Raw genomic sequence first — 64,652 nt, 5'->3', positions numbered from 1 at the left:
GGCTTAGCCCATATTTCTTCTATTATAAATAAAGAACCCTATGTGTATATTTAACACAAAGGATTAAATTCCAATATATAATTATCACTATATTTAACAATAACCATTTTAAATTATCAAAAATTTTTACTAACAAATTTTAAGATTTATATATATCAACGAATTTTACTAATAAAAAATCTGTGAATAAAATATGTATTATTGATAAATTTATCGAAAAATGTCAATAAAATCTCCATCAATAAAATTTATCGATAATTAAAATTTTATAGTATATTTAATAATTTAAATTTATTTCTACCAAAATTCTCAAAATTTTATATTATATATATATATATATATATATATATATATATATATATATATATATATAATATTTATATTTATTTATGTAGAAGTGTTGACTAGCGTGGAAAATACATAAGAATATATACATTGTATTGTTTTATATTTATATATGTATAGTTATATCCACATGAATCTAAGAGAAATTATATATTAATTTGTCTAACAAATTTATCATCTTATCCTTTGTTACGTAGAAAAACAAATTGAGTTTTTTTTTCTTATAACTGTAAATGCCTCTGAATATTTAAAATTATGAAATAAAATTTATTTTAAAAAAATTCTTTAAAATGTAAACTTTGATCTTAAGTATAATCCAAATAAAATTATATGTTTGTGCAAATGAATTTATTTTTCTTAAAACAATTCAAATAAATTAGAACATAAGTTAATAAAAAATAGTTCTTTCAAAAATAACTTAAATTTCATGAACCTAAATAAAAGACAACTTTAAGCTCACGTACAAAAATTCTTTTTTTATCTCTACCAATATTATTTGAGAGAATTTTCACAACATTGTGATTTGTTCATTCGAAAAATCTCATATTTGTTTTGAGAAATGGAGAACAACCTTACACATTTTTGTTGTTGTTGAATCCAACTGGCAATCTAGAATTTCACTTTCATCACATTCCTTATAACTCTTTTATTGCATTTTTCAGATCATCCTATTTTATTATATGTTACATAATTTTTTTATCGCATACTTTGAGTCAATAACTTTATACCATAAAGTGTTATTTTGGCCAATAAATTTTCTCCTAACATTCCTAATGTATTTTGCTTTTGTCTTCCCCTTGGAAACTAGCTTGAATATGTTAATATTCTAATTAAGATGACTCATTACACATATTTTAACCACACATTTCCAGTTTTATTATACAATTATTGCACTCTTTTCATGTCTTATTTCAATTTTTAAGTCATTTTCTTTTAAAATTAATAAATTGGATTCATAGTATATATTTACATTAATTTTGTATTTTTAACTTATTTTGTAAATATATTTATAAATATCACAATTCAGAATATATTTTAAGATTTAAAATGCATTTTTTCAAATTCATAAATATATTATAGATTTTCATGTTAAATAATTTAAAATTCATTTTTAAATTGTACAAACGTATTATTCTGAATTATTTAATTCAACATATAGTTTTGCATTTTTTGCATTCTGTATTCCACAATTCAAAATAAATTTTCAAGCAATAAAATCCTAAATGTTTTCAACCTATGAATATTATAAACCTTTCACGTGAAAAAAGAAAATATGAATATTTTAAACCTTTCACGTGAAAAAAGAAAACATGGAGTGTTGAAAGAAATTGTCCCTATAAGATTTGTTATACACTCTTTCAATAGTGAAAATGTTAATTTAAAATGTAAAATTTCTATTTCCGATCTTCAAAATTTACAACAATATGGTGTTTTTAATTCAAAATAAAAAATAATATGTTTTTAATTCAAAATAAAAATAATAATAATAATAACAAAATGGAGAAATAAATGTGATAATAATTCAACTTTAACTTTTTTATTATTCATATAAGTTCTAAATTAATATCTTTTTTACTGCTTAGAATATTAGAAATTATATGGTCCTTTAGATATATTTTTTTGCTAAGAATACAAGGAATACAAAGAGATGATCTTTTATATGAAGATATATATGAAAAGAAAACATCATCAATTATCAATTATGTTGCTATCAACATAATTTTTATATCGTTTTGTAGTAGTAATAATAATGATCAAAATTATTGATAAAAACTAAAATTATATCTTTATTTAATTTATCTTATCACATTATCTCACTATTTTTACTATTTTTACTTTAATTATTTTTCGTTATTTTGTTTACCTCCCTTACCTTTTATCACCACATTAAAAAAGAAGAAGGAACAAAACTTACAGTTTAGAGAGAGTGAGAGAGATGGACATCCTATGAAGATTAAATGAGATTTTACAAGTGATTTTGGTGGTTTTAATGTTATCAACATAAATCTTGAAGTTAATTCTAATTTTATAAAGCACTATTATTATTATTTTTAAGTTATCAGAATATTATTTTTTTTAATTTTGATTTTATTGTGTTCATATCTTTTTTTAGTGATATTTTTAGCCGTAAATGAATGTAATATCAAATCTGAGGTATATTGGTTGTTATTTCTACTAAAATAAACATCAGAATAACTCATTTACCTGTCAATTATAAAGTTATAACTTAAAATTCTACTTATTATAGTTACAACTTAGAATTCAAAACTTAAAACTTAAAAAAAGTGTGGAGAAGAGAAAATCTGGATAAGCAATTTAGCTATATAGAAGAAGAAATTGGTGTTATAACTACTTTATTTATAGGAGGAAATGAGCACCACATTGCCGACATTCAAATTAAATAAAAATAAAAATATTATTCCATAATACATGTAACTTCTTTTTTTTTTCAAAAATAATTGAAAGTTTGGACGAAGAATAAGAAGCTTATCTTGTAATTTTTTATTTAACCAATATTTTATTTTAAGGTGACAAAAGTAGATCAAATAAGTTGATAATAGCTTTAATTTTCAAGTTATTAGAAAAATAGTATTTTTGAAAAATTTTAAAGATTAGAAAGTTTTCAACATCAGTATAGAGTGAAAACTACAATTAAAGTATTTTTCGTTACTTTAAAAATTTATAGTATAAAATTAAACTAAAACAATATTAATTTTTTCTCAATCAAACTATTTTATTTTTTATTTTATTTTTAAAAACTAAATTTTATAAGTACTTAAACAACACTTAAATTGATTTTGTTTAAGAGTATACATATTAAAAGATTTAATTAATTTTCTTTCCTTTATTTTACTTAACTATAAAATAACAGTTATTTTAAGTTAAAAATGTGTTATTCAGTCTCATTCTCTTCTTACATAGTTATTAATTTTCTTTTGTATGTTTCAGTAGTTCATTTATATATAATAACTTATCATGTTCTCCTTATGTTCAAAGAAATCATATATTTGGACATACCTACAAAAAAAAACACCTGTAAGAATCTTAGGATAATTTGACAGATAATTATTCTATAAAATAAATCCATTGCAAGAAAATAAGCATATTTATAAAAATAAAAAATAAAAGCCTCTAATGAATACTTGTACTGAGTTACTGTTAATACAAGTAATAATATAAAAGCTACTTGATTAAAAATAATGAAAATAAAGAAACAAAAGAAAAAATTTTAAACCATTGTGTTTGAAATGATTAAAACTACAGTGCATTTTGTCTTAAGTAAAAATCAATTTTATTTTTAATAGATTCATTTCTAAATGAATTAAAGTTTGAAGTGGAAAAACCTGTAAAAATGTTAGTTGACAAGAAATCAGCTATCTATCTATCTGGTCAAGAATCCAGTTTCTCATGGGAGAAGCAAATGCATTTAGACTATAAACAAGTGAATAATGGTGAGCTTCAATTGGCTTATTGCTCAACAGAAGTTGAGTTGACAGACATCCTAAGACAATTAAGCCTGATAGATTTGTGAAACTTAAAAGAGTTAGGATTTGTTACTTGTGAGTGTTTGAATAAGGGGGAGTGTTGAAGTAAATCCAAATATAGTTTTTCATGGTTAGTTTGCTCAAATCTTTATAAGCTATATGTGTGCATGTGTAAACTTCTGAAAATATGCAAAATTCAGTTGTTCTTCTGTATGATTCTTCTTCCTTTACAATCTGTGAGTGTGTGAGAAGAGTTTTGATCTCCAATAAGAAAGTGATATAAAAGAAAGAAAGAAAAACGATAAAAAGTGTAGATTTGATAAGTAATCTGACTTGATAAACAGAGAAGATATAGAAAAAGTGAAGGTTAAATTAGGTGTTTTATATAGGTATTTAAGCATATCATTACTTAAAAATAAAAGGTGGAGCAAAATGCAACCAGCTTAGGTGAATTATTAATGACTTTCCAGACTCGCTTTCTATGGTGGGTTTTTCACTTTATTCATATTTCATTTTTCAGATATTGAGATAAAGTATCAGATGTTTCCATGTTGAGGCAAATGACCCATGTTGACCCTTCTGCTGTATGGAAGTGAATATACAAAATAATATGGTGAAGCAAGATTTCTCACCTCATGATGCAATCACACCACCTCTATTAGGTACAGAACGGTAGCTTCTATAGTGGTCCAAAGTTAATTTCATTGATCAAAACAAAGTCAAGATCTCATAAGAATGATGGTGGTGTAAAAGATATGTATTTTGAATGATAAGTATTTACAAGTGTGATTAAGTAGAAAAATCACAAACAACATAGAAACTCTTTATAATGTTTTAGGTAATGTGCTTATAGTCCAAATCAAGCAAATTATCCTTTAGGATCAGTGAACGGGCATATAAGCAAATCAAGAAGAACTGTGCTACTTTATATTAAAAGAGTTGGCAAGAGAAGAGTACTGAAGGTCTCTCCTTTTGGTAGATACACAGTGACAGCAATATTTATCATGGATGCTGAACTCCTGAAGATGTCTTCAAGCTTGAGCAGTTCTGGTCTTAGAAGCAAAGATATTGTTGAGGACAGCTGCTAGTCGCACACCACCTTGAGCCAGCCTTTTTTCCACAATAGGCAATCGAGAAAGGAAGTACTCATCTACATTTTTCACAATAAAGAATGAAGGGAATCCTCCAGATATTATGAAACCAAATAAAATATTGCACACGGGTGGCAATCATTGAACATTGAATAAGTTGGTGCGTTCCATCGGTCATGATCAGGTACAGAGAAAATTGTGATACACACTTTAGATTTTATTCTATTAATATATTTGATAAAAGAAGATTACTTGGAAGAAAATGGATTCGCACAATTGAAGTAGAAAAGAACACAACACACATAAACAAAAAATGAGTCCCTCCGGTCTTTTTCATATCAAACAAGGAAACTATCCTGAAGCTAAGGAAAACAAGGATACTAAAAAAAGAACACTACCCACAGTAGAAGGAAAAGAGGAACAAGCTCTAGCTGATGATTATGGAGTTCCTCTAATGTTTTATTTGTCCATGAGAAATAGGAAATACCTTCTAAAGTGCTTCCTGGTGTAGCATTCTTGTAAGCAAATTTGCATGCTAAACTAATGCTTTCAGAAGCATACCTGAATTGAAACCAATAAAATCAAAATATGCAATTTCAAATTATATAAGTTGTATGCAAGAATATGATATGGCAAACCAAGGGGAGTCCCTGGCTATCTGAATATGCAACAACAATGGTAACCTTAGTAGGAAAGTTACAGGTAGTAAATGGTATTGTGATTAAGATAAATATTTCAACTTAATCAATTCAAAGTCCTCAAGGTGCAGAGTTATGACAATGAGGCACAAGAAATGAATATAAATCTGTCAATATGCATATAAAAATATTGACTATCAAGCAATGAATACTGTAACCGGTCTAATACAAAGCGGCCAATGAGACAAAACTAGAGAGTATAATAAAAAAGGCTGTGTTTTATGCAGATACCGATCTGGACAGGCAGTGTAGTTGTGTGCACAATGTTCCCAATTTGATACATCATTTGACCAATTATCCTGCAGAAAGCGAGTAAAAACAATAGTTAGCCACTTTGACCTACACGAATCTGTACAAGTACCAGCATAGCAATAACCGTGATGACCAAATAAAAAGTTTCAGTTTACCTATGCTGGGGATGTCTTCATCATTTGAATAAATGCATTAAAAAAATTAGAAAAATAAAACTCACTGTAATATTCCTTTGAATAGTTTGTATCATAATAGAAAGATCTGAATCATAGAATGTTTTTAGAGCAGACTGAATAATCATGTCATCCCACACCTGGACCAAAACCGAAATCACTGAACTTAGTCGATTTACTGCATTAGTGACGGGGACAGATTGGATGATCATGATGACCAACAGATAAAAACCAAAGGATTATGTAGAAGATCTTAGTGTCAAAGAAATTAAGAATCACTTGCAAAAGTGGGTGCATCTTTTACCTACAGGGTGTGAGAATACAATAAGGTTTCAGTTACTTAATACAGTTAAGTCACAGAAGGGAATTTCCCTTACATGATGGAGATTTGTTTTCCTTCTGTACCAACGAACTGTAATTGAATTTCCACCTAGGTCTCCAATGAAACCAACATGTAGGGGCTGCACCAGAAATCAGGAATGAAAAAACATATTCTTTCAAGCACAAGTTAGCTGAAGAAAGAAAGACATTTAACCACGCGATTGTAATTTTCACACAATACATAGGAAATAATATATTGACCAATTACCACCAATGCTTGTTTTAGAGTTTCAAGTTCTCATTACCCAACTTACCTACCCATAGATAAACTCAAACTCTAATTTTCCACTCATGCAAATCGAGGACAAAAGATTTGACTTTTTGAACCAAGAATAAGTTGTGTTTTTTATAATATTTTAAATGGAAAACAAGAAGAACAAACCTGATGAACATCCCCAACAAAATGTGCCAAGAATAGAAGTGCCTCGGTCAAATTATCTGTATTTGATAAAATCAGAACAGAAAATTAAAGTGCATGTCTTCGTATGTAACTAAAAACATAAAGAATGCACTCTGTAAATGCATGCACATACAGTTTAGTTCAGATCCTGCATCAACTGATTTAAGTTGCATTGTATAGTTGTATATTGCTCCCGTTACACACCTATGTTTATGCTTGGAAGAATCATGGCAGTCTCCTTCAAGAATCATGAGAGTCGCATCATAGTAACTTGGAAAGTGAGTGGTCATTGAACAGTCTAAAGTCTTATTGGATAAACTTCTCGAGAAATACTAATAGAATAAATAAAATAAGAAATTAAAATGAACTTATAGTTTTGGACTTTTCCAGAAGTTGACAGTTTAACTTATGGAAGAAGTATAATTCATTTTAGCTTCTTATTTTCTATTCATTTAAGTATCTGTTGATAAGTTTATCCAAAAAAGAGAACCTACATATACAAAAACTCAATCAAAGCCAATGTACCAAAGGGCCAAACATACTCACTGCAGTATTCGTAGTTACACTTGAAATCCGGCGTGTCAACATAATGTAAAGCACTACTCCAACGATAGTGGTAATTAAACCTAACCTCGTCAGCCCAAGAGCAGACTGCAGCAAGATCACCTTCAGCAGAATCTGGAAGCAATTGTTTCACAGAAAACAGAGCACCTTCACTAAGATACCCCTGCAATTCAAACCTTCCAAGAATACTTTACCAACACATAGACATGGTAAAACCCCAAAACAACTAAGATTCTAACAATCTGCTATCATTTGTTATACATTGAAACCAATTTTGGAATAATTGAGACATTGATAATGAATCTAGAAAGAGATGTAAATTGTTACTTTACCTGTGCAATCTTGCAAATGACATAGTGGCCCTCCTTTCCCCAACCCAGAACAGTTGGCAGTGGCATCAGCAACAGAAGAAACAACATTCTTACTCTCTCATCATCCATATGCATCATGTTAATGTTAATATTACACAATCAACAGCAATAAGATGAAATCATAGACAGACACAACAAATTTGTGCTAATACCAGGATGAAAGGTGTGTTTGTACCATGATATGAATGAGTTTGGTGCTAAGCCTAAATACTATGTAAATCCCCAAACCCCAACCAGAAAGGAACTTCCTGAATTGTCATTTACCAAGTGGAAAGACAAAGCGTGACTCACCACAATTCAGATTTTCCTTTTTCATGTTCAAAAAACATTATAAATTTTAGAGATTTCAATTTTAAAAAATTACTAAAATCTATTTGATTCACTATAAATATTCTTAAGAATAATTTATACCTTTCTCTAAAATCAAAGAAATTTTTTCAAAATTTTATACGATTAAATTAAAGGAAATAGTAAAAGGTAACACTGTTCTAGAAAAAAAAAACGGTAATTTGACATTTTTGTAACATCAAAACTTTCATCCCAATTTGAACAAATTTGGATTCTTACTTTCATTTTATAGCGAATAGGTAAAAAATATTTATGGTAATTCAATTTTCTGAATATGCTATTTTTTAAATAAAACATAAACATTACTACTTAAGCTAGAATAATTTTAAAAAAAAAATATTATACATCTCTTAAAATCGTATGTTAGGGTCAATTTTTTCATATAGAATGAGAAAGAGGCCAAAACACTTGTATCTAATAGATATTTATAGAAGATTTGATAGTGATAAGATAACAGATAATATAATAGGTGATATAAGAATGATTCAATAACAGATGCATGATAGATTTAATAATCAATCAATTCTAAATAACTCTAATATAATACAGAGAAAATTAACTTAGGTTTAACTTTGCTCTAACAGTAAATCTTTAACCTACTTGATAGAGATACTATAATAAAATCATATTAGTATTAACTTATGATTCTACAGGGCAGAGATACTATAATAAGATTGTGTTAGTATTAACTTATGATTAACTAATTAATATTGGTATACATTTATTATTGATGATAGATACTTTATTAAATATTTTGTAAAAATTTAAACTTATATAATTAATATGCTTATATTTTCAAATAATAGATATGCGGATTGTCTTATATCATATAATATTAATCTTAATACTATCATGATTAAAATGACAAAAAAAATTTGCAGACACGAGTATTTGCGGATAAAATTTACGATAAATAGTTACTATTTACACATTTTATTATCCGTGAGTAACGGTTGTTTTAATATCCGTTTCTAAATGGGTCAGGTAAGGATAGTATGCTACCCGATCCGTGGATACCTGGTACCTGCAACAAATAAAAAAAAAAGTTATATATTTTTTAATTAAAAGAAATTATATTTTATTATACAATAATATATTTAATTTATATTATATATTTTTTTTGTAATTTTAACTAAAATTTCATTTTAAAAATGTATAAAATATTTTTTTAGGTATCCACAGATTTTAAAATATCTATAAATATTTTCTAAACGGATATTCACACGGATAGCGGATTAAATAATGGATACATTTTTATCCGACCCCATCAGTTTTCATTCCCAATTATGATATTCTTGATAAAATTTATTGATTATAGGAATGACCAATTTCATTAGATTTACTCCTAAAGATATTTTTGATGTCTTACATAAGAAAATGCTATAATAACAAAGCAAAGGTATGTGTTTGAAGAGAAAATTATAATAAAAACAGAGGTGGATCTATTTTTGGTGGTATCTTCCACTCTAGAGAAGTTCTCAATAGAATCTTTTAGATTGAAGGTGAATTTTGACAAATCCAAGCTTGCTTGCTAAAGGAGCATAGCTTACTCCAACATAATTTTGTAACTAATATTTTGGGTATCATAAATGTCACTATATATATATTGTAATATTTGTTTACTTGTTGTGGTAGCTATAATAATGCTTAGATATTCATACAAACTATTCAATAATTTAATCTATACTAGGTAATTATTATAGACACCAGAAATTTCTATCACAATAACGTATATAATATTTTACACGATGGAAACATTAATTAAGCTTTTTATATTTTTTGAAATAAAATCAATTTTGATGTAAAAGCAACAATTATTTTTGTACAAATCTTTAGTTGTTAAATAATAATTTATTCGGAGTTGTATGATTAAATTACCACAGTTTGAAAAAGTATTGATAAAAAGTTTAGCTCACAATTTTGAGTTTATTTTCTAAAAATTTTAATTGGTTTAATTAGAAGCTTCAAATGCTGTCAAAAAGAAATTACAACCTACAAATCCAAATAGATGAAGTTGACAGTGGCATGTCACTAAGCAATAATGCACAATAATAATCATATTTGTGTAATCATGAAATCATTAGAGGGACTTCTAAGATTGAATTATTGATTTTGTAGATTTTATGAATAAGAAGAAGATTAAAATGGTGGTTTTATATATGTAATTGTTAGGAAAGAATTAAAAGATAATAATTGAATGTGATTAAGGGTTAGAAAAAAAGAAAAAGAATAGTTTAGTTGAAAATAGTTAGGTCAGGGTTAGGTTGAAACATAATGAAATTGAAAAGGGGAAAATGTGTGATTTGGTGGGTAACGTGTTGGAGAGAAGGGAGAAGGAAGGGAAATAGTAGGCGCAATGCATTGAGATTTGAGCATTGCGTTTGGTTTCTTATTAGTAGTTATTTGGTTTTCAACTGCTACACGTCGATGCCGTAAGCCGTGGCGTGCAGCAATAATAATATGTGGGAACCCACACGCAACCCCTTTCTCTTTCCCCGTGGACCGTACCGCACCCGATTTATTTCATGCAATCCATTCCCTTCTTAATCATATGGAAGGCTCCTCTCTCCCTACCATTCCATAACGTCTTCTGCTTCTTGTAAGCCCTTCTCTCTCTCTCTTTTTCTCTCTCTTGCTCTTTCTTTGTCTCTTTCTTTGTCTCTGTCTGTCTTGATTATTGCTTTTCACCTTTGTAATTTCTTTTGATTTGGGGTTTTTTCTGATGAATTTTTACATGGGTTTTCTTTTCTTTTTTCATGTCTGTCTGCTGATTTCTTTGTTTTCGTTTGTGTTTATGCTCCCTTGTTGTTTCGTTTCTGAGAAATTTGAGGGAAATTTCGGAAACCTATAACGTCCATTGTTTTATTTTTTTGTTGTTATCGTTGGAAACGCGTTTTACCTTGATTTTTCAGTTTTAGGAGAAAATTTTTCTGATACCCAGAGTGTATATTTGAGAGAAAGTTGAGATTAGTTCACTGTCTTGGATTAGTTTTGATTTATTTGAGACAAAGTTGAGATTTTTAGTGTTTTTCTTCTGCTGGGTTTGTGAGTACTTTGGTCACTGTTTTGTATGCATTTTGATGTTTGGTGTGATGTTAGTTGTTAGATCCCCTTTGTGGCGTTGTGATCTTAGCAGCAGTTAACATGATATGTTTTGGGTTTTGTGGGTTTACTTTCAGCGAAGAAGGCCCTTCTCTTTGCGCGTGTCCCGTTCTCTTCTCCAATTTTCCTCCATCCCCACTGTGTGATTGGTTTGAATATAGTGTGTTCATATACTCATGAGTACCATGGAGGTTAAGCTCTGGAATGACAAGCGCGAGAGAGAAATGTTTGATAACTTTGCCGAGCTTTATGCCATCATTAAGGCCACCGAGAGGCTTGAGAAAGCATATGTTAGAGACATAATCTCACCCCAGGAATATGAGTTGGAGTGCCAGAAGCTCATTGCTCATTTCAAAACCTTAGCTTCCACCCTTAAAGACACTGTGCCTAGCATTGAGCGGTTTGCAGACACTTATAAGATGGAATGCCCGGCTGCACTTAACCGCCTTGTGGTGTCTGGTGTGCCTGCTACCGTGGAGCATCGCTCGACTGCGGCTGCCTCTGCTTCCACTTCGGCTGCTGCTGTGGCTGAGTGTGTGCAGAATTTTATTACATCAATGGATTCCTTGAAACTTAACATGGTGGCTGTGGATCAGGTGCATCCATTGCTCTCGGACCTTTATGCTTCACTCAATAAGTTGACAATCCTGCCGCCCGATTTTGAGGGTAAAACCAAAATGAAAGAATGGATTGCAAGGTTATCTAAGATGGGTGCAGCTGATGAATTGACAGAACAACAGGCGCGGCAGCTTCACTTTGATCTTGAGTCTTCTTACAATTCCTTTATGGCAGCCCTACCCAATGCTGGTACATGATTGAGTGGCCAGCGTGCTTGTACATTAAATCAGAATTTCCCTCCTCTTTTTTTTGTATTTGCTTTGGTTATTAATCTTGTTGATTGGAGGAAAGGAATTTTCTATTTGGTTACAGCTTATACATTTTTAATGCTGGCTCCTTGGATATTTACTAATGATGGCTTTATGCTGATCATTGATGTTTCATTTTATATTGTGGACTAGTTTCCAGCTTTTGTTTTCTTACCTGCAGTTGATTGTTTGGGTTTGATTTGAGTTTCTATGCCCTCCTAGCAGGGGTGGAATCTCACATAAACTCGATTGTTGAGTTTACAGCTGTATTATCTTTGTCTTTGTACCTATAGATGTGTTTCAGAACTACCCCTAATCTATATCATACAAAGGTATATCTTTCAAAAAATTGACATGATTGATAGCTTTTGATGTGCATGAACTATGCTTATCATAAGTAGTTATGCAATTATTGGGTGGAGATGCGAGGAATCAGGGAAGAGGGTAAACTAATAGGTGAAAAATGAGAAAGGTTGTTTGAATGTGTTCCATATGGGGGATAAAAAAAGGAAAGACCTGTGTCTTTTCGTTTCTCCTCTAGTATGTGGAGGAATGCAGCTTGGAAGATACATTTCCATGTTTTGTGGTGAGAAACCACTAGAAATTGTGCAGAGTCCATTGTAAAAGTCGATTAACTATGACTTTTTATTCTTTTTTCTATGTCTCAATTCATACTGTGCTTGTTTTTCAACCTTGCTACTTTATTTTGTTTCATTTCATCTTTCGTTCATTTTCTTTCGTGTTATGCTATTTCTTTCTTCGCTATTTGTATTCACTGAATCACTTTTGGTGCACTTCATCTCAAGCTACGAACTTCTGGTGTTCAGAAGTTCAAGAAAAAAGTGGGATAGTTTGCACACAGTATAATATTAGAAGGAAAAAGACAGTTACCTAGAATTTGTTTGGTAAATTGAAAGTCAAAAAGATTTGGTATACCTGTTAATTAATGGTTAGAGTACAGTTTAACCGTATGATATTTAACTGGATCACTTGTTTGGTTGTGAGTACGAAAATTGACACTACTTTAATCTATTCTTACAAAATAAATAGTCAATTTTCAACAGAAGACTGGTACTAAAGTAATTTAGTCTGTGATGACCAAAAACTGTTTGTACTGCCAGTGACAACCAATTTTCCTTTATTATTTCCTAAAAATAAATTCTAATAATTAGTAGTACTAGTAAAATGAGAGAATTTACTAAATTATAATATTCACTTTTATCCTTCGCTTGGTGAAAATAAATAAAACGACCATTTTGTAAAATGAGAGAATTTACTGAATTCATATTTTCTGCAGATTAAAAAGATGAGTTTTTTTTTTTTCTCATACTCTATCTAACAAGTATGGTTTTAAAAGGGTTAACACATTCTGAGCCTGTGACAAGAAAGTGTTTTGAATAGAAAAGAGGCTAAATGAATGAAATGAAATGAAACAAAGCTATATATTTACATTAGATGAGAAGAATAGCAGGTAGATTCCTAATCTACTGGAATCGAAAATGGAGAAAAAGCATGTTGTGTTGTATGGAGGTGTCGTGGTTCACCTCAAGAGATGAGGCAAGAGCGAGGTGAGGAGAGGGAAGAGAAGCAAAACAATGAGAACAGCGCCGAGAATGATGGCATAACAGGTCCACTTCCTCGAACTCTTCTGAATCTCTTTCGCATCCTGAAGCTGCTCGGTGCCCCGTCGCACAAACGAACTCGCATGCGCCACGTGGCTCTCGATGTTGTTCAGCTGCTGCCCCTGCGCCTCCACCATCGCCGCCATGTCCAGAAAAACCTGGTGCAGTTCCATCAAGTTCTTCTCAATCTCCTTAACGGCGTCGTGCCGCTCCTGAATCTCCGATATCGTGTCCATTATCTGACCCCTCCCCTGCTCCTGAATCGCCCTCTGCAGAAAGCTTTCGCTCTCCCCACTTGATATCAAATTCTCGATCGTTTCCTCCTCCGCCTTCTCCCCCGTGATCGTGAAGTACCTCCTTTCCACCGTCTCCTTGTACTCCATCTGTATGCGCGCCCGAAGCCCCTGGAAATCGTCCATCATGTCCTTCAGCTTCTTCCCCAACCCGCTCACCACCGACGTCCTCGTCCGGTCCGCCGACGACCCCGGCCCGCACCCCGGCAAGCTCCGGTTCGCCGCGTTCGACCGCTCCAGCGCCTCCAGCTTCCCCTTTATCACCTTCACGCGCTTCAGCACCAGCGCCACGTCCTTATCCATTCGCGCCCGAACCTCCTTCATCGCCTTGGCCGTGTGCGCCGTTTTGCTCTCCTCGTTCGCCTCTTGCAGCTTTCTGTACAGCATCTCCACGCTCCTCATGTCCTCTTTCACCTCCTCCACTTCCTCGAAGAACTTATCAAGGTTCACGCTTTCTTTCCCCGCCTCCACATCATCTAGGTATGCCTGCTCTTTCAGGTCACTGTATTTCTTGAACGAGTTTGAGAAAAGGTCGTTCATTTTTCTTCCTTCTTTCTTCCCCAACTACCTAAAACCTTCTTTTGTTCTTTTTCTAACGTGGGATATCTTGCATGCTATGATCAAAATCTTGAGGAGCATGTGCTGAACTCATCCTCCTCCGCAAAACCAACAATGGAGAACCCAGAAGGTGACAATTGACAGAAGCGAGTAATTGCCACCAACGCAAGGTTTAATTTTTGAGGATGTTTTTTTTTTTTTGTTCTTGTTCTTATGGTGTTGGTCTCATTGGCTTATGGTAATTAACGATGGTTTGTGTTTGCCTTTTTTTGAATGGAATCTTACGATGGTTTGTGTCCTTTCAAAGCTTCTGCTCTTTTTTATTTTTAGGAAGATCGATTTTAGAGCTTAAATTATATATTCTTTGTTTAATTAGATGTTCCATTTTGATACTATCTAAAACAAAAACAAATTGGATGTTTATACAATTGTGTTTGGAACCTAACAGAGCTTAAGCTAGAATTGATGAAGCCTATAATAGATGGAACTTAGCAGCCAGTCTTCCCTCGTTCACACATTCTATTTTTGAAAGCAAAATCCATGGCGGCTCAATTCATTTTCATCTTTCACGTTAAATATCTAACATAATCAAACTAAAAAAAAAATAAAATAATGCTGTATAAGTAAGATCAAATATTTCTCTCCAACAATAACTGTTCAGTGTAATCAAACAGGAAGAAATATGTGCAATTTGTATGTTAAACATGTTTATACTTTGTATTATACAAGTATTGAATTAGTATTGATATAAACATGTATATTATTGACAAATAATGGTAGATAATAATGATAACTGGTATTTTTAATCTTTAATTAGCATTATTGTTGTAATACTTCTAGTCTTTACGTAATAAATAAATAAATAACTTATTAAAATCAATACAAAATAATTGAACAAGTTATTTTAATTGATAATAATATAGTTTAAATTTTATCTTGTTTACTCATACTAGATTTGTAGGCTCTCTTGTTGAATGGGTTGGTGGGTTTTTTTTACCTGTGTTATTCGTTGTAAATTGTGGTCTTTGTTGTTATTCATGCATGCCATAAGAGCAGGTTTATCTACTGATAATAAATAATAATGAAATAAAAACAAAAAACAAATTAAAAAATAGATATTATGACAGTTATTAAAATGAAAAATACAATTTATATTAAAATTAAAAAATAAATATTGTATTGACTTTTATAATATTATGATTAAAATAAGAACACTTTACGATAATTCCTATTTATTATAGGTGATTTTTTTTACTGATAATAAAAAAAAAAAGAGTAGTTATGTTAATAAGAATAAAATAACATAATATATTACTATATCATCTAATATTAGTGAGGAACATTGGTTAACACATTAAAAAATGATGCCTGTCAATTACGATGACAAGAAATTCTAAATAATATTTTTACGCTTCCTTCTATGTTGGCGTAACTAATTAATGTATTAATAATGTATAAAAATTTGCATGTTTACATTTTAGGTACAATTTGTAAATAATGTTTAACAAATAAATAATTTATGCAATTAGAAATTAAACCTAATGATTAAATCCAATTAAACTTAATTATTAAAATTCAATTAAATGTAATTATTCAAATCGGATTGATCCTTCCCAATCAAATAAACTAAATAAGACTAAATATAACGAATCACAGAAATTATTGGTTGTTGAACATTTCCGAAGAAATCATAAACAACGAACATTTCCACAATAGTTTAATAATATTCATACTTCCCACTAATATTATGTTTGGACAGAATGGAATAAAGAAAAAAAAAAGTTAAAATAAAAAAGTAAAACTGTTTAAATGAGTTGAAGAGTAAAATATAAAATAATTTTACCTATTATTCTAATATTATTTTTATTATTTATTAATTTTATTATTCAAGTACCCCTTAAAACACATTTTATAGCAATGGTACATCTTTGTCCACCTCTTTTGTTCTTTCTTTTTCTTCTTCTTTCTCTCTCATTGCTGAAGAAGTTGTTCTGATCTTGGCTTTTCCATGCCAATAAGCTCGAGAAAAGCAGGGGATATCTTCTCTCATCCTGGTTTTCCATCTTTGTAACAGAGGAGGTTCGGAAGCAAACAAAGCTAAGTGTCAAATAAGGTTTGGTGTATACATCGATCTTCTTCCAAAATTCTTAAACCCAGAGTAGTCATTCTATATCTATTTCTCACTTTTGTTGTAAAGATGAAGGATTTTAGATAGGAGTAAAAAGAGTAGCTAAACCTTGATCCACTGTTATTTGAAGTTTATCATAGGCCATCAAAGCCTTCTGCTCACACTGGTACGATCCTTTACCCCTTGCCAGAACCTCACCATCTGCATCTATGATCCCTTCCTTCTCCTGGTCCCCCCGGCGCGGTCCAGGTTCCAAGACCAAAACTTTCACCTATGGTTTGTTGGAAAAGATATAGAAAGTGACAAGTCTTGTTGTGCAAATAAATCAGTGCAGGAAAAGTATTACAGTAGTGATGTCCACACCTTTAGGTACATGACATGTGGCGATTTTACATGACCTCCATTATTCAAATCTGACATCAATGACAGCAACGGTAATTTCGGGCAATTCTTCATAATGATCAAGTCCAGATAACCATCTGAGAACTGCATTTACCAAATTAAATTAACAATAGACTTGTCAAGTTCATGGCAACTATCACCAATAAATAGTTAAGATGTCACACAATAGAGGGAGAAAATTTGGGGTGTGGTGTCAGCTAGCAGTTATGTCAATGATGGCAACAATTGGGGTGTCTCAATGATCTATTCTGCACGATACTTATAATGAACATTGATGTCTAATAGTCATTAAAATGAAGCAAAATATACCAATAGCCATTCCTCATTTAGTTGTATATTAGCCTCCATGGGACCAGTTCGGATACTAATTTATATGGATTCATCTTCTAATTTTTATTTTTTTTAATGCTGCAATACGAATCAGTTATAGCTATGACATCACACATCAGGTGAAAGAGTACGAGAGAGCAATGATATGCAAAAGAACTTTTACGCATACAACCCACCTCTGCATTTGGTGCAGCCTTGGTATTTTCAGCACCCCAAGGCACATTGTGAAGCCAGACAGAAATAAATGGTCCATTTAAAACCCTCCAACTCAGATTCTCCAAGTCAATTTCAGGCCCCTGATAGCCTAGCCTTTTTAACTTCCCTGATTCCCCATCCATTTGATCACTAATTATGCGTTTGCTGGCAGAACTGCCAGGGTAACTTATGGTCTCCCCGTAAGCTTCAAATCCAGGTGCAGGCACAAAATAAAGACATCCTTCATAATGCCTCAAATGGAAGATTCGAGTGAGAGCCTACAACAATAGGTAATGCAAAGAAAGTAAAAAATAACCTCAATCCTTTTAAGTCAAAGAAATTGCTGTATAACAACGAGAACATATCACCAAACTAGACTGGCACTGAAGTGTGGGTCACTACTAGGTACACATATAATTCTGGCGCAAGAAATCAAGAGACAATCTTAAATTCGGTACTTTGGCTTCTACATAAACACGAATAACTTTTTTGTAAACTTTGTAGGTGATCAATAATTTGATGATTAACGGCTTTTTGATTTATGTTCTTGCCTTCAACCAAAGTGTAAGATAACTCATGCAACAATAATTCGTATAAAAAGACTCAGCAACTAAAGAAAGCATCATAAACAAACATGTCTTCCTACTTATTACATGGCTTACTTACATAAAAATCTATTCGTGCACTTCCCATCCACCTATACTTTTCAGACTCGATATCAATGTCAGCCACCAGACCTGAAATAAAATTATCAAATGTTACATCAAATAACATGGCCACAACCACCTCTTTTTCAAAGTCCAATATATGGTACGTTAATATATAATTACCCCATGCAAGCATCAACACACTGAAAAATCTGGTTTCCCCTTGTGTGATGGTGGCCACGTCAAGTGATCGCTTATGGCCTGACAGCATTTAATGCAAAGTTAATATTTACATCAACACAGTAAAAAGAAATCATATCTATGGTCACAGTTGTGACAAGTTCGAAACCTCTTATAATGGCAAGAACAGCATTGGTTATTGTACAAGGATCACCCACTGAATCGAGAAGAGACTTTGCCATGCCATTCCCCGTACCTTCATTCACAGAGGAGATAATTGGAAGATTAACATAACAAAATTTATTGACTAAATTCATTGAAGAAAAAGGAATAAAAACCTGCAGGAACTACTCCAAGGGGTATCTTTATTGCAGTGTCCCAGTCCTCCCTCTGAAGCAGTCCATTTACAACCTACTAAAAATGCGTGACGTTAGTAAGATAATTAAAGAGAAACATAGGCAACCATGTGTACAAAAGAAACTCAAACAATCATTAGTTCACACAGCCAATATCACAATCATAATGGTAGCACTTGGTACGAACTGTAACCAATTAACAACAATAATTTCAGTGAACTAACCTCAACCAAAATCCCATCTCCACTGACACAAACTATTCCATCGTATTTGGAAAAATCAAGTGACTGAACAACTTGCTTTGCATGGAGCTGATGCTTGGTTTCTGATATATAATAACAAAAGAATAATTCGAACTTATAGATAGTACTATAATTTTTTAGTATGTTGTGGACTATGATAGAATGCATTAATAATAAAATATTTAACTTTAATAATAGTATTTTAAAAAGTCATTTCTATTATTCACCGTAAAAAAATCTGTACACTTATAAACATTAAACTAATAATAATAATTGTTTTGGATTTTATACCTACAATAAAAAAATTATATTTTAGTTTTTACGTATATTGCATGAATACGAGTATGATATAGGTACTGATACAATTTCCATAAACTTAGGATAGAGCGTCAATATAATAAAAATAAATATAATTAAATTCTATAAATGATGAAAACAAAAATGAACACTATTCATAATTTAAAATGAAATTAAATCCTTGAATAAGTTTCAATGTCATTATAGTTCCTTCTCTTCTCCGTCATCTCTCAAAAGAACCGACTCCAAATCAATTCATCACTAGAAGCTTAGAAACTTCAAAATTTTTACCCTTTCAAGTACATCCTATTTATCTCCACCAATATCCCACATTTTGTTTTCACACTCTATATAACTATTACACGTCCTTTAGTGGAGATAGATATTTGTGTTTGTGTATATATATGTATATATAGTTTGAATCTTTGGCTCTTTTAAGATTTAGGAATATTAATGTTTGATTGGTCTTTATAGATTGTTAATATCAATCACACATTTTTTACAATAACAATAATGGTAAAAGAAAGAAAACCTAAAGGAAAAGATCAAAACCTTGAACAGTAAGATGGACTTGTGCGTCTTCCAAAAGAGGTTTAACATGATCTCGAAAAATATTGGCAGCAAATTTCCTTCCCCCAAAAGGATTAACAAAAACAAAGAGCCTCTTGGGGCGTCCTGTTCCAATAAAAATCAGAATCCGCAGCACAAAATTAATCACATAAGCTATAAAAAAAGCTTCGAATTAGTTACCCAGGGAATCGATGAATTCTTTAAGCTTGCGGCACCAGAGCCTGTGCGATTCCTCCGACGATGGCCGAAACACGACGTCGTTTCGGACCACTTTTCCCCTGCTCCCGCAACCACAGCATCCATCTGCGCCCTCCACCACGGTTTTCAGCCTAATGTTCAAACCATCGGTGGCGAACCCGATAACCTCTTTTTCGATGGTCAAATTCCGTTTACCTCCATCCAACCACCACAGCTTCCCATCGGCAAGCAGGGATAACTGCGTCACAGTTCCGTCAACGTTGACCTGATCGGAGATTATGGCGGCGGTTCGGTCCATTTCCTGCGAGTACCGGTTTGGTTGCAAATTAAACCGCCAGAGCGAAAGGTCAAAGAATAATGGTAATGACTTGAGTTAGGAGGAACACAATTGATTAATTTGTTGATTTCTTTTTCTCAATCTTACCGAACAAATTTTAAAATATAATAAAACCCTTAATTTTTAAAAGTAGACTAGCAATGTTTTTAACTAATAAACTCATTTTTAATATATTTACACACACATCAAGAATAAGTATTCAGTAATACGTATTATATTTAGATTAATTTATTTTGGGAATTAATTAGTCAAAAAAAAAAATTATAAATTTTACCACCTTTTTAAACTTCCTCCTAAACGTGTACTTTGATAAAAAAAAAAAATGAAATGATTTCTTACCTTTAGAAATTTATTTAAAAAAGCATTATGTTAATGGTTATAATTAATTTATATACTTTACATTTAATTGAGTTAGTCAGTGGGGGAAACGAGCAGAACGTTACTATATATATATATATATATATATATATATATATATATATATATATATATATATATATATATATATATATATCATTATTACCTTATCATAATAAGAATTAGATAATATAAAAAATTAAAAAGATATATAGTATCATATATGATTTATAATGATAAGATCAAATAACCAAATAAAATTAGTTAAAGAATTGTGAAGGTTGTAGGCAATAAGAGATAGAAAAGGACATGAAGAGTTGTATTATAAGAACAATAGATAAATATGAAATGGAGGGAATGTGAGGGCTGTATGGTGCTTTTTTGGAACTGGTGTCTACAACACTGCCTTGTATGTTACTGTGTTAAAAATAAGAAACAGTTCTCACTAATACAATAGATGAACAGAATGAGATAGCAATTATATGCATAAATTCTTACAAAAATCATGTGCTATACTTCTGATCAAAGCTACATCATCCTATTTTGGCAATATGTAAATTTGACCATGGTGTGTGCTTATAAATATTTTTCTTTATTGTTCATAGAATGACTTGGTTGAAAAATGTTTTTTTCTTTTTTACTTAAAGTGAGTTAAAGAATTTGTAACTTTTCATAACAGTATTTTAAATAATTTTTAAATATTTTTTATAATAACATGATCTTTTAAATGTTTTACATTGTATATTAATTTTCAAATATAGGTAGATTTTATTTGATTTTCACATTTGTTTTTTTAGTATTGTTTTACTCGATTGATCCAATCTAACTTGGGTTTGAATTGACTCAATATTGTTTAACATGGATTAAATCAAACTTTGTCTTAGTTTGAATTAACATAGTATGATTTGAATTTGGTTTGACATCAGTCTAACATGATTTAACTTGATTCGAATCAACATAAGCTTGACTTAATTCAAATTGTGTTATGTGGTATGGCTTTACTTGGCCTAACACGAACACAACTTTATTTAGTGTAATGTGAGTCCAATTTGACTAGGCCTAAGTTCGACATAAGACTGTTGGAAGTCCCACATCGACTAGAGATAAGACCAATTTATAATATATAAGTGGGGTGCAGACCTCACCTTACAAGCCGGTTTTTTGGGGTTGAGTTAGGCCTATAACCCACTTCTAACAAAGACGGTCTGACTCAACTCATACAAAGGTGAGACTGACTTGATTCGATCTTAGGTGGGTCAAACTCAACTCGATTAGAGGTGGCCCAACTCGTCCCAATCAAATGTGTGAAATAACTTGGCAATAGGTAAGTCTACTCAACTTGGCTTGAGGTGGACCTATCTTAACCCATGGTGGGTCCAAAATGACTCAATTTGTGATGAGCCCAACTTGACCCAGTTCGACGTGGGCCAATGTAGACCTAACTTGACTCAACTTGATTGAACCTTATTCAACTTGGTCTAGGGTACATCTGACTCGCCTTAACTAGAGGTATTCTAAACTCGACCCTTTGTGGCCTTAATTTGATTGGCTCAACACGAACTCAACTTAACTTGGTCGATCATGAGCCTAACTTAACTTTCTACAATGTGAGCTTTGTAACATTCCTGATTTTTTTTAAACAACCAACGATTTCTAATAAAACCTTTCGAAAACATGATTTTTGAAAACAACTTCTTTAAAAAAATTTGAGTCCTCAGTGCTTAAGTATACAATAACTACTTCCAAAATATTATTGAAAAAAATACTTAAATTGAAATTTATTGAAACGGAGAAAATAATAATCAATTGTCTTTACATAATAATTTTGAGTAACATGAATAAAAGAAAATCGTAAAATATAAAGTGTTAGTCAAGACTCATCCCAGTCTCCACTCATTTATCCTTGTTATGCATTCAACCTTGTCTCGTCCTCTGCTCCATATACGCAATCATCATAGGTAAAAACTACAACCACAAACAAAAAAGTAAAATAATATAACAATAATTACAATAAAAGAAGTATCAATATCACATATTTTACAATACATTATATTGGATACCTACCTAACCTTTACATGAAAATATTTTTCATACAAAAGTCAATCAAAAGCTTCTTAAGAAATAATATTATTTTAAGAAATAAATTAACATAGCAAACAAATACTTTAAAATAAAAAAAAAATTCCCCTATGAAAACACCTCATCAAAGTAATAACGTTTTTTCTCAAAATAATTAAAATTTTGAATTTCCATTTTTCTAATATTGTTGCCATGTGTTTTTTTTAATATCTATTTTCTTTAATTTAGTACTATTTTTGTGTTTAACAAGGTCTTAATTTTTGTTAAGTTTTATCAATTTAATATTTTTTATAATATATTTAAATTGTTAATAGAATGTGTACATTGTGTCACAAGTTAATTATTGAACTTTTTTTTATTTTTTTAAAAAAATTAATTTATATTCATGTATCATTAATACCGTATAAGTGTCAAATCAATATCAATATGAAACATCAAGTAAGTATCACTTCTATGCTCAATTTTAATTAATTTTATTTAATTTAATTTTATAAATATTATATTGATATTTTTATTAAAATTCACATTTAATATTTTTTTTTCTATATTTTTAGATAAACTATAACTATATAATCGTAATATATTTATTAAATTTATGTTTGATTTTTATTACATATTAAATTTAGTTTAAAAATAATAAAAAAATTTCTTTCTAATTTTAAAAGTATTGAGGATTTTTTTTAATTTAAAAGAAACCAAGAATTTTCCTTTAATTTTAAAAATAATGAAAAAAATTCTTCTAATTTTGAACAAAATATAACCTTATTTTTTTACATATAACCAAAATTAAACATAAATCTATTTATTTTAATATTGATTTAAAAATAATAAAAGAAATATTTAATAAAAATGTAAATTTTAATATAACATTTATATAAAATTTGAAATTGGTCAATTTAAAGAATAATAAAATTAAAACTGAATTAAGCAACGTTAACAAAAATTAAAATTAAATTATATTAAATTAATAAAAACCTAAATGTAAAACACTAACAACTAAAACTTCCATTACCACGTGAATACGTGAACACTCTCACATGTAATACATGTTATGCACTTTCACTAATGATTTAACCGAGATTACCAAAATTAATGAAAATTTAAAATTTAATTAAACAAATTAGACCAAAATTAAAAAAAAAAAAAAAAAACAGAGAGTTGTATTTAAGCCATATTTTAACTGCATCATATGAAAAGGATTTGAGCGCATTCTAGGTTTTGGTTGATTACGGGGATGGAAGAGACAGTGCAACGCAAAGGCACGCACCTGAAGAAGAGGGCTCTGAAGAACAAAGCTTTGGGCATCAATTTCAACGAGAAAGACCTCAAAGACTACGTCACTGGTTTTCACAAGCGCAAGAAGAAGAGAAGAAAGGAAGCGCAGAAGCAACAGAACGAGGCACTGCGCCGCAAACGCTGCGAAGAACGCAAAAAGGTATTCACTTTTCCATTTTACTTCACTATGTGCTTTATTATTACTAAGAAATTACATTCCTTTACAACCAATGCAGGATTTGGTTTGGGTTATTTTTTTTGTTATGGATTTTGTTATCTTATCTATTTGATTGTACTCGTTTTGCAGAGGAAGTTAGAAAGAGAATTCGTTCTGTATGGAGGCGTGCCACCTAATCAGAATGAGGAGCGCCAAGAAGAAGTTGCAGACCAAGTTGAATCTATTGCCGGTACATTTTCTCAATTAATATTCCTCGCAATTGCATTGTTTGTTTATTCACTTGTTGATTTAGACTAGCTTCTTTTCACTGTGCACAATTAAGAGAAAAAAAGAGGATGAAACGAGTTAATTTTTTCTTAATAGCACTTGTTATCTTGAGTTATTATTATTATTATTATTATTATTATTATTATTATTATTATTATTATTATTATTATTATTATTATTATTATTTTAAGAAGCTAAACAATAGAATAGAGTTTGTATAAAGTTGGTTATACATGAGCTTAACTAGAGATTATCCAAACAAAACCTGAGTCATATCAGCATTCCTTTTTACTCTGGCATTCATGTTGTGTTTGAGCTGATGTGATACTAGGACACATGTAACTTAAAAGTTTATCATCGGGGGTGAGGTCTAGTGGAAGAGGCCAAAACGTAGGAAATAAAGGTTGAATTCCCCCTTGAACGAGTGCTCACATTTAATGTTTAACTGTGCCTTGAACAAGATTTTCTTTTTCAGAGGAGATATGTAGAAAACAAAAAAATGTAACCAGAAAGTTTGAAGTATTTACTAATGAATCTGAGGCTCTTTTAGTGTATGATGTGTGATTGATTTCTTTTGTGCTTGTGGGTTGTGACTCATTTGGTGATTGGGTTTACCTTCTGTTGTTGAAAGAAACAAAAACATACGAGAACGCTGATTTGAAAGTTACTGTTGTGACAAGTGAGATCAACCCTGAAGAAGAAAGTTATCATAGTGAGAGGAAGGAGGAAACGGTGACCCCTCATTCCGTTGTGGCTGATAAAGGGAAAGGGGTACCTATAAGGAACAAGAAATCTTTTAAGAAGGTTGCAAAACAGAAGTCACGACCCAAGCCATCAAATAAGAGAGACAAGAAGAAAGGAAAGAAGCGGGGCAAGAAGTAATGGTAGCTAAGCACCTTGCATCTTCAGGACAATTTTAAGTCTACAATGAACTGCGTTTATTTGAGGTGTTTGTTAAGTGCAGTAACTTGGCCACCTAGAAGTGAGAACTCGTGCTTGCTTGTGGCAGGATTTGAACTTGTTTCATTGTTGAATATATGTTCTAGTTGGTTACCCGGTGCCTGATGTTCGTGACAGGACTTTCTCCAGCGGGGTCATTGCTGACTTCTTAATTTTGGGGATTCGAGAGTTAAGGAAGAAGCACCTACTTTTTCTCTTGGTTGGTTAATCGGTAACGGCATTGTGTATTGTACATTTAATTAATTTACATATTTAACTTTCTAGATTTTGTTCTCTTATTTTATGTCTAAAGTTTTAGTTTCAGGTCAAAGAAGGGTTTTAGTTTTTTCTTTTTTCCTTTTCTGGGTGCTATGGTTCATGTAATATGAAGACACATAGTGAATGAAGCCCTTAATCCTGTGACAACCTTAAGAAAAATCCTTGGTAAAGTTAAGGAGTTAGGTAATGTATGTTCTCAGCCAAGGCTAATAGCAACTTGCCGTGGGTTTCAAGATTATCCTGTTGCAGTTGGTAGTTCTATTTAAACCTTAATCAAGAATATATTTACAGCCGTGTCTTCCAAAAGTAAAACAGCTCAAACGACTGCTGCCATTTTGGGATTTAGTTGCAAAAACTTTGAAGCAATCAAAATTTAGTTCAAAGCTTCTGAACCAATAAGCGACTTGACTGAATTTGGTGAAATTCTTAGGATGTTGTTGGACTAACATTGAAATATATTTGCTATTAACATAAAGGGATCTTTTCAAATTGGGAGTATAGGGATAAAATTAACCAAATTAAAACGAACTGATCATTAACTGGACTCTATTAGGCTACAAAACTAAAAATTGAACTATTTACAATAAATAACTAAATTGAATAATTTTTTAATTCACTTTTAAAAAATTGAATTTCTAAAGTTACAATTTACTTAATCTTTTATTTATTTAAAACTATTTTATTGATGAAATGCATAGTAGCACATAACTAAGGTTGAGACGGGTCGAAGGTCAAGAAGGATTAATGTGGGTTAAAGGCAAAGATAGATCGATGTGGGTCAAAGGTTGAGATAGGTTAATCTGAGTTGAAGGTTGAAATGGATGGTCAAAGGTCAAGACGGATTAGGCTATGTCACAATCAAAATTTGACTGAATTTGATGATCGAAATTTGATTAAATTCAGGAATTTGGTTAACTTTGATGAAGTTGGCATAATTGAAATTTGATTCAGTTATCCATGATTGAAATTTAATCGAATTTAATTGAGGTGATTCAAAATTCATCTAAATTTGATCTAATCAGCCTGAAATTTGATCAAATTTAGTTGAGTCGACTTTGGTCAAAATTTGACTGAATTGGCCATGACTAGAATTTGGTTGACTCGACTTTGATTGAATTTGGCTGACTTGACTTTGACCAAATTTGTTTGAGTCTATCCCAATTAAAATTTGGTTAAATTTGACTGGGTTAATCACAATCAAAATTTGGTCAGTAAGTCAGTCCTAATTGAGATTTGGTTGAGTTGGTCGTGACTTAAATTTGGTCAAAAGAAGTTGGCTCTCGTTGAAATTTTGTCAAACTCAATCTAAATAACCACGACCAAAATTTGATCGAATTCGATTGAATGGATTCGATTAAATTCAATTGATTTGATTTTTCCAAAATTTGGTCCAATCAGTTATAATTAAAATTTGACTAAATCTAATTGAGTCGGTCTAATTTGACTATTGAATATTAAAAAATAATTTAACCATCTTCTGTACGGTATAATTTGATAAAAAAGAAAAGGTTTAATAGGTTCGGAGGTCCCTATTTAGGGGTTTGTTTCAATTGGGTCTTCTAATTTTGAAAGTGATCAATTAGGTCCCTAATTTGGTCAATTTGAAGGTGCGAAGATGGATCTGTGTTTTTTTTTTTATTTGCAGGGTTTCCATGGAGGCTTCAATGATGTTTAGGTGGCAGCATGGTTGTTGTTGCGTTATGGTGGTCATGGAGGCTCATTGTCGACAGCGAGGTCGACGGTGATGTTTCACGAACTAGGTTTTATTGGGATTGGGGTTTAGGATGAGCTCTTTCTGATTTTGTGGTTTGTAGGTTTGGGCTTGGCAAAGGTGTTGAAGGTGTGCCGCGACGATGCGTTGAAAAAAACAAGGATCCCAAGATTTGTAGTGCACAGATTGCAAAGATGAATCGTCGATCAATTCTCCATCCAACGACAAAGATCAAAACTCAAAACTTTGGAAGCACCTTCAATAAATACCTATATATCTCCCTCCGAAAAATCATTCGAAATCTTAAATCAAAACAAAACCCTAAATTTTCTAGTTCGATTGAAATCCTTCTCTGGAGTCCTGTTCTAGTTCCAATTTAGACTAGCAGAAAACCCTAAATCCTCAAAGTATATTTGTTTAAGCGTGAAAACTGTTGAGGAAATGTTTGGTCGTGGTAAGGGAGGTGCGAAGAGGCACAAGAAAGTTCTTCGGAGCAACATTCAGGGAATAACGAAACCGGCGATTGGCGAGAAGAGGTGGCGTGAAGAGGATCAGTGGATTGATCTATGAAGAGACCAGAGGAGTGCTGAAGATATTCCTGGAGAATGTGATTCACGATGTTGTGACCTATACTAAGCACGCTAGCATGGGGAAGGATTCTCTATGGTTTTGGATGTTGATCCGATGCTTTAATGATTTCCTTTTCTTTGAAATTTGTTGTGATATAGGTGTTACTTGCTCTCTTGAAATCCTTGTGTTGTTCTTTTAAATCGTTGAAGATGATGATGTTGTAAAGAAGGATCCCAATTATTTTTTTTAATTTTTTAATTTTAAAATAACCCAAATCCACATCATTTAGCCACGTCAATTAAAAATGTGCCACGTCGAGTATACCCTGTTAGGTCCAAGTTAATGGTAAGGGTATAATTGATGCAATTTTCACAAAATAAGAACTCAATTGAGATGTCGAAAAAGAAAGGAACCTATTTGAAATTTTGGACGAAAATAGGGACTTACCAAGACATTAAACCTAAAGATAACAATTACTTTATCCCATGTATATTAGGATCACAAGAACGAAAATGATATTTTTCTAAATATAGTAAAATGTTGCCCAACTTTGGCACGCCTACGTGTCCGTTGAGGTGTTTTTTTTTTAAGTTTCCATTTATTTTGGCAGGATGACACTGGCAATGGAATTGGAAAACTTAAGCGCGTGTGAGGACATTTAGGTTGTGTTAACTCGAGTGGATTTGGGGGAGAGTAATTGAGAGAATTTGAGAAGACTTGAAGATAAATTTTTTTGTTGTTTATTTGAATAGATTTGGAGATAAGTGAGAGTGGATTTGGAAGTAAATTTTTTTAATCTGTCAAGTAAATTAAATCTTACACTAATTCTCACAAGCTTTACTTCTAAATTCAGTTTACTTCCAAATTCACTCTCGTTTACTTCCAAATTCATTCAAATAAACAAAAAAAAAATACCTTCAAATTTTCTCAAATCCACTCAATACTCTCCCTCAAATCCACTCAAGTGAACAAGGCCTTAAAGACAAAACTTAGTTTCTCTTACCATCTCGCAATTTTGCTGTCTGAAAACCGCTCATCCCTTCCATTGTCTATGTTGACTCTTGCATTTCCAAACTAGGAATCAACAATGATAAGTTTAATAGACAAACTTCTAATTTAGAGTATTGTTTTTTGTTTAAAAAATCTATAAATCTTGCTTTTCACTTCAACTTCACGCCATCGCATGTAATTACTTTTCTGTACATGCATTTTTGTTTTTGTTTAGTTAGTCCAGCATGTAAAACTAAATTCATTGAAATTTATTATTAGTTCGTTATTCATATCTGTTCATGCACACATAGACACAGACATAATTCTAATAACTCATCAATTCATGGGAATTATGGTTTGTTTACTCATGTTCCCTCTTTCTTTTTCATTTTATCTTCTAATTTTACTATATTTTATAGAAATGACCAAAGTATTTTAAGTCTGATAGTAGTTTAAAAATATTAAGACTCAATTATTTTAATATTAAATAATTTTAATATAAGTAGTTTTATTATAAAATAATTTTATTATTTTAAAACATACAATTTCTTTTGAAACCACTTTTCTAGAGTTCTATGACTTCTTTTTAGGTGTTCTTCTCATGCATTTACTTGTTTGAAGATCATAAACTGCCTGAGTGATTACCGCGACAAGATCTTCAAGTCTTAATCGATCGGTTTTTTCAAAAGAGTAAGTTAGTTTTTAATCTTTTTATTTGGTCGGTCTCGTTTCCTTTTCATGCAAACCGTAGTATTTTTGCATGTGTCGTCTGAGTCTTCTATAAGTCTCTCTGTTGATAGTGGTTCTACCAGTATACTTTGATCATGTTTTTATGAGTTGTAGGTACAGATAGAGTTCCTTGAGTTGGTCGGGTCGTCTTAACTCTTGTAGAACAATTAGATTCTCTATAAGGTAAGGGAAGCTAATATTTGCTTTAATTTCGTGTTAAGAAGTATGCATTTATGTTTGATAGATTGTGAGATTGATGCTTGGTTAAATTTGTTACAAATTGAAATGATTGTTAAGTGATGTTTGTATCTTGATGAGTGAATGTTTGCTTATTGATGAATATTATTGTGTATGCTTGTGAATTAATACTTGTTTGGACTTTGATAATGCTAATTAGAGATTAATAGGGTAGAAAAACTGATGTAGAATTGAGAGTAATAAAAAAAGAGTGTTGTTGGACTGGTTATTGGTCTAATCTGGGATTTTGATAGGTGGATTTCTAAGAGGAGTGACTTTAGAGAGATACTTGATGTTTGGGGTCTATTTTTAGGCAATTCAAAACTTGTCTAGAACCTTAGTTAACTAAAAATCTAAAGTTGAATTGGGAAGTAACAAATAGGTAGAGTTATAGGTTAGTTTTAGTTTAAAAATAGGTTTTAATAGGCGAGATTTTGATATAAGGGTTGGATAAGAAGACCTAAAGTTTAAGGTTTTTTTCTAGGCTTTTTAAAACTTGTTTGAATTCTTAGTTCATAGAAATATATTCTTCCATGATCTAGTGAGTTGTATTATGTGAGAATAGTTTTTGATAATTCAAAAGAGTTGTATTGATTACGACAACATCATGACAATTAAGACACACAATTTTGAAACCTATAAAGAAGCTTGTTATGTTCTAGGATTATTTGCATATGATAAGAAATTATTGATGTAATCAAAGAAGCAAGTGAACTTGCTTTTGGAAATGAACTTAGAATATTGTTTGTTACTTTGTTGATGATGAATACAATGTCCAAACAAGATGTAGTTTGGAAGGCTACTTGAAAATTACTATCTGACAGAATTTATATCAAAAGAGAAAGAATTCAACTTGCCAAATATTATACATACTTTCAAATGAATGATACCATTCTAAATTATATTATTCAATACTTATTCTTTTTGTAGGTCTTCAAATTGGGGATGATGAACTTCAAAACCTTTGTCTTCTTCAAATTCAAGAATTGTAATGTCAAATGGCAAAGGCTTTGAAAGATTATGTTTGATTACCTCAACCTGAACTTTCATATTCAATTCTATTTGCAAATAAATTAATTGTTGATAAGGTAAAATATAATGAAGAAGAGATGGCTAACAAACATGCAAATATGTTAAAATCACTTAATAATGAACAACTCCATGTGTATGAAAAAAAAAAATCCTTGAAGTAATCCTTAAAGTCAAAACAAAGAAATGATTAAAAATCCTTATTTTGGACGAAGATGAAAATTTGAATACCACACTAAATTTATTATCTAAAAATAAAATCTTCGAAACTCTTTAAAAATGTCAAACTTATAACATCTGCAATACAAAAAGGAATAGATCTTTTATTAAGTTTTATTTATATTATAAGGTATGTTTATCAACATCACGTTTTAAATTAATTTATGAATTAATTATACATAAAAGATATTGATATAAGTCTTGAATAAAGTTCTTTTTATATCAATCTAAAATTGAGATAATACAAAATTATTGACACCTAATTTAACTTTCATGGTCATTTGGTATTTAATACTTTTATATTCAAATTTCAAATTTGACTGATAATATGAACGATGATTGTATCATTTTCTTATTTAAATATAGTATTATATTTTCAATGATGTTGGTGATAAGTTATCACTGTATTGCATGGGTTCAAAAGGTAGTAATATACACAAACAAAGTCGTAGATTCTAATAATCTTGATGATAAATATTTGTAAAGAAAATCCGTCACCACCTTATCTTATTTATTGGTATTCCTACCCTACAGCTTTCTACTAAAAGCCATTTCAGAATCGAATTTGTTCTCACCCTTTATGCACCTTGTAGGCCCTTTCTGTTTTCTAATTCCATTCTTTTTCTTCTTCCTATCATCACTTATTATACTTGTAATTTTTATCGAAAAATGATATTTTAACACTATTTTTTGATACAATTTTGACACTGCACACGTGTCAAAATGTGATTGGACGATTTCAAATTAAAAAAATTGAGGCAGGGGGTTTTTTTAATTTGAAATCGTCCAATCACATTTTGACACGTGTGCAGTGTCAAAATGGTGTCAAAAAATGGTGTTAAAATATGATTTTCCATTTTTCTCCCAATATTTTTTTTTTCATTTTAAATCACCCTAAAATAAAGTAGATATTGAGCATCTTGCAATTCGGAATCCCAGAAAAAGAAAAAGGAGAAAGAATAAAGGGTGAAATATACTTTTGAGGCAGTGAAAGCGTGAAAGTGAAACAAACCTAGGACGAGTTAAAACAGAGTTACAGAACGATCTGAAATCTGACGGCTACGAATCGTATAGTAAAGAAAGAGATTCCCAGCAAAGGTGAGCCCAAAAAGAGAGAACAATAAAAGGAGATATGGGAGTGACACGTTTGTTTTGAGGCGTGCGACAAAATAAGCGTCAGAGTGCAAAATAGCGTCTGTGGCCGAAAAAGAAAATTCTGAGACGTTTCCCCGAAGTTTCCATCTCCGTACTTTTCCAACTTCTCCTTTATTTTATTTTTCCCTTTCTCTTTCTTTTCAGTCCCCACACCACGCCCTGTTTGGATGCTCTAAAAGCGATCCAAAAGTGGCGCTAACTCTCATTTTCCGTTTTCTATTTTGCCGCTTATTTATTTACTTCTTGCTCAGTCAACTGAACTGTTGAAGCTTACGTGACTCAGAAAACCTACTTACCTACGTTCTGTGCCGCTGCCGCCGCCGCGTTTTCTTTTTTATCTTTCTCTCGTTTTCTCCACGACCTAACAGGGCTGGGATTGGAACAATGCACGGAAGGTATGGCGAGAGATCGAGCGGCGCGGCGCGAGAGAAGCGAGGTTTGGATTCGGCTTCGGCCGNAGAAGGCCAACCTGATCGGAAACGACCTGCTTTGGCTAGGTAATTCTAATTGCATTTCCTTCCGAGTCTTGTGCTTNGCTGAAATGGATTGNGTTGTTCCTTCTTCGTTGTAATTAACATGTTGCATTTGTTGATATTGTGAGAATTGCGGACAAATGTGCTTATGATTGTGGTTGTGGATACTTGAAATATCTTGACATTCCGGCGAAAATCGCAGTTACTAACTGTTTTTCAAAATCTCGAGGTTAAGGTTGCTTTGTTTGCATGAGAATTGATTGAGAAGTAGAACTGTCACCTTATCTGATATTATTGGCAGCTCGTTTATTTTTAAAAAGAAAAATTTATGCAATGTGTTGTTTCTGCACGAGTCTGAAACTCGTGTGAAAGAATGGTTCTAACAAGCGAAGAAGGAAAGAGACCAATTTCGNCGAGTATATGCCTCACTAAATAATAGTATGCAACTAACAAAGCAGGCCGTCTGAAAACTGTTATGTTTTCATATGTTAAAGCTTACTTTGGTGTCTTAAACTTGGTTATGAGTGTGGTTATTTATTTTATTANTTTATTTATGTTAATTTGCAGTGTAATTGTTGAAGCCCTGAAGGTTGACAGTCTGCAGAAACTTTGCTCATCACTGGAGCCTATTCTACGCAGAGTTGTAAGAAAATTACGTTCATTGTGGTATTGATTCTTCATATATTGATNTGATACTTTTNTGAAATTTTTAGTTGATTTACTGGTCAATAGTACCTTAAGTTATCACTTATATATTCTACTGCTCACGTAATCAGCCACATAAGCGCAACCTCCTAGGCTGCTGGCCTGTAGCTAAAATTTATTCNACTTCAAGCTGAGAGGCCTTTATTTGATCTGAGGCTTAGAAAGAATTGGGTAGGAAATTAGTGATCTTGTATTCAAAATTGTAGAAGTTGATGTAGTTTTTTTTTTTTTTTTAAATTACTCGTTAGTAGAGGAAACGGACTCTCGAGTCCTTCCAAGTCTCTCTTCTTGTGGGACCGGNCTGGCTGGTTACTTATACCCCTTCGAAGCCTCATTATGTGGGAGCCTTATGCAATAGGTCACCCATTTTATTCATCTATTAGAGGCTTTCTGAAATAAGTTGGCNCGTAGCGTGTATGTCTGAGTGTTATCAACCATAATTTAATGAAATAGCTCTATAAANGAAGTGATTTGTTTGCATGAATAATGTTTAAACAAGAACATGTGTTTTGTTTCTTATTTTTATTCTTGTTGCCGAACAGGTTAGTGAAGAAGTCGAGCGTGCTTTGGCAAAACTATGCCCCTCCAAGCTTGCTGGCAGGTAATTTTTTGTTCCCTCTTGCTAAAGATAAATTTTATGTTAGATGAATGTACATGACACATGGTTCCCCTGCTCTTTTGCTGCTTATGCTTTCATGGCAATTAGTATGAATATATCCTGCAATAACTTGCTTTGCTATAGGTTGGAATGATAAAATTAGACAGATAGTCCATGTTAGTGTAGATTCTGTTACGTTTTAAAGTAAAAAATCCAGTGACCCAAATCTTTAGTGATTAGTGTGTTAAATTTTAGGTTCAGCTTATATTATTTATCACCATGAGTTTATAATATCTATAATTTGTCACTTTTACTCAATGTAAAATTCAGGTCTTCCCCAAAGCGAATAGAAGGCCTTGATGGCACAAATTTACAATTGCAGTTCAAGACCAGGCTGTCCCTTCCCCTCTTCACAGGTGGAAAGGTGGAGGGAGAGCAAGGTTCAGCTGTTCATATCGTTTTAATTGATGCAAACACTGGCAATATTGTCACATCAGGGCCAGAGTCATGTGTCAGGCTAGATGTTATTGTACTGGAGGGAGATTTCAATAACGAGGATGATGATAATTGGACTGAAGAAGAATTTGATAGTCATATTGTGAAAGAGCGGGAAGGAAAAAGGCCTCTTCTAACTGGTGATCTGCAAATCACACTTAAGGAAGGGGTAGGAACACTGGGTGAGCTTACATTTACGGACAACTCTAGCTGGATAAGGAGTAGGAAGTTCAGGTTGGGCCTGAAAGTTGCCTTGGGTTGCTGCGATGGAATGCGTATCCGTGAAGCCAAATCAGAACCTTTCACTGTTAAGGATCATCGCGGAGAATGTAAGTTCATAATTTACGTTTGTTTTATAATTCTTGGAAAATGGTTGTAACAAATCATTAATTGAACTAATAGTATACAAGAAGCACTACCCTCCTGCCTTGAATGACGAGGTCTGGAGACTGGAGAAAATTGGCAAGGATGGCTCATTTCACAAAAGGCTAAATAAAGCTGGAGTATATACTGTTGAAGACTTCTTAAGACTTGTGGTCAGAGACCCTCAGAGATTGCGGAATGTAAGAATCCATATTTTTGTCATTTATCATTTTAATGCCAATTGTTCAAATTTTCAATTTCTTTGGTTTTGCATTTGAATTGATCATATAAAATTATTTAACTGTCAAAGGATTTTATAGGTTAACTATCCTTCTTAATGTAGATCCTTGGAAGCGGCATGTCAAATAAGATGTGGGATATTCTTGTTGAACATGCCAAGACTTGCGTTCTCAGTGGAAAACATTATGTGTACTATCCTGAAGATGCAAGAAATGTGGGTGTTGTTTTCAACAATATTTATGAATTAAGTGGCTTAATTGCCAACGATCAATTTTACTCAGCTGATTCTCTCTCTGAGAATCAAAAGGTAAGTGCACTACATAGAATTTTCCTTTTATGTTGAATTCAGACAAGTTTCGTCCTTAATATGGTTAACCTGATTTCTGATGCCACATAACGAAAGTTGTTTTTTCTTGCACTCTGGATATTGGCACGAGCAATACTTCATGCTAAAAGCATTTAACTAATATTATGCATATAATCTTTAGCTTGGCTGCAATATTTTTGCTTAGTTTTGTTTTATTTTTTGGAGTCTTTATTGTGTTCTGGAAACTTTTTCTAGTCTTTAACTTTGTACTTAGACACTCATAGATCTATAATTATTGTTGTTCCTGGAACTATGGGAATAAATCGGTGATAAAGAATGAAAATAAATCGGCTTAGCACTAGGCTTACAAGTGTTACAAAGATAAGGTGGGGGATTTATGCTTCCATAAAAGAAAAAATTGGAGATTATAAAGATGTTAAGAGTTCTTCCAAACGATGGGCAAGGAAAATGACAAGTTTTCTGATAATGCCAACAATATCTGTCGTAGGTTTATGTAGACACGTTGGTGAAGAAAGCATATGATAATTGGATGCACGTTATCGAGTATGATGGGAAGTCTCTGGTAAATGACATTGAGGATAAGACTTTGGACACTGCTCATCCTCAGGCACCAATGACTTCCCATGAATATTCAAACTCCCTTCAACAGATGTCCATCCCAGCTTTGGCACTTCCAGGACATGCTGGCCAGCCTTCAATGGATTCAGGAGTAACAGTTGGAGGTACGTATTTCATAGCAAAAATAATATTATTAGCAACAAAAGCAAAAGGTTTTTTGCAGTTATTTTTGGTTTAAATTATTTTCTGAATCCCGCTACTTTTTTTTTTCTTTATATCTTTCCATGCAGTTTTTTTTTCTTCCCTTTGTTCATAGACCCAGTACTCATAATATTTTTCCACTTCAAAACCCAACTTATATCATCAAGATGGAAAGAGTATATCTTCTGCGAGATTAAATCGGGTTTTAAGAGAAAATTCACTAAACCTAATCCCATTAATTTTATTACTTTATCATTCAATCAATTTAGTTCTAAATTCAAATCCAAGCTAATTCGGTGAAAAATGAATTGGACTGGATTAGTTATTGCGTTAAATATTTTCTTATTCTAATAAAGGAAACAACTAAACTTTAAACTACAAATATAAAAATAATAATAAAAAATAATTAGCAGTATAAACTATTTCATCCCTTTAAGTTATAACCTAATAACCTAATTGATATATACTAGCAAATTCTACCGTCAGATTTCATCTCAAAACCAAATGACATTAAATAAAGTTTTTCAACACATATATAAAGTCTCGTGACAAGAATGAGGCAAACGATGTCAGACTTTCTAACACCTTTCCCCTCCATAGATGTTTGCCAAACCAGACAATTCTAATAGAATAGACAACTACCACTATGAGCTACAAGCTTTGATACCATGTCAGTTTTCGTCATAAAATCAATTAGAACTGTGTATAATTGTCCAATAGATATATAAGTCGCATTTCAATAATTGAGGCCGATGATGTGAGACCTCCCAAAAGCAACTACTACACAGCTCCATAATTTAATTCTAACTACTACACAGCTCCATAATTTAATTCTTGTTTAACTACACAGCCCTCACTTATAGTATATAATTGAGATTCCTCGTTTTAGAAACTGATTTTATAAAGTTGAGTTAGACTTAAAATCTATGTATCAAATTATCCGAAACTTATCCTAACAAGATTTATTATTTGTTGATCCTATCATAAGTAACCTACACTCGTTCCACATCAATCTTTGTAGATTGTCTTGCTCATAATTGACCTAAAAAATTGGTGAGCCCGTGGGATTATTTTGATTGCTGACTGACCACACGTGAATGTCTGCAGGTTATCATGATGGAACAACTTCTAGATTCTCCTTGCAACCACATAATCCTAGTCTTAACTCTTCCATTCAGTTTGATGATAACGCATTTTCTCTACAAAACCAGTTGATGAGTGTTCCACACCATGCCCAACTTCCAAGAAATGAGAATGGACTAACTGTTGGTCCTGAACAATCATCTACACATGGCTTTGACCCTGTCAGCATTTCAAATCCTACTTATAGAGGAGTTGAAGAATACTTCCCCGAGGAAGAAATTCGTATTAGAAGTCACGAGATGCTAGAAAATGAAGATATGCAGCATCTACTCCGTATGTTTAACATGGGGGGCCAACCAAATCCTACCTTTAATGGCCATGATGATGGGTACCCTAGTTCATCTACATACGTTTCTGCAAACCCCATGGGCTACAATTTTGATGATGAACCAAATCGTTCCTCAGGCAAAGCTGTTGTAGGCTGGCTCAAGCTGAAGGCAGCATTAAGATGGGGGATTTTTATTCGGAAGCAAGCTGCTGAGAGACGGGCACAACTTGTTGAATTGGACGACCCATAGAGATCTTTAATGAACTGACCGATAGTTTTTTCTAGTTATAGCATTCAAGGCTTCTTTGCTGACATTCCGAATTGTTCTCATGCTATATTTCACAGCATGAGAAAGGATATGAAATCTGGATTGAACTATTTGGTGCAGACTTAACTCAAAGATTCCAATGTGCCTTGATATATATAATAACTGTCGTGCATAGACCTCTGCCTGTAGAAGAATATCACTATGCAACCTCTCTTCTTTAACTGCTTTCCTTGTGATGTTTACTTGAGCATTCTTACGCCCAATTTGTAGAGGCTTGACAGTCTGCTTGTTTTTAAACTGAAGAGTCTGTTGCTGCAATCCGCTTAAACCCGGCAGAGCTCCAAGTGAAATTTCAAGAAGCTACAATCTTTACTACATTTACCGGTCTGTATTCAATTCTGTAAGTAAGCTAGCTAGATATGTTCAACCTAACTGAAAGTTAATGCTCTGTGGCATTATAATTATAATTAATTCCATCTGCAATGTGCTGCCTGTGTACTTTATGGTTGTTTCGGCATCTCTATAACTTTGCATATTGACGTGACGTAGTCCGTGATACTCTACCAAGATATGAATTGAAAAGGATGCTAGATTTGACTGCTTGTAAGTACATGTGAAGAAGTATCATTATATATAGAGATAATACATTGAGTTTATTAGTGTAATATGTGTGGGTTATTTGAGAGAGAGACACAGGCATAACAAATTTACACAAAAGATTAAGATATTATTTTCAATCTAAACCTTAAAGATAATAAATTTTTGAATTTGTTTACTTATATATTGTTTATTTTACTGTTTTTTTTATTTGAAACTTTTAGCCTATCTTAAATTCCAATTATACTACATGTCACATTATTAATTAATTAAAAAATCACCATAGGTAAACAAATTGTGATTACAAAATATGCCCCTTTGAAATTTGTAATTTGATGACTAACCCAAATGTCTCGTGAATTAGTTAGTCTCTAGAAAAATTATGAGCAATTTGATAAAAGATCTCATTCTGTTTTGTTAAGAAATGACAATGAGTTTAATTATTAGATGTCTGGGGATTGACATATAAACAGATCTAAATCTCTCAGCAATGCAAACATACTCAAGTACTTGTCTCAGTTATTTGGCAACAAAAGTTGCAAGCAGAGGGATTTAATAATAAAATTTCCATGACAAATTAAGGATCTAGAAAATCTTAACTCGGGAGGGTTTACATGATGAATAGACATGCTTTCTAAAACTATTTTTGTTATTTGAAGTTTTTTAATAGTCTTGGTCTCATGCTATTGCAAGAGGACAAACAGATATTCAGTCTAACTAAAAAGCTGAAGTTTCCAATGAGACTTGTAACAAGCCTTGATGTCAGTTCCCACTTGGATAAGAACATTGATCTACTGCAATATCTATAACAAGCTCAATCGATTTCTTTGCATGATAAAAAGCAATGCTTAGGTTCTAGATAAAGATGAAGGCCAACGTAAGAATCGTTAGCCCCTCCTTTTTTCAGCTTTTAAAGCCTCAAACTGCATCAAAACCTTTTCTGAGAAATCGATTTGCAAGAGTATTTGATTCCTTTTATCAGAAGGAACAATGCTTTCATTAAAGAGGCGCGTGTCGTGTAGTTAAACACTGCAACGCTGAATCCCTTCCTTACTGTAATCTTCCCAAATCCTTACTCCCAAAATTCCCGATTTGCTTTTCTAAACCAGATAACACCTTCCAATACTAAATAGTGTCTTTTTTTTTTTTTCATTCAAATAATGAAAGAGATCAGAAACAGAAATACAAACGAAATTCTAATATCTAGGGAAGGATTCCATACATCATAATTTAATCTGAAGTACATAAACTAGCGAAAGCAAAGCTGCATGTTAGTATTTTATTTAAATTTTAAGAGCTAATTTGAGTCATTATTAAATGTTATTGTTAAAAAAACATAAAAAGCAATATGTACTTTAAATTATTTTTCAAAATATATTAAAAAAATTAAATGAAACAATTGCAGAAATATCATGTCAAGGATAATACATCGCTAAAGATGATTTTAAAAGAATTGTGTACGTCAAATAATCCTTATTGCATATTTTTATTATTTCACCTCATTATATATCTCATTATATATATATATATATATATATATATATATATATATATATATATTTCTTATTTTATGCAATTTTTTATTATATAAAAATAAAAAACTAAATGTATTATTTATTAACGTAATGAAGTTAAGCTATGAAAAAATATTTCAATTATATAAAATCAAACATGTTAAGTATTTACAGATTAAATAATTGCGTATAAAATGTGAACAGTTATCCTTTTACTCTTGGTGGGGGTGGATTCTCTACAATTTTTTTTTTCTTTTTCTACTTCACTGTATTTTTTCTTCTTTTTACATTGGTGTTGTGACATCCTAATAGTGTAAAACGAACATTATATATTTTGTCATTCAACCGTGCATAAACAAATAAATAGAATATATAACAGTCATAAAAAAACAAAATAACTAGTAACGAAGTATTAATATAAAATCTAAACAAATCACCATCTTACAATGGACCAATACCTAATTCCTTGTCTACTCACTAAAATATGAGCACACAAAAAAGTAACGTAATTACAAAATAAGGTACACATGATTAATTAGAGTTTCAAAACAACAGACTAAACACACCAAACTAAACAATATCACTTAACAAATCACAAACAAGTCTAGATTCAATTATTCTTGATGATTTTTACACTGATATTTTCTAGTATTCTGCAAATTAATTGTCAATTAATTTCACTTTACCATAAAGTTAGTCTATTTATTCTCATAATTTGATTTATTTTATTAATTACTTTTCAGATTTTTATAACTATTTTTTACTTTAATAATAGTTAAAAGAATTAATTTTTATTTATTATTATAAAGTAAAAGAGGACAAGGTTTTCACTAATCTTATTAATGAACATAACAGGATGACGTGTAAACATTTTCTCACATCTAGAGGTAAATGTAAAGATTAAATGTCTTGACAATAAATATTAAAAGACAAATAATTACAAAATTACAAACTAAAAAAGAAAATATCATGTTTTGATAGATAAAATAAATCAACTCAATATTGCATGAAAACATTTGATACATTTATCAATGTAATGGCAATGAAAATAAAGCAAAAGCGTAAACAATTGAAAGCATTACTTCACGAAAGCCAGTCAATTATTGCATTTAAATGTCACATTTAAGTTTAGCTTTTGTTCCATCACCAAACATTTAATTCATCTACGAATATGACATAAAAATAATTTCTTCCTGTGCTCTATCAAATTTCTCCCTCCACTTCAAAAAAATTTATACTCTATACGGAATAAAAGTGGATGAATGTTTATAAATGTCTTGTGGAAAAATGTTTCCGGAATTAATTTAGTGTATTCCAAAAAAAATAAAAATCTGAAATGATAAAACATTGAGAGAAATTTGATAAGACGCATGAAGAAACTGCCCGGATGAAAATGGAGCAATACTTACCACTCGCGAACCGGTACTGCCGATTATTTACTCTGTACCTCTTATTCTACTTTTTGGGCTGAACTGTTTACTTTTATCACAAAAAATAATTAATTAATTTCGTGTTTTTAAAATGAACGCTAATAACACATGGACATTCTACAACAATATTCGGACCATTATGAAAATGGAAAATGATTAGAACCTGGCCGAAACAAAAGTACAAAATGGTTACGAAGGAAAAATGAATTGGCGAATTATTCTGCATCCGAGACCTCATCTTCATCTTCTTCCAAAATGTAGACCAGAGCACGCTTTCTTGCAGCAAATACACAAGCCACACCTCTAGATGCTGTCCGGGATACAAGGGTTCAGTGCAGTTTATACCCAGATTAACACAATAACCAAATGGAGGGAAGAAATCAAACATATCTTTAAGGGAGGAAAACATTAGCAACGATAATCATTATATAAATCAGAAGTTTCGCTTTCAAAAGGCATTTATGTTGAAGAAGCGTCTGGGTGATCCTTAAATATAACATGTAGATCCAACCTATATTCATTACCAATTTTATCGTCTTAACTTTTGTACCTCTGAATATTGTCAAATGTTAACGAAAGACTGATTACAAATAAACATTCTCCAGGAACATGATTAATTTTTGTATCAGAACTGAAACACATTTGGTTAATTTCCTAAATTTGATTATTGTAATGTACCCCTGATATACTTGCACCAAAAGATCAACACGCACTACATGGTGATTCATAAAACAAATACGCTGCATGAAATTAAATTTAAGCCAGATACTGTGCGGTTAAGTAGAATCGGTTTATTCACTAAATTTAATGCATTTTAACCATCGGCAGAGAGATAGAGATAGAGATAGAGATAGAGATAGAGATAGATAGAGACAGAGAGACAGAGACAGTACTCACCACTAACTGCCAAGGGAGCAACTACAGAATGTGGGATGGTGCGAGCTTTCTCATCCTCAATATGCAAGTAAGCAACAGAATCCTAGACACATCATAACAAAAATATGACTATAATGAAATATAAAAATTATAAATACCTTCCTTAAGGAGACATCTATACAGAATATAAATACAGATAATGGTAATTTTTAAGATTATGATAAGATTTGAGATTTTACGAGCTAGAGTCTGAAATTGTGATACAATTGGATTGATTTCACAGTAATGATTTCCTTTTATTATATAATTAGGGTAATTGGGTCGAATATCTTGTAGATCTTATACTCAATTTTTTTTTTTCAAAATTATGGGAAAATTCTTGACAACGTTTCTGTTTATAAGATAGGCCTAGGAGCCTGCTCTAAGCAGGTTTTCAGTCAAATACTTGTTCCATGACTGTGTTTATCTCATACAGCCCATTTCAAGTGGATTTTATAAAATTCAACGAAAATTAGTCATCCAAATAGCGCAGCCGCCGCCAATGTTTTTTGTTATCAGCCCTTGGTGTTCCCGTCATCGAGTTTATCTTCCTCAGATTGATCTCCATCAGTCTTATGTGGTCCCAATCTGAACAAGTTTAACTGTTGGTCATCTCATTGGCTGTGGCATTCTACTGTTTGGTTGCTGCCTTACTTTGTACGTTGTTCCTCTCTTGGTTTGGATGCTGCATTTGGTTGTTTTTACCATATGCTATCTCGTTTGCTTTTGGGCATATTGTGACTCTTTCGTCTTGTTTTCACCATGATATCTTCTTGATCTCAAGTCTACAATGGCTAGTAACAACACATAATCCAGCAGTTCTGAATTCTAAAATAAGGGTTTGGTGTCTTTTTTTTCTTATGGAAATCCTACAGTAGTATCAGTAAAACTTGATGGAAAAACTATTTGAATCGGGCAGGCGCTGTCATGACAAGGTTCCATAATCAAAAGTTTATGATCGTCTTATAAGAAAGAAGTCTCAGAATGTTGATCAAGATAGGTGAGAAGATTGGGAATAAGGAAACTGCCAACTAGCCTTAGCCTTAGTCTCACAGCAGTCCATTGATCCAAAATTGTCGAATGTTTATTCAAATGATAAACAAATATCCAATGCCTTAACCTGTTAGGAACCAAGAATGGAAAAGAGAGAAGAAAAGTTTTTGTTGAATAGAATGAAAAGAACAAGAAATAGGACAGCACTCTCTTCTTCAAACGCTTCCCCTTCACAAAAAACTAACAGTCTACAAAATTCAGCCCCTTCCTCCTCTCCTTTCGTGTTTATATCTAACTAACACCTCAACTAACTAACTCGTAAATATTCTAACTATCTTAAATAATTTCTCTTCTCCGGGTAACATGTTCATAATTATTTATAGAAACAGAAAATGAAAACAAAGTATTTTTTTTAAATCAACCAGACCCTTAATTTCTTTTATTCTTTGGTTTTAATTTTTGCCTTTTTGATGAGAAAAAGAGCTATAAAGAAAAGACATTCAGAACAAGGGAATTTTTTCTACCTTGGGAGGAAATTTCTTTGGACATCACACGCTTGATCATTGATTTCTGAAATATCTCTATTGCCTCCTAGGCTTGGTTAATTGTAATTTCTATACAACTAAGGAGTTATATGCAGTATACGTAAATGAAATATTTGCATCCCCTTTCACTTTGAATTTAGAGATGTTTTACTTTGTCTGATCCTCTTATTTTCTTAAATTCTATTTAGTATTAATGACCCAAAACCAAGGGTAAGCTTTCTAGGGATATTCAGTCAGGATGATTAAAAAGAAAATGAGAAAAGCCTTGGCACCAAAGAGACAGGGGACCTTAACTAACAAAGATAACAATAAGTGTTAATAGAAAAAAGAGTATTGGTTACATAAATCACGAATGTATACCATAGACAATGAAAACAAGGGACATAAGACAACTAGGACAGCTTACCTTAAGTTCTGGTAATCTCCAGACATCTATATGAGCAGATCTTGATATAGAGATATACGGTAGATCACTTGCTTGCACAATCACCATACAACCATCACCAGCACTTTCTGATGTGTTAGTAACTTTGTTTAGTAACAAGACAATCTGACTATCCTGTTTTAAACATCAAAAAATGAAAGGATAAATGTTGAGACTTGTGAACAATAAAATTGAGACCATAAAAGCTGTATGATGAAATACTTCTAACTTTCTCGTTACCTTATACAAAGACAGATCCACACATTGATAATCAACAGGAACATGTAACAGCACCGCTTCCAACGTACTGCACCCCTTCTTTAGGCAGTGTGAATCATGCATGAATCCTCTAACTATGCATATGCAATTTATAATATCCGAGAAACACTCATCAGGTACTTGGAAAGATACATAATCAATAAACTGGTTGCGACCAGTTTGAGGTGTCACAGAAGCTCCAGAAGAATCCTACATCAAAAAGCGCGAAGTCAAAAAAATAATACAACACTATAATAGAATTAGAAACCAACCGACATCAAATTCAAATGACCACAGACATAAGGAAGAAAAAGGCCTCTAGTTCTTACTGACTAGATTAATAGGAATCATCGAGAAGTACCTCATAATATGATACTGAAGTGGGAATTCTTGTGGATGAAGATGATTTTGGCAAAGTTGGTACAGGAAACAATGGTAGTATATCCTCGCAGAGTATCTTTCTTGATATTGTGGTAAAAGGCATTTGAAAAGCCTCTTTAAAGCTGAAAGACAATGACGTCACAATGTAAATCTGACAAATACAGTGATATGGCTAGAACAATCTGAAAAAGATATGTTTGCAATTTAAAAGACCTGACTTTTATTATCTTCTCTGCTGAGTCCAAGCGATAAGTGGAAGCTTTTAGGTAAATCAATTTTTGAAAAGAGATCCCTTTTTGTTGAAACTATTTTAAGATGGTATGCATTCAAGCTCAGGTCTAAACCAGTAGAGCAATAAATTGTATGAGTCATAATGCTTCATGATGATTCATTGTTCATATACGCTCACCTCCCAAGGTTATATAACTATGAATAATTCAGTATTTCTTTACACTGGAATAAGAAAAAATTTACACAAGAAAAAACAGATAGTTTTGTTCATGACATTTCTCAATATTTTTGCAATTTCATTCATAACAATTTAAGCACTATAATCACCTATTTGGTTCATGAGTGAAATGGAAGGTCAAGATAAACAGAAAGAAGGTATTGTCTAATTAGACGGAATAAAAGGGCAAAAAGAAAAACCTTAGTTCCATCAACTGAAATTCTTTAGCCAATGTTCTCCTTAGATACTCAATGTCTGAAAATCCCCCAAACTGAACCAATTCTCTAACTCTTTGCATTGTTTCCCTGAAGAAAAAGAAAAAATCAAATTAAAATGAGATTAATCTCAGGAACACAGACTAATATATAAGGCTTAAACATCTTTTTAGTCCATGTAAAGTTAACAACTTATTTTGGTCTATAAATTTTTTTTCTATTTTTCCTCCCTATAAAATTTGAAATAACTCTTTCTAGTCTACATAAACTGTGTAAATTTTGATAGTAGTCAATGTAAAATGTTTATCTTTGATTTTCATCCCCCAAAAATTTTCAATAACTGTTTTTTGTCCCTTATATATTCGTTTTAAGATTAAGAGTTTTTTAGGTGACACAAGTCGACATTATATTACAATAATGATGTGTCACTTGGAATGGTCATTAACCTTTTGTCCAACACATAAGTAGTTGATTAGTATCATAAAATACTAGGAATCAAAAGCCTAATTTTCAATTATAGAGGAGCCAAAAATAAAGAAAATTTACAGGAACCAAAATTAAAACTCAATTATTTTACAGGGACTAAGAAATATTTAAGCATATATAAAATGTACATTGTTTTGAATGATTATGTAACACTGCCTACATGGCATCTCGGTACAGGCATGCATGATACGTATTATTTGGGACTAGAAGACAGAACTGAGACTCAAGTACAGGTCAATTTGGACATCAAGGAGTACCATACTGCAATCAAGAAGGTGAAACAATGGAGATGGCCTTATTTGGTTGATCATAAAGGAAGAAACTTATTTTGAAATACAGAATATCAGTGAATTATACAATCCATTGGGTTAATCTATTCAGAGAAATAAAGCATTGAGTTAACCAAGTTGAAACACGAGGGATCAATAGAGGAGTTTACAAAAGTACTGGAACTTCTTTCATCACGAGATAAGTATTTACCTTTACAACAATATTTGGAGTGTTTTTAAGGTGAGTTGCGACCTGATACATCAGGTCCAAACTTTTCAGCCCAAAAACAAGAATTTGGGCTGTTTAATATGCTGCACAGAGTAAAGAGGTAGAAATGCACTTGTGTCCCAAACAAGTAGGCAAGAAAAAATGGGATCTTTTAGCAGTGTTTCAAAACCATCAAAGGGTTCTGTGGTCGACATGATCGTGCAGGATCAATTATTACAACAAAGAGGGACGATAGTGTAATTTCAGACCAGTTTCAAACTCAAATATGAATCAATATAGCCAAAACAAAGGAACTTCATCTGTGGTGTTCTCAGGGAGAAGAACAGAGGGAGAACACTTAAATTCAGCAGAGATCAATAAAGGCCTGCACCATTTAACATACCAATAATTGATAGAAATGAAAAACAAGAAGTGTTTATGCTTTAAGGTTGGAGAAAACTTTCACCCCTAACATCAATGGGCAAGAGAACAATTAATTTAGGGAAATGTGGGTGAAATTTTTTGTTTAATTTAAAAAAACTATAATAAACAGATTTCTATTTATTTTTATGTGTTTGTCTAATCTGATTATTTTAGATCTATTTCTCAGCTTTTTTAGAGAAGCAAAACCCATGGGATTGTTAAATAAGTGATTTTTTTTAAAAAAATGATTATTTCAGATCAGAAATACTTATTTTAAGTTTAAAAAAAATTATCCAATGAATCACTAAACAAAAATGAAGAAATTGTTATTGCAGTGGATAAAGATGGTGGGGTGGAAAAACCAAATTCCAACTGTCAGCCTTGGAAAAGAAACTGATTCTTCAGCTGACAGCAACAACATGAACTGATAGTCAGGGACAGATAGGCTAGTTATACGTAGAAAATAACTTCTTCAGAAATCAGTTGTTTTAGAAACAAGGACTATGGTTATTTACGTGTAGAAAAAACTGCCGGTTTAATTCTCACACAAATTGATAATAAACGGAAAAATATAAGAGAAATTGGAGTAGAAAACAACTTACAAATCAATTTCAACTTCATATTCTGTTTCAGATATTTCCAGCAATTGTTTAACTGGATCTTGCTCGTATAGAAACTTCAAGAATATAATAACAAGTTCACTGCCAAAACCAAAAATAAATTCAGACAAAAATCAGCTTTTATAATAATTCATAACATTAAGGAATGTTTAAATGAACCTGTTATACGGTAGAAGCTGGTCACTTGGTTCTGACATGAGTAATTTTATACACTTTAATAGCCAGTTGAAGAAGTTTGAGTACTGGTTGAAAAAACGTAAAGAGGAAAAAAAAAAAATAATATCAAAATAATAGATACAATAGGCTTTTATAAAAATGCATTCGTTGATATATTTCAAACATTATTTTCTGTGCAGACATGTGAAATCCAAATAAGTGTTCCATCATTCCCAAAACATCCAATCACAAGCTTATCATCGGATCCTATCCTCCACAATATTACATGCTGCTCATAAAGCACAGTATAAGAAATGGTATCATAATCAAAGTAAAAATGTGATAACATAATACATAGATTTTCACCACTTCAAACACATGCACTCATTTCCGTAAAAAATGTTGCTTATGACAAGGAAGCAACATTTTTTTCCCTCAGTTTCCACCAAATTTATACTAATAATTAAATATTAGAAGTCAATCGATATATTTTTTATAATAGAACCACAAGCAGCAATGTTTTAAAACTAGACCAATTATTAAACCGATAAAGACAATTCAATGGTTGAACCACAGTTCATTAAGAAATAATTCAAATATATTTTTATTCTTATATAATATATTAAGTGATGAACTAAAATATAGAGTTGTCACAGATTAAGTTATGCAAAATTTTAAGGATCATATTACATGTCCTACAAATTCATAGTAAATACTTAATAGATATACATTCGTAAAACTCAATCTTTGATTTTTTAGAAAAAGGTTTTGAATAAAAATAATAATAAACCATCACCTTTTCAAAATCCAGATTTCTGAACTGGATTTTAGCCACCAGTTTTTTACTGATCTAATGAGCTAACTAGCTTCAGGTCATATTAGCTGATCCATTTTTAAAAACTATGATATATGGAATTTGAATAACTATTGTAGCTCTCATGGAAATATATAGCTGATAACAATTTAAAGACCATGATAACAACAGAGCTAAAATTGAAAAATAAAGCTATATTCTACAAGATTCATTTAAAACAAAAAAGGCACACCTGCTGCACAACAGATGAAAGAACCCTCATAAATCGTTCAACTTGTACAAGTAGCGTACCAGCCTTTTCTGTTGCATTGTTAATAAGTGATTCATCCAAGCCAATGTTGTGATAGCGTGCTCGCCATCTTGAAAGCCCTCTTAGTTCTCCTATTCTGAATCCAATAACTTCTACAGCAGGCTGAAAGATACATTTAAACTTCCATGAGAGCTTAAGTGAAGTGTGTACAAATACTGAATAAACTCAAAAGTAAATGAATTTCTAATACCATGTCAAGAATGGAACAGTAAAAGTTCAGGAGATTGCATGAATACGCAGGAACTTTTATATCACCTAACAATTTATTCAATACACTACCATTTCACCTTTTGTGTTTTAATCTCATGGTAATTCCCTGTCAATGTTATTAAAGTAAGTGAAGCTACCCATTTTCTTCTAGAAAGGTCAGCCAATTATATGAAGGACCCTGTGACAACAAAACTAGAACTTTATAACTATAATTGCTACCCTAATTCCTCCGGACAACATCGAACTTAAGCCCCTTCAAGCTGGCCACAGGGGACAGCCTCTGAAGACCTAAATCATTGTGATAGGAGAAGACTTGCCTACAATGCCTACTTTGTTAATACATGGTAGGAGTGAATTATTGACGTAGCTCAAACCCATTAATGAGGTTTGGAGAAAAGTTATAGAAGAAAGGAAAAAAAAAACTTTTCATTGTCTTTGAAAAAGACTACAACAGGGCGTAACAGGAAGTTCCATGACAAATTTTAAAATATTTTCTTTCAAACTATATGTTTCTCCTTATTGGTAAACATTGATGTATATTGTACCTGGAGGTGGTCCAAGACAATACGTTGAAGTTCTTTGCCTGCACCAGAGAGAACCTTTGAAATTCGCTTGACGCCCTGCAAAGAAAATATGTTGCTGAATGAAAACTACATCCACAAAGAGGAATGCAACTAAATAAGACTGTAAGTATACCACTTCTCCCAGAGTGTTAACGAGAAATTGATGAACTGGTGGGCTAGTCCTTGCACCACCCAAAAGGCTCAGAAGCTCCTCTTGGGGTGAGGAATCAAGTCCTAGTAATCCAAGACAGAAACAAGTAAATTAAAGTGAGTGTAATGACTAAAACAAATTCCATAACTCTTACTCAGTTACCATGATTTATAATCAGAGTAGACAAAGAGCTAAATTTCTCCTGGAATGTGTTCATGGCATCAGACCACTGCCTACACATAACTGATAATGATGTGCGAACAACCTCAGTCAAATCCTCAATGTTAGAAGCTTGTTGAGCTACTTGATGAAGCTCATTTTTCCTGTAAAAAAGATAGAAGGGATCAAATTGCAGAAATAAGATGCCAAATTTCATTTGCATTTGTCTCTAAGGGAAAAGGTTTTAAATGTTACAAAGAAAAAAAGGATGTAATAGCAAAGCATCCATTTCTCAAAGAATTTTTACCTATTCCAAAATATAGTAGTGTTCAGGGCTAAGCAATGCAGACCATGCTCATTGTACCCAGCCATGTTAGTTTCTCCCAAGTCAGGACCAACTTTAACAAGATCCCCTGAGCACATGACTATCAAACGACATAGATCTTTTGATAATGCAACCTAGTGACATGTAACAACACAGCTTCCATGAGTAAGTTCCCAGGGGAAACATAACAAAACCAGTCATGTGCCTTTATCTATCAGCTTATGCTTTTGGGAGAGTTATTTTCTGCATTATATTAGAACCTCTATGTTGGGTAAACTAGAATTTGATCCTAGCTACTTTCATTCTTCTGATAAAAAGCTCCGTTTTGACACAAGGTAGGGAGGCTTATGCATTATCTACACTTAAAGCACAAAAGGCTCTCACATTTAAGGCGGAATTAGTAATGAAATATAGAACCATTCACGTTGCTTCACCTAAAGCTCAAGCCTTTTTCAGGTTTTGGTTCATGACATGCATTAATTAACTTATGCAAGTTGAAGGCTCAATAATTTTTTACTTAAATATGTTTAGTCCCATAAACTGAGTTTTGATTTTGGTCTCCAAAAAAAAATTCTTTGTTTTTGCTCCCTTTAAAATTGAAAATTACCACTTTAGATGCCTAGTATTATGACACTAATTAAATATTTATGTGTTGAACAAAAGGTTAAATCACCATTCCCAATTACACATACTAGTGTTGAAATAAAATGGCTACATGTATCACCTCAAAAACTCTTAAAATCAGTGATTTAAAATGTTAAAGGGATGAAAATAAAATGAAATAAAATATTCTGCGGGGACAAACACTAAAAAATTACAGAAATTATAAAGACTGATTTCAAATTCTACAGAGATGAAAAAAAACTATTAAGAACTTGTTAATTTTACAGAGACCAAAAATATATATAAACCATATTTTTTTCTTCACTGATTCATTCATGAGTGATGCATCAATATATTGAACATGGAATCTTGTCTTTGACCATAAGATCGAGACAGCAGAACTAGATTCGCTAATTTATTTACCATTAATCTTTTGGCAGAATTTCAAACATCATTGCATTCATCCATAAAAAGTTATTGATGTAGTTCTTCTGCTTCTTTGATTGTATTTTAATTTGCCCTTCTCATATTTCAAAATTTTAAAATGCGCATTAGGATGTTAATTAATCAACTAGTCAATTTTAAGCATCAAGATATAGTTTAGGGTTTTCCAAATTTGGTCACCAACTAAATGGAACTGGAAGGCAAATAAAGTTCAGTGATCAAAACAAAAGAGAATCTACCTTCTGTATAGAAGAATTTGAAACTCTGTTAGTTGTTTCTGCACCATCATGGCAAGTAGGAAAAGTGAGGTTGTGTATGTTCTGAAAGGCAATAACCACAAGATGTTCTAATATTAACTAAAAAAGGAAAAAAAAATATAAAGGTAATAGAGAAACAGACAGGTCAAACTTGATATTAATGTTTAGTATTAATTATTTTACTAGTGTTTCTCTCTTGAATATTGTATTGGTTTTCACAGAAGAAACATCAACAAAAGGTAATGTATCCTATCTTCCAATGTTATTAGCAATATCTTCTTAGTTAATTAAGTAATATCTAATACTACACCAAAGCAAAGTTGCTTTTTAACGCCATACAAAATCATTTAAAATCCCGCTAATAAAATATGTACCCCCACCTTTGTCAAGTCTATCTGTCAATCCCTAAAATCTCAACCATGTAATAAATTTCTCACAGTAAAAACGCATGTTAGGCTTACCAACCAATAAGGAAAATATATGAACAGAAAACAGTATATAACAGGACTTCGTTCCACATGAATCAATGACACCACAATAGTAACTAATTAAGAGATCATTTGTAGTCACTTTAGTAATCAAATATTAGTTATGCTGCAGATTAAACCACAATTAAATCATAATCTTCCGATCTTGACAGACAATCATGTAGGTCCCCATACACTAGGATTTAAAACAAAAACTAAACTGCTTGGAAGAAGAAACGGTAAATAAATAATATATTAACTTAATATATTAACTAGCAGAAGCCCAAAAGCCTAGGATGTCATTCCCCATCATACCTCATAATTAATTTATATAATAAAAAAATGCTAATTTCTGAGAGACGACTTACAACTTTCCCTATAGGGAAGATTCCAAATATACTAAAACAAATATTTCCCTCTTTATCTGCACTGCATAGGATGTTGAATCGTTGGTGAGAAGAATTTGACAGCTCCTGAAATGAATCTTCACTGTCATCCATGAACCCATTATCACCAGACACCAACCCAGGCATCCGAGGAACTCTTGGAGCAGGGGGAAAGAAACGAGAGGTTCTATCTTCATACTTCGAAGTATAACCATGGTCATCCTAGAAGAAAATTTAAGGAGGAAAGATTAAGATAGAGGAACAAAAGAAAAATAAAGTAGAACATCCAGTCAAAACATCCAGACTCATCATATACAGGATCTTCACACAGTCAAGACACATTCATTCCCAGGTCCTCTCAATTTTCCTCCCTCTCAACAGCACCAATATAAGAAGCATTGATGTGGGACGGTACTCAGGTATATTTTCTTTCCAAATATAATGTGTCCGTGTTTTAGTTTGGAACATAAGTTTTAATAATCATGCAGGAATATGAGAAACAATAAACCAAAAGAATGGAATTGATGTTTAAAGTTGACATTGTGTACCTCTTGCATCTTTTGTATTTAATTCCACCATTTATTTTACAGATTCTTCCAATTCTTAACTCTAATACTACCAACTAAATCACAAGAACTAACTATTTTCTATTTAGGGCATACGAGAATTGAATCAACAAAGTAAAAAATAATATCCAAAGTTTTAACACATGCCTAAGCATCATATCTCACTTCGATTTTGCTAAATAAAGGTACAAATAGAAACCATATTATAGTAGATAACAAGTATCTTCAAGACATTTCTCTGAATCAAAATTGACCAACCAAACTAAATACCAAGAGTGGCCATCACATAGAAAAAAAAAACATACTGTAATGAGCTGACTTTCCTCTTCCCAGTTGAGACATATAATGGCTGCGCAATGTGATTTTAAGCTTCTTAGCAGCTTTCCATTCTGCTTATAGAAAATATAAAAATTAGTTATGTTACAGAAAAAAGAAAAGGAAATAATCCACAGACTCTATCCACACGCAGACAGAGAAATAAAAGCACCATTAAAAATGAACAGACCCACTTAGGGCCTGTATTTTTAATGTTCAAAATCCTTTCATCATAAAGATGTTCCAATGCAAAATATATGGCTAAGATTAATTTGGACACTATCTCAATTACATTCCACCGTTTACAATCAAATCTACCAAAATCTATTCTACCCAACTTTGAAACCTACAGACACTTTATATATCAGATAAACATGATTCTAAGCTTTTATCCCATCCTGCTAAGAAACCAACAGAATTACTAATACTGACCATGGTTGGCCTTTTATTGATAACTCTTCCTCAGATAGAAGAATATCCAATCCCTTACTTGTTAGACTAGCAAATTTCAAAAATCATATTACAAAGTAATATTGAACAAGTATAAGCCTTGATCCTCGGTAAAGATCAGTATTAGTAGAGATATTAAACAATGTCTCAAAACGGTAAAAGCAGAGAGCAAGATGATCAATGCTACATGAATTATAAGTGAGACTAAACGTTAAGTAGCTTGCTTAATCCGCACGCCTAATAATAAAAACTCAGTCCTGGAACTCTTAGAAGTTCCACACGTACATTTTTGTCTTTAGATGTGTCATATCAAATAAAACATTTATTAACACATAACATAACCAGAAGTATTACAAAACAAAAATCAAAGCAATCAAGAACAACGGACTAAAAAGATTACTTATAAAAAACCAAAAACAAAGCACCCACCTCAACATCATGCAGTGACACCGTCCCGTCGTCAAGCCCAACAGCAATTGCTTTTCCATCAGGACGCCAACACAAGGATGTGATGCATTTTCCTACAGGGCAAAGAAACATTCCATGACCACCGAAGGAAGCAATTGAAGCAGCATTTAGTACGCGACTATAACTTCGAATTCCAAAAGAAAAGCCATAACAACACGTGGCTTATCGTTTCAACGCATTTCCAAATTGTAAGCACTTCACAAGGCATCAAAAACACCGAACATTCAAGTATAGCAATTTTCACTGTCTATTTAAAATCAAATAAACAAAAGAAAACAAGTGAGAGAAAGAGAGACCTGGAGCTATGGTCCATAACCGTTGCCAATTGAAACGATGGAGCAGGATCTTGGAGTCGTCAGTAACCATAGCGAGCAAGTCCTTCTCCGGATTCCACTCCGCAATCGTGATCTATGATTCAGAAGTCGTTCATAAAATCTAACAAACTTTTAAAACGGCATGGAGATAGCTTAACAGTGACCCAAATGTGAAAGTTAAATTGACAAAACCTGAGAAGCGAGGGGTTTATCGAATTGAAGCTGGAAGGGAAGCACGCGAGAGGATTCATCAGTTTCCATGTCTAACGGAAACACTGAGCTTCCGGGAAAGTTCAAAATGTATACTGATTAAACAAAATTAACGGAAGTAAAGTGCGAATGGCGCAAGTGAAGCAAAACCCTAAGCAGTGAAGTGAGGGTGGTCAAGACCAGACGAACAAAAACCTCGTCAATGCACCACCGAAATCGAAAATCCACACCACTTCCCCTTCTTCCAAGTGCACCAACTATACCAGACGAAATTTCAGTGCACTCTGTTGCCTTCAAATTTCTTTCCAAAACCAACCTTCAAATCGCAATGCGAACTCCCACCAAGAACCCTAACCCAATTCTGGTTGCGAAAAAAATTATATCCCCTTCTTCCAAATATCGGAAAATTCACTTCCCGCTCTCCCATTTCAATGCAATCTTCTTTTCCTTTTGCCTTATTATTCTATCAATTTTCAACTTCCCAAATTACTCTTTTACTTACTGTGATCTTGGGACAACACATACCACGTGTCATTTTAATGTAAAAAACAAAACCTGTTTAACGTAGTATTACTTTTCAAAAACAAATTAAAAAAATAATAATTTCATACATATAAATTTTTTACATTTATTTTATATTTTTATTTTAAAAAATATATAAAAATATATCTCTTCATTATTACTAAAAGAAATTGTTTGTATAAGAACTTAATGAATTTCCCATCATTAAAATCAAAAGGAAATAGTTATATAGTTACGAAGTATAAAGTAAAAGAAAATCCCGAATTTTAGAATAATAAAAAGGTTTAAACCTCCCTAAGTTATGAGCCGATGTTGTTTAAACTCCGTTTTTGTTTCTTAATAATAACAGCACTTTAGATTTTCTTTGTACTTTGACCATGAACATCAAAAAAAGACTCATTTCATACATTTTTTATAACTTAGGGACCAAAGATTTACATTTTTAAAAACGGGAAAAGACTCATTTCATACATTTTTTATAACTTAGGGACCAAAGATTTACATTTTTAAAAACGGGGTTTAAACTGAACATCCGCTTATAACCTAGAGAACAAAAAGAAGTTTAAACCTAATAAAAAATCAAATCCAAGCCAATTTTATTTTTCATATTAAATTAAACTAAAAAAAAAAAAAAAAAAAAGCATGTTACGCCTTCTTACAGTTATAGGAACTGTTTCAAGCGTATCATACAGTAAGTGAGGTTTTGAACCTCGTGGCCTGCCACGGACAAAACATGCATGTCAGACGTATCCACCAATGTCAATTACATCCAATATTATATATGCTTATGCCTAGAAATTAACATTGATGAACCGGCTTTCATTTTGAATGCAGATTGAACTCCGAATCTCTCCTCTATATAAACTAAAATCCACACACCTCTTATAAATCGAAAAGGAGCTTGGAAGAGCAAGAATGAAGTCCACAGTCACCAGCTTTGCTCTTATATTCTTATCTCTTCTCGTTGTGTTCCTTCTTCTGGTAACTCCAGCGGGTAAATCTCCGATTGTTTTAATTACTACTTTTACGTATAATTGGTTTGTGATTTAATTGCTAATAAGTTTAAATGAATTTAATGTGCATGCAGTTGGAGGTGTAACATGCAACGCTGTTCATGGCGTGGAAGAAGGTGAAACTTGCACCAGCATCTTTCAAGGTTTCAATCTGCAAGAGCGTGACTTCCTTCTTATCAATCCCAATATAAACTGTAACCTTATCTTTGTTGGTCAATGGGTGTGCGTGAATGGAGTTGCACCATGAACTCACAACTTCATTTCATCCAATTCTATAAGTGAATAAACCTATGAAGAAATAAGGAGAAACTAGTATTGTATGTTATTCTATCAACGCAATCCGTGTTGCATGTTTGAAATAACTAATAAGATGAATACTTTGATCTTTATCACTTGTTAAACTTACATCCTAACCACTTTTAGTAATATATATATACACTTTTTTTACATAACAAAAGGGAAAAAAAATATAACTTTGAATTTTATAATAAGTTTTTGAATAATGATTCACCTAAAATTTTTAGACTCATTTAATATTATTCTTACTTACTTTTTATCCTCTTCTTTTCTGAAAAAATACAAAACTTTACATTTTTATGACAATTTTACCCTTGTATCCTATGTCAAATGAATGTAAAAGTGTATCTTAATATCATTTCTCCAAGTTTTTAAATGTTAAACATAACATATGTCAACGTGAATCATTTATGTGGATTTTCTATCTATATATATATATATGATGTCTTTTTTAAATGATTTAACTTGTCATGAATAATAAAGCATATATGTGTCAAAAAATGTTATTCACACGCATGAGCGAAGATGGATTAAAAAAAATTGTGTTTACTTTCAAAAAATTTCGAAAATGAAATGCAATTAATTGAAGAATTGTCTTTTTTTATATCACCACACGAGTGCTTGCAAGGATTGATGAGTAAACCTTATCTTTACCTTTTGATATATTTGATAATTTTCATACTTTTATCCTCTTATAATAATAATAATAGAAATAATAATATTTTGCTTTTTTTATCCCTCACAAAATTTTGCTTTTTTTTATATAATCTTTTATCGTATTCTAACAATTAAAATCATCCACAAAATATATTATATTTTATGATGAGTGCGAAACATATACACTACATTCCCTTGTATTAAAATCAAGGTATGCGTATTTGAATTGTGAGAGAAGGTGTCTTTTATTCAAATGAAAACAAGGCATTTATAGTCTTTAATATACGAATTTGTAATGCTACAACGTGCTAAAAAACAGTTATATATGTAAATGCCACTTAATTAGGAGAAACATATGCAACTAAAGACTAATTCTTCCTTTAATATAAGGGATTTATTAAAATGTGAAAATGTTGGACAAATCCTAACTAAAATTTCTTCCCTTGAGCTAGATGCAATAATTCCATTATAACTTACTACATTGATTTCTACCATTCCAAAAATAGGTCAAAATTATTCAAAATATTTAAGTTTCAATGTTTTTGTCATCATGCCTGCTAATTGTTCTTTAGAGTAACTATATAATTAAGACAAACAACTTGATCTTTCATTAAATCTCTAAGAAAATGAAATATGTATACTTCTTCAATGGAAGACATGGTTCTTAGATAACTAAATATTAGACTTATTATCACATAGAATTTATATGACATCTTTTTCTTCTAATATGAGTTGTTCTAAAATTCCACGAAGGCAAATACACTGGCATGTGCAAAATGATGCAAAATATACTCCACCTTTGTTTTAAACATACTCACCTTAGGTTGTTTCTTTGAGGCTCATGAGACAACTCCAGTGCTTATTATAAAAAACTGCACCAAATGTATTTGTTTTGTCATCTAAGCCTCTTGCATAATTATTGTCACTATATTATAAGACTTGCCTTTATTCCTTGTTGATATAAGATACCATAATCAGTAGTGTCTTTGAGATATCTCAAGATTATCTTGATTGCAACCCAATGTGACTCTTTTGGATTAGCCATGTATATACTAATTAAGCTCATATACATGAAATTTGGCCAAGTAACTGTGAGGTACATGAGACTATCAATTTCTTATTTAAACTTTATAGCACTTACTAAGACTCCTTTATCATATCTCTAGATATATGGTACAATGGGATTCTATACTTAGTTTGAACCGAGCCAATATCTTCTGAGCATATCGTCTTTGACGTATAAAGATTCCTGTATTTCTTTGTACAACTTCTATTCCAAGAAAATATCTCATTTTCACAAGATCAGTCATGTCAAATTCTAGTTTCATTGAACTTTTAAATTCTTCACATATTTGTTTGTTATTTCCAATAAAGATTAAGCCATCAACATAAAGACTAACTACTAAAATATTACCTTGAATTCTTTGGGTGAACAAAGTGTGTTCACTTGAACATCAATTGAACTGTTCTTTGGAAAAATATGTGTCAATTTTACCATACCAAGCTCATGGGGCCTGCTTCAATCCATATAGAGTTTTCTGGAGTCGGTAAATTTGAGTTTCTCTATCTTTTTGCATGAAACCTATTGGTTGTTGTACATATACCTCTTCTTGAAAATCACCATGCAAGAAGGCACTTTTTACATTAAGTTGAAATACATCCCATGCATTTTGAGCCACTAATGCTAATAACAATCTCATTGTGTCAAGTTTAACAACAAGTACAAATACCTTTGTGTAATTTATTCCATACATTTGAACATAGCTTTTGGCCACCAATTTGCCTTTGCATTATTGTACATAATCATGTTCATTGAGGTTGGTCTTAAAAATCCACTAATGGATTCCATATGTATTTATCTACGAAATGTGAATGGTGGAAAATTATCGAAAAATGGTTGTTTATATGTATTACCAATAAATTACTGCTTTCAACGAATAAAAAAATCCATAAAAATTTTATCTACGTCAAAATTACTTACAAATCTATATTATTGATAATCCGTGAACAAATATTAATTATTCACAAATTTAAGTAATATTTAGTTGGATATAAGTAGACCTTAATAATATTAGTCTTAAAATAAATATTATTAATATTCATTTAGAAACTTTAGTTTATATTAATTAAAGGGTTAAATATTTTTAATCTATAATTTAGATATGAAATTAGAATTTATTCTTGTCCTAAATTCTGGTCTCTAAATTTGAAAAAAAAATAAATATAATCCTTTTAATTTAATTAATATAATTTTTTACGTGTTAAAAAAAATATATATATAATTAGATTAAAATAATTATATCTATTATTTTTCAAGTTTGAAGACCGAATTATATTAAAATTTGAGAAAAACAACATCAAAATATTAAAAACATATTTAATTCTTAAATAAAAGATTGTCAGATTAACATTGATAAAAAAAAAATTCTAACTAATATTTATTAAGAAATAATTACATTGTATTAATATTAGTCGAGAAACACCTTTAATTTAAACTTCAAACATGGTTACACATTGAAGAGGACAATAATAAAATATTATATTAATTATAAAGACTGACAATCAATCAAACTTGATTTTTTTTTCATATAAGTGAAAATTCGATGATGAACATATAACATATGTATTATATATACCTAACATCATCTTAGGTTGTTTATTTAAGATTATTTCAACACATAACAAAGATCAAGACCATCTCAAATTATCTTGAGTACATACTTGATATCATATCAAATTGTTTCACAAATGACTAAGATTTCCTCAACAACACCATATTATGCTGGCAAGAACATGATGGTTAAGATTAATGATAATCAAGTGAAATTCAAAAAGATTAAGAGTTAAAATATATTAACATAACAAGTTAATTAAGATAATCATTTATTTGATTCAAAATTAATAAAATAAAAACCTATATATAAACCCTAATATAAATGGTATTGTTAACAGACAACTAATTAAGTATTTATTATTAAAACTTTTTTTAGTCTTTTCTCATACTCAAATAATACACGAACAACAACATCTACTCTTCGGATGACATTCTATGTGTCAAAATAAAAAATATATATTTAAATAAAAAATAAGGAGGAAGTGATTTTTACCTTTTACAAAACTTAAAATCCTTTTAATTTATATTTAGAATTTTTTAAAATTTTATTTTTCTTAATATAATCTTAAGTAATTTACATTGGTAGATTCTTAAAATTCTATTATATCACTACAAGAAAAAAGCCAATTATATACGGATAATTATATACGGATTTAATCCGTATGTAATAAACGTATTATATACAGATGCTATGTACGAATACGGGAAGAAAGAATTATATACGGAAAATCCGTATATAATTGGAGAAATAATTACATACGGATTTTCCGTATGTATATGTCATATGTAATTTTGGCGGAGGCTTTCTATACGGATTTTCCGTATGTATATTTTTCGTATGGGTTTAATACATTAAGCTCTGCAAAAAAGTATTAAAATTCATTCTCAGCTCTGAACTTTCATTCCCGCGTGCCCCTTCGTGAACCTTCATTCCTGCACCTCTTCTTCACTGATCTTCTTCATTGTCAGTCCCGCAGTTGTTCTCTTCTCCCTCTCTGAACCAAAGTTTCTTCCGTAGTTGTTTTTTCCAATCGAACTTTGCCATCGCGAGTTGTGCGGATTAGGCTTTCATTTGTTGAACGCGGTGAGTAATTGAAGCTTTGAGGCTAATTTGTATTTTCGTTTTCACTTTTTGTTGTTAAATTGACCAATTTTTGGTTATTGCTGTTTTGAGGTTTGAAATCGCGACTTTGGAAACCCTAGGTTGGTTTCTTCGAACTGGAAGCTCGAGTTGTAGTCGCCTCCTGCTGGTGGTAAGTTTTAATCGCTTATATTTCAGGTTTGACCAATTTTTTTTCGTTGTTGTTTGCAGGTTTGAATTGGGATTTTGGAAATCCTAGGTTAGTTTCTTCGAAGCGGAAGAGATAAGCTGGAGCTGGAGCTGCAATTGCCTTCTGCATTTGGTAATATCTTAGACCTTTCGCAAAATAATTTCAGTGGGTCCATACCTGCTTGCTTCAGTAATATGTCGTTCGGAAATGCTACCGTTCCCTTTTATGCTACTGATAGGGAAAAACTATATACCCTCGTACTTCTTGTGGTAATGCAACTGAGAACAAAAAATTTACACCTTTCCTTCGGCAGTGATAGATTTCAGTTACTGTCCGAACTAGATTTGTCATGTAATCAATTGACAGGACAGATTCCACACGAATTAGGAGATCTACATGGCCTTCGTTCTCTCAACTTATCTCACAACCATCTAAATGGTCTGATCCCAGAGAGCTTCCAGAAGCTACAAAACATAGAGAGTTTAGATATTTCAAATAACAACCTAAGTGGACAAATCCCTCTAGAGTTACAGGACTTGCACTCTTTGGCTGTCTTCAATGTTTCCTACAATAATTTGTCAGGAAGAGCACTTGAAAAGGGACAGTTTTGTACCTTTGATGGGAGTAGCTACAAAGGAAATCCGTATCTTACGTGGGATAAAAGTTTAAGGCCAATATATAAATAATATTCATTGTGACATATGAAGTTAGTGGAAGAATTAAGTAGAAGCACATAAGATCAGATACTCGTATATGTACATTGCACGTAAGTATGGAGATTTGATTTTAATATACTTGATGTGCATAAAGTAATGCTAGCAAAAAATTACAAGTCTTGAGAATTGCAAGTCTGCACATTGATAGATTTTTTCACTCAAGGCTATCAAAAATTTTTAGATTTCTGATTGAGATTTCATGGTTCTGTTTCATTCTGCATTCCTTGATGGATTTAAGTAATGTACCAAGCCTTGTTTCTCTTCTCTCTTGTAATACCGTAGACCTGCATACATGATGGATTTACGTTGAACTTAGATTGTCACCATGAACAGTTTTGTTCCTTGAATTCTATTCAAATCTGATGTGTAATTGATGGTTATTAAAGCCAACCTGATCCAGTTAATTTTTTTATTCATGCAACATAGGATTAAATATGTTTTTATCCTTTAACTTTTAGTGAAAATTGAAATTAGTCATTTTTTAAAAATTTTGGCCTAATTTAGTCTCCCAATTTTAGAAAGGTATGAATTTAGTCTTTTTAACCAAATTTTGTTAGATTTATTTGTTGTTTTAAACGCGTTTCTCAGTTAATATTGAAGCAAAAATGTGTCAAACAGTGTAAACAATCCAAATGTTATCATGAATGAGTTAACAAAATTTAGTTAAAAGGACTAAATTTATACATTTTTAAAGTTGGGAGACTAAATTAGAACAAAATTTTAAAAAGTGACTAATTTTATTTTTCACTAAAAATTAATGAATAAAAATATATTTAACCTGTTGTATATTATAAAAAATTTGAAATAAAGATTAATTTCTGTTCTAGAATTTCCATCGTGAATGAGTGAAAAAAACACTTTAAATGTCTGTCGCTGTTATTCATTTTAGGTTACAATTAATCAAAACCATTTAGTATTAAATTAATAAATCTAACCACTATGGTTATCTTTATTCTTTTATAACTTAAATTAACTTGGTTGATGTTTCGGTGATAATTTTAGGGACTGAGAGACTGACCTGACTGACGTGGCTTTCCCGCTTTCTGATGCTTGGACTGATCGGATTACACGCTTTTTCTGGATCTTGACTGCTCGCTTTGCTTTAACCTTGACCGTTCGGTGATCTTCAAGCTTTGGCCGAGGGGGGGGGGAGGTACCTGCAATGGTACTCTGACGCTCAAGTTAGGCGTGTATTGTGGAAGAACCTCAGTTCTTATTAAAGTGATTCTCAGTACGAGAGAGTTGACAGCAGGGTTGCTGTATGATTATGATGGGAGTAGAGAGTATGCTGAATGTTAACGTACCTTGTTTGGAGTCCTTAGCCCTTTATTTATAGGCTCTGGATTGATATAAGATTAGTAGAATATAAACAGAATAAGATACAAACAAACTTACTTGACATATCTCTATTTGGATATGTTTGATGATATCTCTGTTTGGATATTATTTGATGATATCTCTGTTTGGATATTATTTGATGATATCTCTGTTTGGATATTATTTGATGATATCTCTGTTTGGATATTATTCACGTCCGTGATGCGTTAGGCCTTGAGCCCAATAGAATTTGATCCAATTTGATAAAGAGCCCAAGTTGTTGGGAAGTGTGACCGTTCGGCATAGCCGACCGTCTGAGATATACTACCGTACATCATCCCCCCAAGTCCGAGTGAAGCGTTAGGCTTTAGCCACGATTAACTATAGGACTTAAAAGTTTGAGGGAGGCTTTATTTGTTGATCTGTATAATTGGGGGTTTGGCGTACCTTTTGATGGTAAGTGGGCGTTCAGACTCGGTAGTCCGTGTCTTCTGATAGTAAGTGGGCGTTCGGACTCGATGGTCCGTGAGCGTCCGGACTCGGTGTTCCGGGCCTTTTGATAGTAGTTGGGCATCCAGACTCGGTGGTCCGTACTTTCTGATAGTAGTTGGGTGTCCGGACTTGGTGGTTCGTGCCTTTTGATAGTAGTTGGGCGTCCGGACTCGGTGGTCCGTACTTTCTGATAGTAGTTGGGCGTCTGGACTCGGTGGTTCGTGCCTTTTGATAGTAGTTGGGCGTCCGGACTCGGTGTTCCACTAGACGACGGGAGTGACCATCCCGCAAGGTGTTTAGAAACGACCAACCCGTTTGGTGTTTAATCGACAGAAGTGACCATCTTGTAAGGTGTTTAACGTCCAGGTTTGCTAGACGACGGGAGTGACCATCCCACAAGGTGTTCGGGAACGACCGACCCGTTCGGTGTCTAGTCGACAGGAGTGACCATCCTGTAAGGTGTTTAACGTCCAAGTTTGGACGAAGCCGAGCCAGACGGCAACGGAGAGAGTCGTGGTGGGAAAGAGGGTGTGCGTGGCAGTTGACGGAGTCTTCGATCTCACTTAAGACGAAGATGAGGCGGATGACCTAGTGACGCAAGCGGGGTTCTCCGCGCTGGCTGACGTCATCGACAATATTATAGTTGACTAGTTTGATAGTTGAACGGTCCAGCACCGGTGGCGGATTGCGGCAATGCCTGTGAATGATATGGAGGCTGAACCGAACTGCGCGACGGTCGTTGTGAATGTTAGTGGTTGGACAGTGCAGCTGTCG

General features: G+C 32.1%; 8 protein-coding genes and 1 long non-coding RNA gene across 16 annotated transcripts; 5 read left to right on the top strand and 4 right to left on the bottom strand.

Moving 5' to 3' along the window:
* Positions 1-4,572: 4,572 nt before the first annotated feature.
* On the bottom strand, positions 4,573-8,040 carry LOC106766764 (endonuclease 4). Of its 2 annotated transcripts, XM_014651511.2 has the most exons (9): positions 7,722-8,038; positions 7,372-7,552; positions 6,959-7,063; positions 6,808-6,863; positions 6,422-6,505; positions 6,092-6,184; positions 5,851-5,918; positions 5,409-5,482; positions 4,573-4,980 (listed from the first exon to the last, which is right to left on the bottom strand). In XM_014651511.2, exons 1-9 carry the CDS (start codon positions 7,836-7,838, stop codon positions 4,862-4,864), a joined length of 897 nt encoding a protein of 298 aa, XP_014506997.1. In that variant the 5' UTR covers positions 7,839-8,038; the 3' UTR covers positions 4,573-4,861. The 2 variants fall into 2 exon arrangements, with proteins under 2 accessions (XP_014506997.1, XP_022639290.1); XM_022783569.1 differs by lacking the exon at positions 6,092-6,184 and having other exon boundaries at positions 7,722-8,040.
* Positions 8,041-10,553: 2,513 nt separating this feature from the next.
* LOC106766765 (vacuolar protein sorting-associated protein 28 homolog 2) lies at positions 10,554-12,732 on the top strand. Its single transcript, XM_014651512.2, has 2 exons — positions 10,554-10,707; positions 11,288-12,732. The coding sequence occupies exon 2, from the start codon at positions 11,387-11,389 to the stop codon at positions 12,023-12,025; it is 639 nt and encodes a 212-aa protein (XP_014506998.1). The 5' UTR covers positions 10,554-10,707; positions 11,288-11,386; the 3' UTR covers positions 12,026-12,732.
* An 850-nt stretch (positions 12,733-13,582) lies between these two features.
* LOC106766763 (syntaxin-125) lies at positions 13,583-14,734 on the bottom strand. Of its 2 annotated transcripts, XM_022783568.1 has the most exons (2): positions 14,605-14,734; positions 13,583-14,471 (listed from the first exon to the last, which is right to left on the bottom strand). In XM_022783568.1, exons 1-2 carry the CDS (start codon positions 14,641-14,643, stop codon positions 13,617-13,619), a joined length of 894 nt encoding a protein of 297 aa, XP_022639289.1. In that variant the 5' UTR covers positions 14,644-14,734; the 3' UTR covers positions 13,583-13,616. The 2 variants fall into 2 exon arrangements, with proteins under 2 accessions (XP_022639289.1, XP_014506996.1); XM_014651510.2 differs by lacking the exon at positions 14,605-14,734 and having other exon boundaries at positions 13,583-14,531.
* A 1,637-nt stretch (positions 14,735-16,371) lies between these two features.
* Positions 16,372-20,510, bottom strand: LOC106766761 (sphingosine kinase 1). 2 transcript variants are annotated; one of them, XM_014651507.2, is made up of 10 exons: positions 20,077-20,510; positions 19,879-20,001; positions 19,012-19,112; positions 18,770-18,842; positions 18,601-18,687; positions 18,435-18,512; positions 18,271-18,341; positions 17,586-17,882; positions 17,041-17,163; positions 16,372-16,948 (listed from the first exon to the last, which is right to left on the bottom strand). In XM_014651507.2, the coding sequence occupies exons 1-10, from the start codon at positions 20,390-20,392 to the stop codon at positions 16,757-16,759; spliced, it is 1,461 nt and encodes a 486-aa protein (XP_014506993.1). In that variant the 5' UTR covers positions 20,393-20,510; the 3' UTR covers positions 16,372-16,756. The 2 variants fall into 2 exon arrangements, with proteins under 2 accessions (XP_014506993.1, XP_022639288.1); XM_022783567.1 differs by lacking the exon at positions 19,012-19,112 and having other exon boundaries at positions 20,077-20,337.
* A 3,554-nt stretch (positions 20,511-24,064) lies between these two features.
* LOC106766766 (ribosomal RNA-processing protein 17) lies at positions 24,065-26,087 on the top strand. Of its 2 annotated transcripts, XR_002668673.1 has the most exons (4): positions 24,065-24,302; positions 24,450-24,549; positions 25,219-25,569; positions 25,665-26,087. XR_002668673.1 is itself a non-coding variant. In XM_014651514.2 (3 exons), exons 1-3 carry the CDS (start codon positions 24,102-24,104, stop codon positions 25,467-25,469), a joined length of 552 nt encoding a protein of 183 aa, XP_014507000.1. In that variant the 5' UTR covers positions 24,065-24,101; the 3' UTR covers positions 25,470-26,041. The 2 variants fall into 2 exon arrangements, 1 of the variants encoding a protein (XP_014507000.1); XM_014651514.2 differs by having other exon boundaries at positions 25,219-26,041.
* Positions 26,088-32,450: 6,363 nt separating this feature from the next.
* On the top strand, positions 32,451-38,195 carry LOC106766758 (calmodulin-binding protein 60 D). Of its 3 annotated transcripts, none has more exons than XM_014651505.2 (9): positions 32,451-32,536; positions 32,697-32,942; positions 33,486-33,561; positions 34,166-34,224; positions 34,552-35,045; positions 35,119-35,279; positions 35,423-35,626; positions 36,135-36,369; positions 37,514-38,195. In XM_014651505.2, exons 2-9 carry the CDS (start codon positions 32,830-32,832, stop codon positions 38,065-38,067), a joined length of 1,896 nt encoding a protein of 631 aa, XP_014506991.1. In that variant the 5' UTR covers positions 32,451-32,536; positions 32,697-32,829; the 3' UTR covers positions 38,068-38,195. The 3 variants fall into 3 exon arrangements, with proteins under 3 accessions (XP_014506991.1, XP_022639287.1, XP_014506990.1); XM_022783566.1 differs by having other exon boundaries at positions 32,456-32,536; positions 32,729-32,942; XM_014651504.2 differs by lacking the exon at positions 32,451-32,536 and having other exon boundaries at positions 32,560-32,942.
* A 2,988-nt stretch (positions 38,196-41,183) lies between these two features.
* Positions 41,184-55,427, bottom strand: LOC106766757 (anaphase-promoting complex subunit 4). 2 transcript variants are annotated; one of them, XM_014651503.2, is made up of 19 exons: positions 54,962-55,427; positions 54,752-54,863; positions 54,417-54,508; positions 53,528-53,611; positions 52,639-52,878; positions 51,786-51,866; positions 50,482-50,633; positions 50,178-50,338; positions 49,998-50,098; positions 49,847-49,921; positions 49,014-49,193; positions 47,971-48,053; positions 47,794-47,892; positions 45,791-45,895; positions 45,123-45,264; positions 44,744-44,971; positions 44,486-44,638; positions 42,524-42,605; positions 41,184-41,936 (listed from the first exon to the last, which is right to left on the bottom strand). In XM_014651503.2, the coding sequence occupies exons 1-19, from the start codon at positions 55,028-55,030 to the stop codon at positions 41,842-41,844; spliced, it is 2,334 nt and encodes a 777-aa protein (XP_014506989.1). In that variant the 5' UTR covers positions 55,031-55,427; the 3' UTR covers positions 41,184-41,841. The 2 variants fall into 2 exon arrangements, with proteins under 2 accessions (XP_014506989.1, XP_022639286.1); XM_022783565.1 differs by lacking the exons at positions 41,184-41,936; positions 42,524-42,605 and adding an exon at positions 43,156-43,661.
* Positions 55,428-60,835: 5,408 nt separating this feature from the next.
* On the top strand, positions 60,836-61,485 carry LOC106768064. The gene is made up of 3 exons (XR_001376212.2): positions 60,836-61,166; positions 61,257-61,335; positions 61,395-61,485. It is a non-coding gene; the product is annotated as an uncharacterized LOC106768064 (long non-coding RNA).
* A 62-nt stretch (positions 61,486-61,547) lies between these two features.
* LOC106766385 (receptor like protein 3-like) lies at positions 61,548-62,039 on the top strand. Its single transcript, XM_014651114.1, has one exon. It carries the CDS (start codon positions 61,548-61,550, stop codon positions 62,037-62,039), a length of 492 nt encoding a protein of 163 aa, XP_014506600.1.
* Positions 62,040-64,652: the final 2,613 nt, after the last annotated feature.

The sequence above is a fragment of the Vigna radiata genome, chromosome 7, assembly GCF_000741045.1.
Source record: "Vigna radiata var. radiata cultivar VC1973A chromosome 7, Vradiata_ver6, whole genome shotgun sequence".
NCBI lineage: Eukaryota > Viridiplantae > Streptophyta > Magnoliopsida > Fabales > Fabaceae > Vigna > Vigna radiata.
The sequence above is the reverse complement of the archived record's forward strand: the minus strand, read 5'-3'. Positions and strand labels throughout refer to the sequence as shown.

Bases quoted from the DNA above. Each gene is read 5' to 3' on its own strand.
- LOC106766764 (XM_014651511.2), bottom strand. From the start codon at position 7,838: ATGATGCATATGGATGATGAGAGAGTAAGAATGTTGTTTCTTCTGTTG. The intron at 7,064-7,371 runs GTGAGTATGTTT...TGATTCTTGAAG, and splicing joins GTGTAACTACGAATACTGCA to GAGACTGCCATGATTCTTCC. The intron at 6,864-6,958 runs GTATGTGCATGC...TATCAAATACAG, and splicing joins TGCAGGATCTGAACTAAACT to ATAATTTGACCGAGGCACTT.
- LOC106766765 (XM_014651512.2), top strand. From the start codon at position 11,387: ATGAGTACCATGGAGGTTAAGCTCTGGAATGACAAGCGCGAGAGAGAA.
- LOC106766763 (XM_014651510.2), bottom strand. From the start codon at position 14,531: ATGAACGACCTTTTCTCAAACTCGTTCAAGAAATACAGTGACCTGAAA.
- LOC106766761 (XM_014651507.2), bottom strand. From the start codon at position 20,392: ATGGACCGAACCGCCGCCATAATCTCCGATCAGGTCAACGTTGACGGA. The intron at 18,342-18,434 runs GTAATTATATAT...ATTTTATTTCAG, and splicing joins TGTGTTGATGCTTGCATGGG to GTCTGGTGGCTGACATTGAT. The intron at 16,949-17,040 runs GTGTGGACATCA...AACAAACCATAG, and splicing joins CACATGTCATGTACCTAAAG to GTGAAAGTTTTGGTCTTGGA.
- LOC106766766 (XM_014651514.2), top strand. From the start codon at position 24,102: ATGGAAGAGACAGTGCAACGCAAAGGCACGCACCTGAAGAAGAGGGCT. The intron at 24,303-24,449 runs GTATTCACTTTT...CTCGTTTTGCAG, and splicing joins GCTGCGAAGAACGCAAAAAG to AGGAAGTTAGAAAGAGAATT. The intron at 24,550-25,218 runs GTACATTTTCTC...TGTTGTTGAAAG, and splicing joins CCAAGTTGAATCTATTGCCG to AAACAAAAACATACGAGAAC.
- LOC106766757 (XM_014651503.2), bottom strand. From the start codon at position 55,030: ATGGAAACTGATGAATCCTCTCGCGTGCTTCCCTTCCAGCTTCAATTC. The intron at 49,922-49,997 runs GTATACTTACAG...TTTTCTTTGCAG, and splicing joins TTAACACTCTGGGAGAAGTG to GGCGTCAAGCGAATTTCAAA. The intron at 47,893-47,970 runs GTTCATTTAAAC...TGGTTTTGGCAG, and splicing joins CAGCTTCTACCGTATAACAG to TGAACTTGTTATTATATTCT.
- LOC106766385 (XM_014651114.1), top strand. From the start codon at position 61,548: ATGTCGTTCGGAAATGCTACCGTTCCCTTTTATGCTACTGATAGGGAA.